Source organism: Mustela putorius, unplaced genomic scaffold, assembly GCF_011764305.1.
Source record: "Mustela putorius furo isolate JIRA1106 unplaced genomic scaffold, ASM1176430v1.1 tig00004035_pilon_pilon_pilon, whole genome shotgun sequence".
NCBI classification, from domain to species: Eukaryota; Metazoa; Chordata; class Mammalia; order Carnivora; family Mustelidae; genus Mustela; species Mustela putorius.
In genome coordinates this window covers 3,082,463-3,154,551 of record NW_025422171.1, presented here as the reverse complement: position 1 = coordinate 3,154,551, position 72,089 = coordinate 3,082,463, and the positions used below count along the sequence as shown (strand labels likewise).

General features: G+C 41.7%; 1 protein-coding gene across 1 annotated transcript; it reads right to left on the bottom strand.

Moving 5' to 3' along the window:
* Positions 1-39,212: 39,212 nt before the first annotated feature.
* On the bottom strand, positions 39,213-71,743 carry FGF9 (fibroblast growth factor 9). Its single transcript, XM_004774339.3, has 3 exons — positions 70,636-71,743; positions 61,743-61,846; positions 39,213-40,433 (listed from the first exon to the last, which is right to left on the bottom strand). The coding sequence occupies exons 1-3, from the start codon at positions 70,910-70,912 to the stop codon at positions 40,188-40,190; spliced, it is 627 nt and encodes a 208-aa protein (XP_004774396.1). The 5' UTR covers positions 70,913-71,743; the 3' UTR covers positions 39,213-40,187.
* Positions 71,744-72,089: the final 346 nt, after the last annotated feature.

Genomic DNA, 72,089 nt, shown 5'->3' with positions numbered 1-72,089 from the left:
CATAATGCAAGCCACCCCTTATATGGATTTTAGTTTATAATTCTGCCTCTTTTATAGACTAAAATGGACCTGCACTCATTTGTGCTGATGGTGACATTTTCAGGGAGTGAAGGTTTTTGCAGACTCTGGAGTGGAATCACCTAGTGCAAGTTGTGGCTCTGCTACTTACCGAGGAACTTAGGCGATGTACATGAGTCTCAGTTCCTTCATCTGTAAAATGGACACAATAATAATAACTTCCTGAAAGGAGTAAGTGAGATAATACATGGAAAGCTTTAGTCATATAATCAGCATTTAATATATGTGAGATATTTTTCCTATAGCATCTCTAGCATGGTTGTTTTGACAAACTTGTACCTGATGGCAATTGGCTTTTGGAGCTCTAGCTATTACAATATTCCTCCGTGAGCCTCTGTAACTTGAAACCTAAACATTTATGAACCAAAACTTTCCTCTGATATCAATGAATCAAGTCAAAACAATCTCGAGGCTACGAAGTGTGTTTTGAAAGAGATTTCTTGATAAACCAAAACACTAATATGTCTCCCTGGGGACTACAGAAGAGTCTTGGCTGGGTCTTGGAATATGTGCTCATTTTACTCTCAGTAGCCTACTTAAAACTGCTATTTACTGAAAAGTTTTATTAAATGTCCCATGAAACGTAATATGATTTACTCACACATATTAAGAGAAAATAGAAATGTTGCTTTTGAAAAAGGGAGACTCTTCCGGGATTCTACCTTCTTCCCAAACTCACTAGAATCCAGTCAGCACATTGCCAGATTAAAAAGAAGCTAAAGGGGCACAGTCAGTTAAGCATCCAGCTCTTGGTTTCAGCTCACGTCATGGTCTCAGGGTCATGGGATCAAGCCCTACAACAGACTCCCTGCTCAGCTCAGAGTCTGCTTGGATTTCTCTCTCCCTTCCCCTCTGCCTCTTCCCTCCTCTCTCTCTCTCTCTCTCTAAAATAAATAAATAAATCTTTAAAAGAAGAAGAATAAGCTGGAATAAACAGAAAATTGCCACCTGTGATCAAGAAACACAGAGTCGCGGGGCGCCTGGGTGGCTCAGTGGGTTACACCGCTGCCTTCGGCTCAGGTCATGATCTCAGGGTCCTGGGATCGAGCCCCGCATCGGGCTCTCTGCTCAACGGGGAGCCTGCTTCCTCCTCTCTCTCTGCCTGCCTCTCTGCCTTCTTGTGATCTCTGTCTGTCAAATAAATAAATAAAATCTTAAAAAAAAAGAAAAGAAAAAGAAACACAGAGTCGCAAAGGCTTTGGGTTGGTTGGTTTGTTATCTAAAATCACAGAGGCCAGATGTTTGAGAAGTGTATATAGAACGGAAGTTGGACAGCCCTTCAGCACAGCGTCCACATGGACTGCTGTGGGTGTTGCTATGGTATTGACTCACAGTGTCATCAATCATAAAAATCAAAACTGACACATGAGACAAAGGACCAAGGTCTTCCAGAGGGCTTGCGTCTCATCCTTTTAACATTGCCATCCACGTCATGGTGCCATGGCCTCTGGTATCAGAATGACAGAAAGGACTTAAATCATGTCTTTTTCCAAGCAAAGGCATCACCTAGGCTGTTTTCTACCCATGTTTCATTGACCCACTTTCTGTTGGGGGCAAGATGAAAGCCGGTTACACAACACCACAGATGTCTATTTCCCTCATTGATGTTGGCTCAAAATAATGCCCCCTATTAAGACTGCCCATGGGTGCTGATGTGTGACAACCAGAGAGGTGGGCTCAATGTCAGGGTTAAACCAGACACGTGTTGGCTTCCTGACACAAAAGAACTTGAAGAATCTTTTTGTTGGTGGCACTATGCAGGGCGATGTGCAAAGCAAATTAGGTAGAAGAGTTCTCTGCCCTTTAGGGCTTATAATCAAATGATGCCTATGCTCATATGTGTAGTCAGTTATCAATTCTTTGGTCCTAGGGATAGAAAAAGAGGGGCAGAGGCACTGTGAGTGTTCTTTGCAATTTCATCACCCCACATTATGCACTATTCGCTTTGCATATCTCTGCCCCCCAAAACTTCCTCAACTCAGTGACCCCTCAGGAGAGCAGTTGAGATTGAATTCTGATGTGTCACGTTTAAGTCAAGTGTTGGACTTGCGAGTGTTGGACATTTTATTAAGTCATTTTATTAAGGCATCAAGGCGAGCAAGGCACATAGGCCACAAGGAGCTGTCACCAGTATGCTGATGTGGGTATGTGTGAGGGAGCACAGAGTAGCTCAGGGGTGGAGGTGATCCTGGGGGACAAGTTTAGAAAAGGAGAAAGAGGGAAACCGAGAGCAGGGGAACAGGTAGGAGCCAGCCGAGTAACCAAGGAGGCCAGGGCAGCCAGAGCAAGGGAAGCAAAGTCCATGCATGGAACCCCAGGGCAGGCAGTGGAACCGGAGCTCAGGACATGTGGGCACAGCCATGAGATGAAACTGGAAACACACCCCCCTACCCCAGAGCCACTTCACCACAATACCACAGATGTCAGATGCCGCTTCAAGAAGCGTTGACTCCACCCTGAAGACAGCGGACATTTTACTCAAGGAAATGATCAGAGTCTTGTCATAAATTCCCCAGAGGGTAAAGGACAATTCAGAGAAGCGCAGGAAGGGAGGCTGGAAGACAGGCCCAGTACAGAGATGGCGACCTAGTCTGAGGAGGCCTCAGGAAGCCTGAATGAGAGGCCGCAAGGGTGGGGCGATGGCGCTGCGCTCTGTCTTGGAAACCAGTCGGATGTGGAGTGAACATTTTGGTAAGCACTGGAGGTCTAAATATCACTAGATATGAGTTAAGCAAGAGAGAACCACATTCACGTCACTCTTTTCCTGTTCTGAAAAGCTTCTGGGCACGGTGTGTGAGAGGGAGGGAGAAGTGCCTTAAAAATTCCAGTGTGTGACTCTCAATGCTTTCCACATGGCGCACATATAAATATTGTTCTCTGGGGTGCAGCTGCAGCTGCTCCCTCCAGCACCTGGCTCTGTTTGTCACCCTGCCCCAGACTCGTGCCGTGGAGAGCCTCAGCTCCGAGAGTCACCCTCCAGCTCTGCTTGCTCCTGGCTGACCCAGAGCCCAGCAGCTTTCCTTAGGGCCACATGACAGGACCTGGGCTTCAGGAGGCCTGAGGTCTTGTCTTCTGCCCATCTCATCTTTAGCCCCTCCCTGCAATGTCCATGCTGTCCTGCACTAGAAGAACTTCAGCCATCAGTCCCCATTCACATGTGACTTCCACTGCTGGAGGGCTCATGGGGTCCCCGTGCCTGCTGAAGTGTGTAGCTTTAACTGTTGGTGCCATGGCACTTGGGCCTAATGGTCAGGTCTGTTCCCTCGGGCCGCATCTAGTGAACACCTACCATGTGCAAGTCACCCCACTGGTACAGAGGAACACGTGGTACAGTGTGGGCTGGACACACTGAGGTGCATCAGGACATCTGCAAGAGTGGGGACCAAGGCCGCCGCAAAGGAGTGCATGAAATGAGGCTGAAACAGGAACCGACCAGGCAGAGACACACCAAACAGCATGGCACAAACAATTGGCCCACAGAGGAGGTGCAGGTGCACTTCGAACTGTTGATGTGCAATTTTCAGGGGTCAAACATTCGGGAACTTTCGAAGCCAGTTGCTCAGCCATGAGTAGTTGGAAATCAGCCATGATGAGAGTATTTACACCACAGAAATCAGCCAGTCTTACAAATCAGCCTTCTCTCATCCCATCACCTCACCCATCTCCTGGAAGCTGTACAATTGCTGCCCCCTTCTCCTCTCCCCTGGGTCTGGGATCCATCAGAGAGGGTGTGGGACACCAGCTCACCTCACCGGGAGTCTGGCAAACTTTGTGTGACACCTTGGGTTAGGTTTGGGGCTTGATGCTGTGTAGAGTAGAGGATTGGGAGGTGGGGGGTCCTGGCTTCCTGCCTCCCTACTCTCAGCCTTAGAAATGTTGGGAGGGTGAGGGTGTTTAACTCTGTGGTTAAAGAGGTGGTGAAGAAGACCTGGCTGATCTGTCACAGCCCGAGAGGAGATCAAGGTAGGATAGGCAGCAGGGGTCAACCCAGTGTCTCCAGCACCTTCAAATGCACCGATTTGCTGGCTCTGTGTCTCCATTTCCCTATTGTAAAATGGGGATACTACCATCTTCTCAAGAACTGTTAGGACAAGGGATATAATGTGTGGAGCACTGTAAGATTGTATCCTGGCACAGAGTAAGCCCCTGCCAATCTTGTTGCTGGATGTTCCCAATATCCTCACGAGAGGAACACGTGAAGGTAATTGTGGACTCATCTGAGCCTTCCCTTTCCTTCCTATTATTTTTATTTTTATCCCATGACTGGATTGGACTCCCAAAAGCTTCCCTAACCAATAGCTCCCAAACCATCTCGATCATCAAAATGTTCTGAGAAACCACCTAAAACCCAGATTCAGACTCGCTGAAGAAGAGTACGTTGGCAAGCCCAGGAATATGCTTGCTCTAAAAGCTCCCCGGGAGCCTGCTGCTGGCCTAGGCTGGGGAGACCCTGCCGCACATGTCTGGGCTCCAGGGGCCAGTAGCCATGACTGCTCAAGGTGGCCAATGTCCGAAGATAGGGAGACTCACTTTATTTAGAGGTTGTCTTAAATCTAGGAATCAAGAGATCTTTGCAGTAAACAAGTGTGTGCCTCCTGACAAAGTAATGTAAACCAATAACAGACTCCAATAATGCTATTTTTAAAAGGCTTTAAATAACTTTTTCAATGCAAAACAACACACTCGGGCAGACCTAATTCATTTTATGGGCCAGCTGAACCACTAGTACTCAGAGAGCCTTGCTATATCACGACACAGAGCCATTTCATCTGTCTGCACATGGTGACCAGTGCAGTGCGGTTAAGCCAAGAGCTTTCCCATGGTGCCAACCAAAAGGACGTGATTCCTGTAGCCACTTCTCCCTGGCTTGAGGACAGTGGCTGGCACTGCACAGCAGAATTCCCTGTGTTCTTCACCGCACTGTTTCATGCCCCGAGAACTTCGTCTGAGCCTCTCCCTCCTAGTGAAGCTGGAGATAAATCCTGCTGATGTGTTTTCCCTGATAAGTTAATGTTACAGCCTTCACAATGGTGACCTCAAATCCACACTGCGAGGAACAGCAGTTCAGCCAACGCTGTGAGCTTGATAGCCCACTCACTGCCTTTTCATTAAAATTCCAAGTTGGTGTTTTTGTTTTCAAAGGAAGGATGGAGCCCATCCAGGTCACTCAGTCCAGGCGCTGCTGGGAGGAACGCCTCGCTGCACATTTACACTTCAGCGGCTCCCGGGAGGGCAGCGCACTGCAGCAGGAAGGATTTCTAACAACTTCCAGAATGTTTTCCAGATATAAATAGCCTCTACGGCATGATATATTCTAGCAAGAAAGACTGGAACAAAAGTAGGTTATTGACTGGCAGATGCCTGCCTTCCAGTGGGCATTGGAGCATCAGGGATTGGGCTCTTTCCAGCTATATTTAGCAGCCGCATTAATGTACTGCGGAACAATGCCCTTTGGAAAACCACATAAATCAGAGGACGAAAGATTGCTAAAATTTATGAAGCAATCACTGGGAGAAACCCCGGGGCACAATCACTGTGATAAATACCTTGTTAAGCCCCCTGCCCATCCCCACCTTATGTTTCTTGTTAACACGAGGGGTCCATTATGGAGCACTGCTACTTCCCAAAGGGGAGGCCATCTGCATTTGGGAGGTGGACAGCAATCTGTACCCCATCCAACCCGACAGAACCATTCTTAGAATCCCAGAGATGGAAGAGCCCTCTAAGCAAGCAGGTTCCCCAGATTTTCCAGGGGGATCTCAATTTTGTTCAGTTATTTTGTACTTTTAAATAGCGAAATCATTAAATATAGAAGCAAAGAGGTTGCTCCGTTTTCATGGTTCCTCCCTGGCAAAATTTTCCATGTACATGATGGCATAATTCAAAGAACAGTCCTTTGTTGGACTGTGCATCCTGATTCTGGAGCCAGAAATCCGGATCCATCAGTTGGTTTGAATTCCCCTATTTTGAAAATGAAAGAGACATCTCCCCACAGGAGACCAACCAGTCATCACGAGAAGCAGTTCTTAGGTCTGACATCAAGAACTCTCACCGGGGTACCACATTGCCTCAGAAGGAGAACTGAGTGGTAATTACCCTAGTTGATTCTGACTCCTGATAGGACAGCCGATTCTGCAGCAGGCCCACAGTGATGCGGAGAAGAGTAAATCTAATACCGGCTCCATTGCTTACTGAGTGGTCTTGGGCAAAATCCTCCAGGTTCCCTCAGCCCAGCTTTCCTCGTCTGTAAAATGGAGGCAGTAAGAATCTACCAGGGGTTGTTCTAAGAATACAAAGAGGAAATGTGAGTCAAGGCACTTATCATGGTGACTAGCCCATAGTAAGTACTCAAGAAATAGTAGGGATTATTAGGCTAGTCATTGATGATTCCCTAAAGGAAAAAAGAGTAATAGAAATAGGAAAATTTTTCAAATGTTGACTTCTGAACTCTGCTTTCATCACCTCAAAGCCAGAGGATCCAGGGTAGGTAGGAGAGTACAGAACTGTCTACCAATTTACCATTGAGAGTACTACTCAACAAGGAAATGAGCACCTACTGTGCGTTACCTATTTTGTAAGCATCATGACTTTGCCTTTGTCTTCCCTCTCACAAAATGGGATTAGGTATTCTGACCATGCTGAAAGATTATACAGAAATAAATCCAGTCCACTGATTGATCACATTCACACAGATCATTTTTCTTTTTCATGTTGGTTATGTGGATATTATTCATGGCACACAATTTTCAGAAACAACCAAGATGTCAGTATAACCAGAACAAAGCAAAGGCCTTTCGTGTATTAACTAAGAGACTCACAGCAAGTGGTTTTTGCCTTAAAGCTCTAATGTTTTTTAACCATTTCAGACCACACTTAGACCAAGATGTAGCCCTTGAACCAAACAATGCTAAAAAGTTACAAGGCAGGTCTTTTGCTGACTGTAGGCATGAGTGCAGCTAGATTGTATGGTAAGATCTAAGTAAAAGAGAAAAAAAGGGTGCCTCAGCTCTCCCCCACCCCAAGACAATGTAATCGGCTGGTGTGCAAAAAGAACAATGATGATAGTTAGAGCCCACTTTCAAATCCTAACACTCCAGCTTTGTCACTGTGTGAATCACTTTGAGCAGATCACCCAATCTCTGTACACCTTAGTATCTTCATCTGTACGAATGCAAATAATGAGACCAAACTCCAAGGTTTTTATGAGGATTAAATAAATAAAGGAATATATTTAAAGAACTTGGCATTAAATAGATGTGGAATACAAGAAGCACCTTCCTCCCTCAAGAATAGCCTGTTCCCCTCCTGTCTAGGCCCCACCTGGGACTCTCCCCAGGTTAAGTGAGAAGTTTAGAGCAAAACCTGCCACAGGAGTGTTCTGCTTTCCTCCATACCTCAGTATCTTTTTTTTTTTTTTTGAATTTTATTTTTTTTAAATTTTTTCAATTTATTTATTTTCAGAAAAACAATATTCATTATTTTTTCACCACACCCAGTGCTCCATGCAATCCATGCCCTCTATAATACCCACAACCTGGTACCCCAACCTCCCACCCCCCTCACCACTTCAAACCCCTCAGATTGTTTTTCAGAGTCCATAGTCTCTCGTGATTCACCTCCCCTTCCAATTTACCCCAACTCCCTTCTCCTCTCTAACACCCCTTGTCCTCCATGCTATTTGTTATGCTCCACAAATAAGTGAAACCATATGATAATTGACTCCCTCTGCTTGACTTATTTCACTCAGCATAATCTCTTCCAGTCCCATCCATGTTGCTACAAAAGTTGGGTATTCATCCTTTCTGATGGAGGCATAATACTCCATACTGTATATGGACCACATCTTCCTTATCCATTCGTCCATTGAAGGGCATCTTGGTTCTTTCCATAGTTTGGCGACCATGGCCATTGCTGCTATAAACATTCCTCCATACCTCAGTATCTTTATACAGATGAACCCAGATTATTAGGAACATCAAAGCAATATCTCAGTATGACTTCTGCCCCCACCACTCTCTTGAAATTCCACAAGAACTTCTAATCTCCAAAGCAAATAGCCTTTGGCTGAGATTCATTTTCCTCCCTTGTTTGGTAACATTTGACACTGGCTGATTTCCATCTTGAAATCCTTTTCTCTTCAGTTCTATGACATGATACTGCTCTAGGTTTTCTCCTGACTAAATGATACTTTCCCTCCTTTCTGCATTACAGACTCCACTTGTCTTCCAATTCACAAATGTGGGATGCCCCCAGTGTTTCTAGAACTCTCCTCTTTCCAGTCTCTCCTCTCTCTCCTACATCAGTCTCATTCATTTCAATGACTTCAACTCTCTCTTTCCAAAATCAAGGCCCAAATCTGCATCTGTGGCTCTGACATGTTTTCCAAACCCTACAATAGGTGCTGAATACCCACATATGTACAGAGGCCAGGCAGGAAGTATGAGTAACTACACCAGGCTGAAGCTGAGGGTGTGGTGGAGAGCTCATACTTCACGCTCAATGCAAGCCAATTGTTGTCTCGCAAGAAGGAGGCCCCAGTGATTCCAAATCTCAAGATTTTTTCCAAAAGAAGTCAGAAATGTGGATTTTTTAAATAAGTAGTTAATAACGACTAATTCAACTGTTTTTAAATCATGCGGATTAACTGAATACAGAACAAACTGCACCTGAAAGCCAAACGTGGCTCATGAGCCACTAATTTACCATATTATTCTAGACCCACAAAGTCAACTACTCATTTTAAACCACTTTTGGAAGCCTTACTGGAACTTCAAATTTAACATATTCAAAAGCTGCCATAATCTTCCCTGAATGAGCTTCTTTTACAGTGCAAATATGGCCAATTCCATTCTCCCAAGTGCCCAGGTTCTGAAACTTCTGCAACATCTTCGACTCTTTCATCACCTTCTTCTCAACTGACCGTTTCTGCTATATCATCTTTGCAATGAGTCTCGAATCTATATCCCCATTTATATTCCCACCGTCATCATTTATTCTTCACTGCCATGTTACTACAGACTTCCTGGTGTCCCCACCTTCTGTTTCTGCCCATGTTGATCCATCTACACACTACTGACAGAGTAATTTTCCTAAAATACTCCTTTGTGTGTACCTCCCCTACTCAAAAGCTTCGCAGCATCTTATAACCTCCGCATTTTAGTATCATCTTCTCCACCTGACACTAAAGATTCCCCATCATCTAGGCCAGATAACACCAGTTGTCCCTGAATATCCATTCTCTCCTCCTTCTATGGCATAGAACCCCAGTGTTTTTCTGGGGACATAAACACCTAAAAGAGAGAGTGTATTTCACAGGACCCGTTGCAGCTAGGAGAGACCACACAACTAAGTTCTAGGCAATGGAATGAACATAAAGTCCTATGCAGTCGTTTCTGGGAACGCTCTCTAAGAGCTAGGACACATATGCCCTCTACCTCCTGCTTCTTTTTGTCCCTGTCTTTATTCTGATGTCTACAAGATGATGCCACAATCTTGGACCATCAGCTAAAGGCCCACCCTGCGGAATAATGAGAGAGAAGAAACATGGGCACCATACCAACCCTGGGGACTGCTGGACTTTGTGTACTTATATCTTGCTAAGCTATTGTTACTTCTGGTTTGCTGCCAGTCTCAACAAAGCCTAATTCTCTCTAATAGAGATCTCACCTAACAGGCCTCTTCTAGCTCCCCTAACTATAGCCTCTCCGTTATTCAAACCCAGCTATCTATTGTCCCCACATGCACACCTACTTCCCTACCCCTCTACCTTTCCTCATTCTATACAAGATTGTTTTTCTCTTGTCGAAATTCAATCCCTCTCAAGACACACCTCGCATCTCATCCTTCACTTCCATAAAATCACTCTTCACCCCCCAATAGTACATGGATTTTCTCTCTGAATCCTGTCAGCATCGTACTCATTCTTCTCATATTATATTTGCTGCAACACATGCACACACATGACTTACCCTGTGCAGATGGAACAGTGAGTCCATGATACAATATGTTTAGTTGAATTGAGGAAAAATCACCCACAAGGAAACAACAAATGGCTAAGAAGTGTGTGTCCTCACAGGTCTTAAGATGACGGGGAACAGAGAGGTTTTGCAGGTAGGTTCTGTGTACACATCAGCTGGGGTTGGTGTTTGATGCCCCAGATGGACAAACCATCTCCACAACACCTCTTAGAGCCATGTTACCCCCATTTTAAGGACCAAGCAATGGCATCAAATCACCACACTCTCCATGGCACCCCCCTCCGCCTTGCTCCTTCCCGATCAACCCCTGGTCAGGGACAGCCCTGGATGAAACACTTGATTAATGGGCCATTTGACTTTATATCTGGTCAGAACCACATCTGAAAACTTCTGACTCGGGCATAGTCTCTATTGCTCCTAAATTCCACAAACCCTTCTAGATTTTTCTTTTGGAAACTGCCTCTGAGTGACAATAAGAATAGCTTGGCTTGGCAGAGGGTCCTGGTTAGGATTACATGACATATGGCCCTGTTGGATGCAAGCCACACTGTCAGATTATCCAGAGGGCTGGTCTTTATGCCTGTGAGCTGCTTATCTGAGAACCCCCCAATCCCCCTTCTTGCTAGATACCTCTGACAAGAGATGACATTTGAATACAAACAGCAAAGAGAAGAGTTGGGAAAGACAGAAATATCCTCTGTCTCCAGGCCCCAGGCTACTCTGGAGACGGAGCCTGCCAGGGAGTCAGATGCTCACTTCCGAAAGAACCTGCCCTCACTTCTCTCCCAGTGACATATGTTCTCTCAGGAGCCGCTCGGCTCTTCAGCAGGGCTGGGCAGGAAGTTTGCATCACCTCTGAGAGAAGAGGCTCCTTTGCCCCGGCCTCTGTCCTCCCAGCTGCACATTTTAGATTCCCTAAGCACAATGTAGTGCTGAGGGGTGACCACAGACAGGAAGAAAGGAAACCGTGTCCATGTCACAGGCCAGACGCAAGACATGCCAGCACACTGAGGGTGGGCTAAGCCAGGACACAGGAAGGGCAGAATGGTGAAGAGCTGGTCTCCATAAGTTAGAAACACACTTCCCCCTTAGGTGCCGAAGGTCTACCGGCCCATGGCTCTCTCACTCCTCAAAGCAAACCTCTGATCGTGGCCGTGGATTCTGCTGTCACTGCAGACACAGAGCATTTTTCCAGGCACTTTCAAAGGGATTAATGCAGACCAAGACCTTGGCTTGGACCTTGGGTTTGTTGTTTCTTAACCAGGCCTTTGCTTTCATTATTTTTTTGTTTCTGCTTTTCTTTTCATGTGCTACTTTAAACTTCTCCCCAGTATTTATTAACTGACCTCATCTTTTACTTCCTTCTTTTTTTAGTGAGAACAAGAAGCAACTGCTTAAAGTGTCAGATGCCATAGGATGGTACCTCTGAAATGCCTTAGATCTGGGGTCAGCCAACTTTTCTGCCAAGGACTGGACAGTGAGAGTGCCGAGATTTTGCAGGCCACAGAGTCTGTGTCAAAACTATTTACTGTCACGTTGTCATGTAAAAGCAGCCTCAGATAGTACAGACACAAATGTGCGTGTTTGTCTGCCAGTGAAACTTTACTTACAAAAACAGTCAACAGGCAGTTTTGACCTGTGAGTTGTAGTTTGCTGGCTCCTGCCTTCAATCAGAGCTGATCCAGATATGGAACCCATGAAAAGAGCCAAGTCCGGGAACTAATCTCATCAGCCTTCCAATCATATGCACATTCTTACTCCCAACTTGTTAAGACTTAAGGAACCTCTTTGCTCACATCTGACGCTCTTTGGAACCACATTTTCTGGTCCTCAAAAATTCCCCAGAACCCAAAGAGTCGGACCATGGACTGAACGCTTTCTTTGTCTTCTGTTATCAGCCACCGGCCCCCCGCAGGGCCTCGCTTTCCTCTCTACCTGGTGCCAAGCCACAACTTTCATTTCTGAACCAAGTGCTAATGGGAGCATAAAAGGACAGAGCAACAAAAAATGTACCCTTGGTGTCATGAAAGAATTTACAAAGGTGACATATGAGCTGGGACTTTGCCAGACAAGGAAGGGAAAAAAGTACATTCCAGGTAGAGGAAAGAAATTCCTGAATAGAAAACCAGTACAATAAGATTTTAAGTTTAGAAAGGTAAATGGCTTCAATATGGCAGGAAAGAAGAGGGTGTGGTCCCAGCAAGGAGATGAAGCGATGAGCCGTGACAAGATCCCAGGCAAACTACAACAAGGATCCTAATGAAGGGGAGGGCAGGAGAGTCAGTGCTATGGACTGAGCAAACGTTTGTCTACCCAAAATTCATACGCTGAATTTAACCCCCAGTGTGGCAGTATTAGGAGACAGGGTGTTTGGGAGGTTATTAGGTCATGAGGGTGGGGTTCTCACGATAGGATGAGTGCCCTTGCCGGGAGAGAGGTTAGAGAGCTTGCTTCCTCTCGGCCCCTTCAGGTGAGGATCTGGTTCCAAGTTGAGAGGTCAGGCAGTCTGCCAACTAAGGAGAGGACTCTTAGCAGACACCAGTCGGTCAGCACCTTGATCTTGGACTTCCCAGCCTTCAAAAATGTGAGAAATAAATGGTTACTGTTTAAGCCACCCCAAACTACTGTATTTTGTTGTAGCGCCCAAACTAAGCTTCCCAAACTAAGTTGGGAAGTCACCAGATATGAACAGTTTCTACTATAATATTAAAAGAATTGAGTGATCAGGGGGAGAGAATAAGAGTTGGTTAGTGTTAAGAACAGATTATCCATAAGGGTAGGCAGGATCTAGGTTAAGATTAAAATTAAGGTTTGGCCTAGAAGTAAGGTTATCGCTGGCTTACTTCCCATTTGAAAATGTAATTTGAAAGAGTCTCGTAATCTCAGCATAATTCACCAATTCTAAGACATTATTTTTCGCGTTTTAAACATCTATTTTTACTCATTTATTTTTCACATCTCTACATTTAGGAGATGTACAAATATTCATGTGTGTCTTGATTTATTTGGCTGTGTATTTATTTCATAACAATAACAGTACGTTAAGTAATGGTGGATCTTCCAATCAACAGCATGTGTTCAAAACATAATAGAAAATCAAATTATCCATGTTGGTTCAGAGGCAGCAAAACCATCCCTGGTATATACTGTTTGCTCAACATAGGTTTAAATCTCATGTCTTAAGCTTTTAAAGACTGTGAAATACTTTCTGGAAGAAAAGCTAATCAAACTCACTTATGTATTCAGTGCACTGTGTTTTCTGGAGGGACTGAAGAGGGTTAGTAGTTTGGGCAGCAGTGCATAAGGACACATACAAATGAAGGAATAAAAATTGAGATGGCTTCTGCAAAAACTGAGCATGACATTCTTCAAAAATAAAGGTAAGAAATAAAACAGAAAATACTACAGCGAGCAGTATGGAAGTTTAATCCAGAAATTTAGCAAACAGGTGAATTCAGCAAACAAAAATAGCTATTTTAAAAACAACTTGTGACTCCTTACCAACCTACTCTATGATTCGAGTTCATTCAAATGAGTCTTTTATTGTGGTTCAAACCGGACTGTGTGAGTTATGTAATAAACAGAGTGTCACGTGAACATGTTAATTGCCTGAATCTGCAAGAAGTCTAGAAATTTTAAAAGGTGCCTAAGCGCAAGACAGTAAAATCTCTCTGAACAGGAATTCTGTGTTCCTGTTTCCTGGCCACACATCTCGATGAATGGAACCACCTCCTGATGGGATTCCCCGACTCTGATCCTGTCTGCTCCAAACAGCTTCTTATCTCTGCCACACCGGTTCTTCTGAAGTACCATTTTCACATCTCTGTTGTACTCAAGAACCCCTAATGGCTCCCCAGTGCCTCCCAACTATTGTCCGAACATCTGTGTCTGACTAGTAAGGCCCCTGATCGAGTCTAAATAAACTGCCCCTGGTTCCCACTGTTCCTCTCCTTGTGTCCCCTGCTAACAAAAGCTGAATTCAGTCCGTCCTCTGAGCCTTTTCGAAGAGAATATTCTCTCAAACGGGAATGCCCCTTCTAAAACTCCTGCCCACCAAATTCCACTCCTTCATACAGTCTTCCCTGGCTGCAGTCAACAGCCCAGTCAAGGTGCCTGCCATACCCAGATTTCCTCTGTGCGGAAAACTGGGATCCCGATCCTGGTGACACAGCCATCCCCAAGACTCTGCATGGATGACCATTTTCTGCATGACCGAGACCCTTCGGCCGAAGCCAGTTGGATTAGTATGGGCTCCTAATTTAGTGTGGACAGTCAATAAACCAGCCAGTGGCAGATAGATGAGTTTGCCAGGTGCAGAAGCTCTGCTGAAAGAAGGATGAGGAGGTATGGGCAGACCAATGAGAGCCCTTCTCCTGGAAATCTGAACAGCTGATAAGGATAGAGAGAGAGCGCGCTTGGAAGCACAGGAGTGAAAACATCAAGTGGTCAAGTTACATTAACAGCAGAGCCTTAGAGAAGGAGCCAGAATGCCCATCACTGCCAGGCCACAAGATTGCCCTGTTACAAGAGCAGCCTTGGAGCCCATACAATTTCCCAAGTCCCTTTTCAATGCGGCAGGACTAACTCAATTTCCGTCTGCCCTAAGAACACCGTCTGTAGACTTCATCCAGGATTCAGACCACTGCCAGAGATTTCTGGTGCCCACATGTATCCATACATATTTAGCGGAACCTGAATAAGTGTGAAATCCAGAAACAAAAGAACCTAACACACACAGTGACCTCTACCAGTCCCTGTTCTCTAAACACCTGCAGCATTTCTAGCCCAAACCATGTAATTTGGCACTCACTACGGAATGTCTCTCAAGGTTACTAATTTTGCATATGCATTAATTTTGTTTCCCAACAGATCAGATACTTCCTCAGGGCAGGGCTCCTGGCTCAAATTTCTTGCTTCTTTTTTATCTCTCGTGTCCTGTATGACCTTGAAAAAGTAATTTAATCTCTCCAAGAATCGGTATTCTTATTTTCAAGATTGGAATGATAATAGTACCTGCTTTAAAGGCTGATTGTGAGGAATAAAGGAGAACACATCTATAAACTGCTTGGCATAGTGACTGGCACACAATGAACATCCTATTAAGTGCTGGTGGAGGAAGTGATGGTAGTGGTGGTAATGCTGGTAGTGGTGGTGGTTGTAGCGGTGGTGATCATGGTGGTAGTTGTGATGGTGTTGGTAGTGGTAGTCCTGATGGTGGTGGTAGTGATGATGGTAATGGTTATGGTGATGGTCGTGATGGCAATCGTAGTTATGGTAGTGATGCTGTTGGTAGTGGTGGTGGGATGGTGGCAGTGATAGTGGCCATGATAGTGATGATGGTGGTGGAGATGGTGGTGCTGGTGATGGACAGAATATATTACACAGTTCTAATTACATAGTAGAAATTTGGGGATGTTCACTAACACGTGGGTCATCTGGCAAACCACCACATGAATATAAAGGACAATAAGAGATAGAGATAAGCAGAAGTGAAAGCCAACAGGTGCAAAGTACTTGCTCAGATGTGAAGCACTGTGAAGGGTATATTATCTCATTTATACTTCACAACAACTCACTGGCAGAAATTCTAATTTAAAGATGAGAAAAATTGGGATCAAATAAACCAAATGACTTGCCCAGTTTTGCAAAACTAAGTGTGACACTGCCTAGTTCAAGATCTGCGTGACTCCAAAACCCCACCTTTTCCACAATCTCATGCTACTGCTCAAGCCTTTAAGGAATTATTCGAGGTGGGGGGGGGCAATATTTTCCAATGCAGTAATAGTTCCAAAATGCAGATTTTATATTTTCTCAAAAAAGACCATCTTTATGCACACGGCATATACAATTTGCATCCCAATGCCCCCCACCCCATCAGACACTGTTTTCCATACATACCTGATCAAGGTTTGCGTAAGCATTTGAAGAAATAAAGTTAAATTACTTAACTTCACAAGAGTGGACACAAGAGTGAGGTGTCCAGAAGTGACGTTACTGCTGAGAGCAGGCAAGTGACCATTAGGATATACTTCAAGTAAAGATCTTTCCTGAAATGTCCTCAGAGGTTGGTTAATTCCATTTTGAATTAAATTTTGAAATATCTCTTCTGTCAGGGTCTGTCTTCCTAAGCTTTGTGTCTGATTCCAGTTCTAATAACAAAGCAACTTTCTGGGCAATGGAGTTGAGGGAGGAAGCAAGTGATGACATTTATTGAGTGTATCCTACATGCAGGAACTTAATGGTCACTCATTTATTTCAATTTCTCAGTGGTCCTAGGCTGAGCCACATTTAGTCAGGATGAGGACACAAGACCCAGACTGTGCCTGCCGTGATTTCTCAGTGAGGAACTGCTCAGTAAGTGTTCCTTCCAGGCTCTGCCACACACCTCAGGTGCTCCAGGCAACACTGTTTGCCCCTCTGCCTCTTTCCCCCATCACCAGAGGTGCTCATTCCCAGGAGCAAAGGCTTGGTGGTCAAGCTGGCCCAGGCTGACTCAGATTCAAACCCAGCTGTACGACCTCTAGCTGGGTGACTTCCCGACACTTACCCAATGTTTCTGAGCCTCGGTTCCCTCAGTCTACTTGACAGAATTGTTCTGAGTCCTAACTAGGAGAGTATATAAGTAAGTCTTGTGGAACATAGCCCCACACACACACAGTACCCTCCACACGGCAGCTGCTCCTGCTACCATTAATTACATCGCTAGATTTGCCCCGCAAGGCTCTATTTGTGATTTTTCTCCCTCAGATTCTTGGTGCTGACTTCTGACTAAAAGCTACAAACCAACAAAACTGCCGTAGGAATGTCAAAGCCCATTCTCTCCACCAAGCAACTACTAAGGCTGTGAGGAAAAGCTGGCAGGTGATGGTGAAAAGAAAATTAGATATGAGTTAGTAAAGCTGATACAGCAGCAAAAGGGCTAATGTAGTTTTGGGCTTTGTTCCCAATGGTTTCATCAGCAGAGAACAGAGGTAAGAGTCCCTCTCTAATAGCCTTTCTCAAACCCCACTTGGAAAATTACATTAAATTCCAGGCACTTCAATACCATAAAGATATACAAAAGCTGAGGGGAGTTCAGAGAAGAGTAATAAAAATGATGGGGAGGTTGGGAGAATTGATTTACTAGGAAAGATTAAAATAACTAACTATGTACAGCACGTCTGGGTGGTGACTGGTGAGGAGCAAAGGAGAAAACATAGCAGCCTATAAATAATGGAAACATGTAAACACCCGTGGGAAGTTATTTCGCATGGTACAAAGAGGCACAGCCTCAAGTAATGAGGGGAAGATACAGGCAGGGACAATTTATGAAGAATACTGGAAAAGTTGTAGTGGGTTTTCTGAAGACAGAGAGAGGGGGGAAGAGAGAGAGAGAGAGAGAAATTAAAGATACCAAGGGGTCATGTTCCAGGTTAGCGGAAGGAAATCCCACTTCTCGAAATTGTGTTGGTTTCCAGTCTACCCCGAACATCTACTACCCAAATGTCACTAAATGGATTATCATTCTCCACTCCCTCTGGCCAGGAAACTCCGTGAGAGTGGAAATCGGTTTTGCTCAGTGGTGACTTCCCAGCACCCAATGCACTATCTGCCTTACGGGCATTGTCCCACGAATATTGGCCAAATGCAAGGCTAAATGAATGACCACTCTACAAAAAAAAAAAAAAAAATAGATTGAAATAAAGCCTTTATTACCGAAAATGATATGTAATAGTGGTGATGTGAAAGCATCAGAGACCTAGCAGGGTCATTGTTACGGATGGTAGGATATGGAATTTTAGCATTACAAGAGCCTTTCTATTAAAAGTCTTATAGTTTGATGATTCTCAACTTTTTTTTACAGAACCAGTTCATGTGGGCACTTAGGGGTTTTTTAAATATATGCTTTTATTGATCATTTTTTAATTTACACCTAGGATTTTGTGCACAATCTCCAGCACGCAAATATATTTCCACCCCTTTCTTTCTGCCATAAAAAATGCTTATTGGAATGCAGCTCAATGAGAGTGACATTGTCACATGGGTAACCTTGAAGCCACTCTAATCTATTAAAAACAAAAAAGTAAATAATTCACGGACTGTTTTGAGTTGCCCTCCCCAATGACCCTGTGTGTACTTACTCACAGCCTGCCTCCTCTAGTGGACTTCAGCCTCCATGTGGGCAGGGGCAGCCCCAGCTCCAACACAAGTCTGTACATTCTCAGATGCAGGAGTTCATTTTTTGAGTTACTGAATTTTGAATAACAAGATTACATGTTCCGCCACTCATACCTGGTCTGTGTGCCGAGATGCAATAGACAAGATTGCTATTCCAGATGACCACCGTGTTTGCAGATCAGGTAGAGTGTGCCCCAAGAGACCCAATTCACAGCACAGCCAAAACCATAGGAATAGTTCTGTAGATTTGCGGAGCTTACTGCTGCCCTTCAGTATGTTATGCTTTTCACAAACAGAGAAATGGAGTCTTCAAGAAGTTAAATAACTGTGTAGATCAAGTAATGGAGCTAAGATTGATACCACAGGGGCCGCCTGCAGAGCCCCCCTGCCCACCTCCTCCTCTGCTGCCTCCTGAGGATCCCTTCGCATACTCCAGATTTCTCTGTACCAGCTCATCTAACAAAACTACAGAGCACCAAGGTGTAAAGATTTGTGGAGAACAGAGGACTTTCTTTGTCAGTCAAGAAAGCCCTTGATGAGGCCAGAAAGTCCTTGATGCATAAATTTGTTTCTAAAAAAGTCAACCTCAAAACCTAATGTCTATCTATGGAATCCCAAACCCCCCCATTAACACCCACAGTAAAATGGTAAATATATTCCAGAGAGAAAGCAAAAAGGGGGAGCCATTTTTTCACTTGACTCATTAAACTTGCTGAATGCTTCACAGGCCCCAGGCACTTTGTAGCCCTGGGGTATACAGAGGTAACCAAGACTCAGGCTTGCCCTCGGAGCCCAAGATACAAAAACAAATGATTTCAATACGATACACTGTGTGGTCAGTGAAGAGTGAGGTCCTGTCTTGCTGGTAAAGACTCTGAAGGAGCTGATGTCTACAGTGAGTCTAAGAATGTGCACAGCAGGGGAGCTTGGACACTCCAGGGAGGAGGGAATCATGAACAAAGACATGGAATCAAGAAAGTGCCTGGTGCCCCTGGGGAATCATGTCAGGGGCCCTGGGACAGAAGGGGAAGGAAGAACAAATGTTAACCTTGAGGAAGTGCAGGGATCCCAGGTGATAGGAAGCTAGGAAATTATATTGGAATCTGTCCCTTAGGCCAAGGGGATCCATAGAAGTTCCTAACGTGAAGAGAGCAGTTCAGTGAAATATAATGGAACGTGCACAGCATGGAACCCAAAACGTTCAGATGGAGTTTAACACTTGAGGAGACAAAATCGACCCCAATCTGATCTTAAAGCCGCAAAACCTGACCTGCACTGGTCTGAAGCTATGTACAGACTTTATTTTTCCAATTAATGTTGATACATTTTTCTGAACAGTAATAATTAAACTTTTGGGACTTGAGGTGCTATCTCAGACCCTGCTGGGGGTGTTACATAATATTTGGTATGTTTAATGTATCACCTTTCAAAAATCTACAACATTCCAAAACCCAGAAGACCCCAGGGGAGTGGGGTGGCAGACCTATCCTATTCCAGCAGCTCTGTGAAGGATAGAGGGGAGGGACTGTGATTTGAGGTGGGGAATCGAGATCAGCTGTTGCGGTATGTTCAAATGATGTAGGGGGAGGGGTGGCATGATAGAAGGATAGAGGAAAAAGAAATGAGTTTGAAAAATGATTTGGAGAGAAGTTAGCAGGATTTGGTGACTGTGAGTAATAGGGTAGGATAGGGCAGGGACAAGGACTCCAAGTCTTTTGCTGGGTACCCATATGGATGGTGTTGTCACCTTAGAGATGGTATTCACAGGAAGCAGGGCAGGATTAGGAAGAAGCATTATAGGTTACATTTGGACACAGTGAGTTTGAAGTACCAGTGAGACATCAAGATAGAGCTGTCTGACAGGGAGTTGGATATACAAGTCAGAAGCTCAGGGGAGATGCTTGGCGATGCATGGTGGTAAATTAAAATTTGATAGAGTGATCCCAAGCAGAATTATTTTCCACCTGGCAAGCAGAGGAAGGCAGAGAGCTTCTGTCCAGTCTCTCCAGAAACTCCCTAAAGAAAGGTACAGTTGAGGTACAGTCATCAGGTACAGTTGAGGCAGGTGCAGGAAAGCAGAGAAAAGGCTCTCAAGTTGCCCTAATTGTCTATTCCTCCTGCCTACCTTGTGTTGGCTTGGTCACGTACAAAGCTTCTTGCTCCCACTGGGCCCCATTAGCACCAAAACACCTCTCCCTATACAACCTTCCCTACTCTCCAATGGTGGTCACTATCCACATCCTCTTTTGTTAATTCCAGAGAGACAAGTTATCACACAAACAACATGGTAGCAAGAAATTCAAATACCATTACATGGCAAAAAATATATAAACACATTGTTGAGTTTCTCTTCTATTGTTAAAGAGGTAGAAGAATGTGGGTTTGTGCCTTTTCTGGAATTGGTGCAATAAACAGTTACAGAATCTTCTGAGCTGACTTTTCATCAAGGGTAGGTAGATAAAATAATAAGACAATCATATATTCTTCCACCACCACACTTTTCCTAGTGCTGGATTACTTGTATACATAGTTTTAGTCTCCTCTAGATAAACACTGAAATGATTTCAAAAGTCGTTTGTAAAACACAAGCGTGTCCCTTAGTAATAAACCACTGAATTCCAAACCAGAGAGAATGTATAACAGTGTACCCATCAAACAATCATCAACAAGGTGGCTTTATTCAAAAATGTAGTTCTGGAGCAGAAGATAAACAATGGAATTGCCAACTGACTGCAAAGTCATTTTCTAGGACACAAGTCCTTCTCATTTAATAAGCATAGATGGTAGCACAACAATTTTCTGTTTTTGTCATTAGAATTTGTTATTCATTTCAAATGGTCAGAATTCTGTTGTGGAACACCCACCAACCATGAAGCTATTAAAAATGAAGAACCTGGTCTTAGAAAAAAAGACAAGATGAAATAAAGGCATTTAGCAATATAGTGTCAATAATATCTCTTGATTTCTCTTGTAACAGCCCAGAGTATGTGGGACTAAGTTTGAGGAACTAAGTTTTCTTCCTGTCAAACTCTGCTATTCCACCAGCCCCCGGGACACTGGGCTTGTATTCCGTGTTTAAAGTTGAGTCTCAAGGTCCTGTGTGTTTCAAATTATGGGAAGAAGGAAGGTGGGGGAATGAGTGTAGAATGTTTGCAGCCCAGGTCCAAAAATGCCATAAATCTCTTCTGCTTGCTTCATGGCTAGAAATTAATTAGGTGGTTCAAACCTAGCTGCAAGGGAGCCTGGGAATTTTGTTCTCTAGCTGGGTAGTGATGAACTCAGCTACCCGTTAGTTGGGAGAAGGGAAGAATGAACCAGAATCGACAGTGGTCCCCACCTATCTGTGGTTCCCACATCAAGCCCAGTGACAAGGTAAGCCCAGGCAGATACTGTGTCAGGATTCCTGGGCTACCCATAGGCCAGATCTCCTCTGCATGGAGATGAAGTAAATGCATTCAGAAAGTTAAACAGAAAGAAGTGGGCATGTGATTGGGGTACATAAAGGGAAAACTAGGTCACTGTTTTCTAAGGTGGACTGTCTCTCACTCCCAGTGGAAACAAAACCAAATCAAGTCACTTCACTTCTCTAGCTTACATTTGTTTCAAACTAGAAGAAGGAGGAGGAGGAGGAAAAAAGGAAGGAGAAGGAGAAGAAACTAATGATGGTGTGTCAGGCACTATTGAAAATACTTTACAAATCCTCATGTCCTTAATCCTGACAAGAAACCTACACGCATAGGGATAGAAGACCAGACTAAGGCACAAAGAGGTGTGCAATCTTATCCCAGGTCATAAAGTTGGAAGAAGTAGTGGAGATGGGTATTCAAATCCAGGCAACGGCATCACAAAGTTGATACCTTCAAACACCATGCTAAGTGGCTTGGTGGAAAACAGGTATTTAATAAATGTTGAAAATGATACTAATGGCAATTCAACTATTCTTAAAATATCTATCAGTCTCGTTAATCTTCCATCGCCTGAGAAATTGCAAATAAGTATTCTTTAAATTGATAATACTCAAATGTGAATTGACACCAGTATGGTTAATATTTCCTTGGGCTCTCAACCTCTTTTTACAAATAAGTAAGTACAAAGTAAGTAAATAAGTAGCACAAAGTAAACAAATAAGTAGCACATGTGGATTGGAACATGTGATTCTTAAGTCCAGTAGGTTCCCATTTTGCATAGGCATATTTGTACTTTAGGGCACAAAGTGGCCCAGTTTCTAAGACAAACCATTGCTGATTTATTTACTGTTCACCAAGTGAAAAGTTCTCATTCTAGTTGTAGAAAACAAAATTGAAGCCCTGATTAGGTCTCTTCTCCTTTATATATAACTTGCGTGAAAACCATTAATCCATAACCCAACAGTCTTGACCTTCATAAGATATAAAGATATAAGATATAAAATCTCTTAAATATAAGTAGAAAGGATAATTCTGTCATTGGATTACACATATTAATTCTTTCCTTTAATCTCTCACAAACTTCACAATGAATTCTAACATTTGCTTCAAATGCTCAGCCCTTTCTAGACAGAAGTAGCTAATCAAATGCGTTTATAATTTGTTCATACATTTGTCACAAAGCCCTTAATATAGTTCTTTGAGTGTGCTCAGAACCATCGGGTGTGGTTCCCAATTTAACCTCGTGACAAGCTGTCACGTGTTTCTGAGATTAAAAAGAGCTAAACAGGAATTTTGAAACTTAACTCCTGTTCTGAACTAAAAATAGAGAATTGATGATTACAGAGCATCCCCAAAAAGGTATTCTATATGATATTACATATACACCTTGATTTTTCTTGTTGGTTTTTTGGGGGGGGGGGGTTTGCTTCCACATCTCCTTTCTTGCATGTTTTAAGTCAAGTCACTCTCTCTTAAAGAACAGTGTGCTGTCTCCATGTGAAGGTTGCATTCAAAACTAGGATGGGGGATGCTTTTAGCCTTCACTCATCAGGAAATGCTCAACCCCAGATTCATCTGCCGCTCTCTGGCAGATCACTCCAGTCCAAAACGGTCATCAAGGACAAATATCCCAACTCTCTTTCTCTTTCTCTGAATTCTCCCTTTGCCTGCTATATAGCAAATTTTAGGAGATCTTCCTTGATGGGAAAACATCAGACTATAGTTGTAAGTAAAGGGAGCTGACTTGTATTTGGATTCCCTGATGTGACAGGATCACACTAGCATCGATTATATCCTCTTATCTATGTAATGGCTCTGGAAGGTCGATATTATTTGTAATCATTTCACATTGTTTATATTTTTATTGTGGTGTAGTTGACATACAATAAACTTCACAAAAGTATATAACTTGATAAGTTTGACATATTTACACACCCAGTAAATCAAGATCCTTAACACATCCATCATTCCAAAAGTCTTCCCATGTCCCTTGGAAGTTCTTCCTCCCACCTGTCTACACCTCTCCAGGAAACCACCAATCTACTCTCTATAACTTTACCTCAGATTGAGTTTTATAGAATTTTACTTAAATGGAATCCTACAGTACAGAGATACTCCTTTTTGTCTAGCTTCTTTCATTCAGCACAACTATTTTGAAAGTTATCAATGCTGCAGCATATTTCAGTAATTCATTTGTTTTTATTGTTGGGCAGTATTCCAATGTATAGATGTTCAACAGTTTAGTGACTCACCTGCAGTGTCCATTTGGGTTTTTTTCCAGTTTTTTGGCTATTATTTAAAATTCTGCATATCTTTATGAACATATTATTCTATTTCTATTGGATGCATATGTTGGAATGGAATAGCTGCCTCATACAGTAAATATATGTTTAGTGTTTTAAGAAAATGACAAAATGTTTTCCAAAGAGATTGTAAAATCTTATATACACCAGCTGTGAATGAGAGCTCCAGTTCCTCCAAATCCTCACCAACACTTAGAATGGTCTTTTTTTTTTTATTTTAGTCATTTTAATAGATATGTAATGGTTTCTATCTCATTCTCATTTTATTTTGCATTTCCCTAGTAAGCAAATATGTCAAGTATCTTCATGTATTTATTTGCCATTCATAAATTGTTTGGTGAAGTGTCTACTCAAATATTTTGCCCATTTTCTTGAGTTTTGATAGTTATATTCTGGATATAAGTCCCTAGACATACAAGTCGATACATACTTTGCAAATATTTCTGCCAGACTGACTTTTTTCATTCTTAATAGTATCTTTGAAAGAAATTGTGCTCTTACTGTGTTATATCTGAGAAATCTTTACCTAATATAACAAATATCTTTTCCCTTATTTAATTCTAGGAGTTTTATAGTTTTTTGTTTGATGTTTTAGGTCTATGATCGATTTTGAATTAATGTCTGTATACAAGGTGTGAATTCGATTTTTTGCATATGGATATCCTATTTTTCCACACCATTTGTTGAAAAGCTGTCTTTCTCCACTGAATTTACCTTGCATCGTTGTCAAAAATTAACTGTCCATGCTGACAAGATGTGGAGCAACAGGAACTCTCATTCATCACTGGTGGGAATGCAAAATAGTACACACTTGGGAAGACAGTTTGACAGTTTCTTACAAAACTAAACATACATTTACCATATGGCCCAGCTATTGCAATCCTTGGTATTTTCCCAAAAGAGTTGAAAACTTAACATCCAATCAAAAATGTGCACCTGGATATTTATAGCAGTTTTTTCATTTTTTCAGTTTTTGCCAAAACTTGGAAGCAATCGAGATGTCCTTCAGTAGCTAAATGGATAAATTGTGGTACCTCTAGGCAAAGGAATAACATTCAGTGCTAAAAAGAAGTGACTATCAAGCCATGGAAAGACATGGAAACTTCAGTGCACAGTGTGAAGTGAAAGCAGCTCATCCGAAAGCACTATAGGTTGTATGATTCAACTTACAACATTCTGGAAAAAGTAAAATATGGAGACAATAAAGACATCAGTGATTGCCAGGGGTTTGAGGGGAGGAGGGACAAATTAGCAAAGCACAGATGGATTAAGGGGCAGTGAAAATGCTCTGTGTGGTAACATAATGATAAATACATGCCATTATACATTTGTCCAAACCCATTAAATGTACAACAAGAATGAACTGTAATGTAATATTTGGACTTTGATTATGAAGTGTAATGTATGGACTTTGATTATGAAGTTTCATCAGTTGTAACAAATGTACAACTCTTATGAGAGATGTTTATAATGGGAAAGGCTACGCATGTATGCAGACAAGAAGTACATGGGAAATCTCTGAAACTTCCCCTCAGTTTCATTATAAACCTAAAATTGCTCTTAAAAAGGCTTAATTTTTTAAAGAGAATATAGTTAAAAATAATGAATATAGCATGTCAAATTTCTTTTTCAGTGATCTTGTTGCTAACGTACATTTTCTTTATGGGTATTCATTTTCTGTCATAAAATAAAGAGTAATAAATATAACTTTTTAAAATTAGGTGTCTACTTATGTATCGTCTATTTATAGACTCTATTCTATTCTATTCTATTGCTCTATTTATCTTTTTGCCAATTCCAGTCCTAACTACTGTAGCTTTATGAGTCTTGAATTCAAATAGTGTCAGTCCTCCAACTTTGTTCCTTTTCAGAGTTGTTTTGCCTATTCCAGATCCTCTGCATTTTCAAACAAATTTTAGATTCAATTTGTTTATTTCTAAAAAAAATTTTTTTAATTAAAAAAAAAGCCTGCGGTATTTTGATTGGGATTGCCTTACATCAAGATATCAATATGCAAAAAATTTACATCTTAACAACTCATAAATATGGTATATCTTTCCATTTATCTAGACCTTCTTTCATTTATCTCAATCCTGTTTTATAATTTTCAGTGAATTGATCTTAACTATCTTTTGTCATATTTGCCCCTAAATGTTTTTATCCTGTTAAATGTTATTTTATTTCAATATCTGATTATCCATTAAGAATTTATAGAAATATAATTGATTTTTTGTATATTGATTCTGCATTCTACACCCTGGTTAAATTAATTTTTTTAAGTCTAATAGCTTTTCTGTGGATGTCATCAAAATTTCTACATAGATAGGGGCGCCTGGGTGGCTCAGTGGGTTGGGGCCTCTGCCTTTGGCTTGGGTTGTGGTCCCGGAGTCATGGGGTCGAGCAATGCATAGGGCTCTCTGCTCAGAGGGGAGCCTGCTTCTCCCCGCCCCGTCTGCCTCTCTGCCTGCTTGTGATCTCTGCCTGTCAAATAAATAAGTAAAATCTTTAAAAAAAAATATTCTACATAGATAATCATGTCATACTGAAAAAAGGTAGTTTTTCTTCTTACTTTCCAATCTGGATAACTTGTATTTCTTTTTCTTACCTTATGACTCTGGCTAGGATCTCTAACACAGTGTTGGATAGAAGTGGTTAGACTGGACATCCTTGTCTTCTTCCTGAACTTTGAAGTAAAGCAGTCAATCTTTCATAAGTATGACGTTTATGTAGTTTCCTTGTATACCTTTTATCAAATTGAGGAAGTTTATTTCTATTCCTAATTTGCTGAGGATTTTATCAGGAATGATTTTATTTTTGCCAAATGCTTTCTCTGGTGTTTATTAAGATGATGATTTGTCTTTTTTAGCTTGGTGATAAGATGAATTACACTGATTTTTAATTGGTAAATCAACTGTATATTCTTGGGATAAGTTCCACTTGGACATGATTTATGACCCATTTTCTATATTGTTGAATTCAGTTTGCTAAAATTATGTTTAGAATATGTATGTCTATGTTCATAAGGGATGTTTTCTGTCATTTTCTCCTCTTGTCATGACTTTTCTGGATTAATAATAAAGCAAATTTTAAAATAACTGCTTTACTTCAATTTTCTGAGCTTACCTTAAAATTGTATTTCTTTTTCCTTAAGTCTTTGGTAGAATTTACCAGTGATGCCTCTGAGCCCAGAGTTTTATTTGTGGGAAGGTTTTTAACTACTAACATAAATTTAATTATTAATTAAATAATGAATATTAATATATTGTTATAGTTATATTTAATATTGACTTATTGTATTAATATTAAATTTTAAATATTATATTAAATATTAATATAAGTAGGGTTACTTATGTTATCCACTGCTTCTTGAGTCAGCTTTGTTATTTGGTAGTTTACATTTTCCAAGGAATTTGTCCATTAAATCTAAATTGTTTAATTTATTCAACATCAAACATCAGCATCAATTATTTCTAATATTCCCTTATCTTACTTTAACATCTGTAGAATCTGTAGCAATGTCACCTCTTCCTTTCAATATCTATAAATTTGTCCATTAAATCTAAATTGTTTAATTTATTCAACATCAAACATCAGCATCAATTATTTCTAATATTCCCTTATCTTACTTTAACATCTGTAGAATCTGTAGCAATGTCACCTCTTCCTTTCAATATCTATAAATTTGTGTTTTCTCCCCCACCACCACCATCAATTTGGCTACAGGCATATTGATTTTATTAATCTTGTGAAAAAAACAGCTTCAGATTTTATTGATTTTTTTCCTATTGTTTTTTATATTTTCTATTTCATCAGTTTCTGTTCCAATCTTCATCTTTCCTTTCCTCTACATACTTTAGGCTTATTTCCTCTTATTGTTCTAGTTTCTTAAGGATGGAAGTTGAGATCATTGATTTGAGAACTTTCTTCTTTTCTAATCCTAGGAAGTTAATGCTATGAATTTCCCCCTAAGTATTAATTTAGCAGTATTCCTCTCTTTTTGATATGTTGTATTTTAATTTGTATTCATTTCAAGCCACTTTACAGTTTCACTTCTAATTTCTTCTTCAAAACAGGGTTATTAGGGTGAGTGGGTGGCTTAGTCAGTTAAGAGTCTGCCTTCAGCTCAGGTTATGATCCCAGGGTCCTGGGATTGAGCCCCATGTCAGTCTCCCTGCTAAGCAAGCCTGCTTCTCCCTCTCCCTCTGCCTGCTGCTCCCCCTGCTGTGCTCACTCTCTCTCTCTCTTTCTTTGTCAAATAAATAAAATCTAGAACAAACAAACAAAATAGGGTTATTTAGTAGCATGTGATTTAGTTTTCAATAGTTGGGGATCATCCAGAGATTTTTCAACTAGTTGAAATCTATTGTGATTAGAGAACATACTTTGTATAACTTAAATTAATTGAGATTAGGGGGACCTGGGTGGCTCAATCGTAAGTGTCTGCCTTTGGCTCAGGTCATGATCCCAGCATTCTGGGTTCGAGACCTGGAATGGGCTCCCTGCTCAGTGGGAAGCCTGCTTCTCCCTCTCCCACTCCCCCTGCTTGTGTTCCCTCTCTCTCTGTGTCTCTCCCTGTCAAATAAATAAATAAAATCTTTTTTAAAATTTATTGGAATTAATTTTATGGCTCAAATTATCTTCATAAATACTCATTGTACACTTCAAAAGACTATATACTCTGCTTTGGTGGTCGGGGGGAATGTTCTATAAATGTCAATTAGGTCAAACTGATTGATAGTTTTGCTTAAATATTCTGTATCCTTAATGATTTTCTGTCTACTTGTTCTATCAATTATTTAAGAAAGTTATGGAAATCTCAAATTACGATTGTGAATTTGGCTATTTCTCCTTGCAGTTCTGTCGCATTTCATTTCGTGTATGTTGAGGTCTTGTTAGGTACACAAAAATTTTGGATTTTTACGTTCCCTTAATGAAGAGACTAGTTTATCTTCACAAGATGAACTTCTTTATCCTTGTTATCATTGCTGTGAAATCAGGCTTGTTTGACATTAAGATACCTTCTCCTGCTTTCTTCTGCAGCATGGTATATTTTTCCATCTTTTACTTCTTATTTTTCCATCTTCTTACTTTTAATCCATCTGTGTCTTTAAAGTTTGTTTCTTATAGGTAGTATACAGCTGAATTTTGCTTTTTTAAAATCTAGTCTATCTCTAGAGATGTTTACACCATTCATGTTTAATGTGATTATTAGTATGGATGGGTTCAAACCCATCACTTATTATAACTCTTTTTTATTATTTTAGTGATTAATTTAAACTTTTATACCATGTATCTTTAACTTATTGTGGTATTATACCACTTCATGGATATATAATATAAGAACCTTACAATAATATATTTCAATTTATCTCCTTCCACGTTTATGTCATGCATCTCACTTTTACATATATGTTAAACCCTATAGTACATCATTATTATTTTTGTTTAAGCTGCCAATTATCTTTTAAAGAGATTTAAATATGAAAACTCTCACATATTTGCCCATGTAGTTATTTCTGGTGTTTTTCATGCCATGGTATAGACCTATATTTTCCTGTGATATCTTCTTTCTTCTGCCTGAAGGATTTTAAGATTTTAGAATTTTTAACATTAACAAGCCATATTAACAATTTAGTATTTCTTTTTCTTTTTTTTTTTTATATTTTATTTATTTATTTGAGAGAGAGACAGTGAGAGAGAGCATGAGCGAGGAGAAGGTCAGAGAGAGAAGCAGACTCCCCATGGAGCTGGGAGCCTGATGCGGGACTCGATCCCAGGAATCCAGGATCATGACCTGAGCCGAAGGCAGTCGTCCAACCAACTGAGCCACCCAGGCGTCCCAACAATTTAGTATTTCTTATAGTATGGATCAGCAGATGATAAATTCTTTCAGCTTTTGCATCAGGAAAAATCTTAACTTCACCTTTGTTTTTTGAAATACATTGTTGTTGGGTATATAATTGTTGTTCAATAGATTTGTTCTTTCAGTACTTTAAAGATGTTACTCCACTGTGTTACTGCTTACATTTTCTCTGAAAAGAAATCTGTGATCCTTAACTTTGTTCCTCTGTATGTAATATGATTTTTTTTAAATTGGTTGCCTTTAAGATTTTTCTCTTGCCACTAGTTGTTTGCAATTTGGTTATGATGTGCCTTGGTGCAGTGTTTTCATTTTTGTTTTCACGTTTATTTTGCTTTAGGTTCGTAAAACATCTTAGATCTTTGTGCTTGTAGTTTTTATCACACTTAGAAACTTTCTGGCCATAATATATTCAGGTATATTTTTGTCTTCTCCGCCCTTTCTTTTGAGGACTCCAATTATATGTATATTAAGCTTCTTTAAGTTATCCCACAGCTCACTGATGCTCTATTCAATATTTTTTAATTCCCTTCTCCATCCTCCTTTTAGGTAGTTTCTATTGCTCTAATTTTGAGTACACACATCTTTTATTTTGCAATGTCTAGCCTGTTATTAATCCCATTTGATGTATTTTTCATATCACATATTGACATTTTTATCTCTAGAAGTCACGTTTTAATCCTGTGTTGCACCAACCCTGTCCCAAAATTCTTTTAAAATATGGAATATAGTTATAATAGCTATTTCAATTTATTTTTCTTTTATTCTAAATAATTTGTTAGTTCTATATCAAGTTGAATTAAATGGGTTTGGTTTGTTTTGTTTTGTTTTGTTTTTTTCCTTTTCATTATGGGTTGTATTTTCCTGTTAGTTTGGATGTCTGGTAATTTTAATTGGATGACAAACACTGTCTACTTTATCTTGCTGGGTGCCAGATACTTTTAAGTCCATAAATTTTACTGAGCCTTCTTCTGGGATAAAGTTGGCTTAAAATAGTTTGATCCTTCTTGGTCTTTATGTATGTTAAATGTGGGGTCCCTGGGTGCTTTTGGCTCAGGTCTTGATGTCCAGGTCCTGGGATCCAGCCTTGCATTAGGCTTCCCACTCCCTCCCTTCTGCTCCTCCCCCTGCTCATGCTCTCTCTGTCTTTCTCTCTCTCCCTCTCTCTCCCGAATAAAAGGAATCTTTTTTAAAATTACATTAAGTGAAAATAAATAAAATACTTCAGGTGGGACTGCAACAGTATTTAGTCTGCAGCTTATTATTCTTCACAACTGAGGCAAGACCCTTCAGTGAACACTACACAGTGCTCTATGAATCTTGAGGTTTTCTAGTTATGGCTGGTAGGAAGAGTCACTATTCTTTGTAAGCTCCAAATATTCTTACCTGTCATCCTTGAGGGTGGTCCTTTCTCAATCCTCAGGTTATTTCCCTATACTCATGTACTGATCAGTGTACAGCCCTTTCTAGAAGGCAGTAACTAATCAAATGTATTTATAAATTGGTCATACATTTGTCACATGCTCCTTAATATAGTTCCTTGAGTGTGCTCAGAACCATTGGGTGTGGTTCCCAAATAAGATAGCCTCATGACAAGCCATCACATGTTTCTGAGATAAAAACAGGCACACAAGAATTTTGGAAACTTAACTGCTGTTCTAAACTAAAAATATAGAATAATCATTATAAAACATGCCAACAAGGTATGCTAAATGACATCATATTAACTTTATGCTTGTTTTATTTTTCAGAGACATTTTTTAATTCAAAGTCAAACCAAGAAGGAATTCCTTTGGGGACAATTTTAAACACCCAGTTGAATGAAAACCAAAAGAAGATCTCCAAATGGCTTAAGTCCATTATTTAAAGTACCTGCTTTAAAGAGATGGTATTCTGCTTCAAACCACATCCTAGTCCTCTTCTCCAAGAAGAAGCAGTATTTTATATAAGAAGAAAAACTTATGACAATTAGTTTAACACAATTTTACAAGCCAAGTGAGTCGACAAATAATCATATTGTATATGAAAAGAAATTTTAACAAGCCTGTTTTTATTTTCATAATCCCTAGAATATAGTATATATCAATAATTGCTTGCTGCATAAATTAATGAGTTTCAATGAAAAGTTCCCTTCCTTCAAATTTTGGTCAGGCTCTAAATCATCCATTGGGTATTATATACACATATTGAAAAATCATGGGTTTATCTAAGAATAAAACTCAATCATTGAATAATTTTTAAGTTTATTAAAAATAAAAGCACCAAAGATGGTATGACACAAAAAATAAATAAATAGAACAAATAAAAAGAAGCACCATGACTTAAATAAATAAAATAAATAAGAGACAATAAAAAATAAATAAAAGACATAAATAAAAGAGACATGACTACAAAAAATAACTTTTAGTTATTCAAATCACAGTAATGTTTTCATTATTTCCATTTTATTTTTAGTTTTCTTACAATCTGAGCTTCTCCTACTTCAAAAAAATATATATATATATGACCCAAGTATCTATACTAACCAGCTAATTAGGACGTAGCACAACTAATCTGAGATTCAGTTCAGCCATTTCAAGGTACTGATGTGTTTGAGAACACATTTAGGACCACATGGAACACAGAATAGGGCCATGGCTCAGGGATATGAGCTAGATGTGACTAAACTATATTTTCAGGCAGGTTCATTCCCTTCCTTCCACAGGAAGCCTTGTTAAAATAATGCAACGCTCCCACATGATATCGATATATTTTTTAAAATGAGCATTTTGCATCTGGAACCAAATGAAAGCTCTGAGATGAGCATAGTAGAATTCAGCCTTCTTGCTTAAAAATATTCCAGGAGGAAGAAACAGGAACCATGTATACAGGCACATTCGAGTCACCACAAAATTTAAAGTTGCTTCTCTGAAGCAGATCATCAAAACAAATAGCCTGATTTCTAAGTTTTCACCCATTTACCCAAGAGTCATTTATAACTTGAATCTATCTTACTTCAGCTATCAGGTGAATGGCAGCATCATGGAAAAGCCCTGCTCTTAGATCTTACCCAACACGGATAGTTATGATGTTATCTCCTGATGGTGGAATTTCTCTCCTTGCCAATAATGGCCTGCTTTGGGGACTCCTCTAATTCAATTAGTCCTCATTTGCTAAGCCAAATTCGGGATCACAAACGTCTCCTGGGAAAATTCCAAAGACCATCCATCACATTCCGTCAGTTCTACTTATTCCGTCCCATGTACCTAAACAAGTGTGGGATAGGGAGAAGGAGAGCCAAGAGCGTGGGCAGTCACGCTATAACAAAAAAGGAAATCGAAGCAAGCAACATGGAAATGAGAAGCCAATTAACTACAGATTTGTAATTCTGATAAATACAAACAATGAAAGATGTATAATTTTGGGGCGCCTCGGTGACTCAGTGGGTTAAAGCCTCTGCCTTCGGCTCAGGTCATGATCCCAGGGTCCTGGGATCGAGCCCCGCATCTGGCTCTCTGCTCCGCGGGGAGCCTGCTTCTCCCTCTCTCTCTGCCTGCCTCTCTGCCTACTTGTGACCTCTGTCAAATAAATAAATAAAATCTTTAAAAAAGAAAGATGTATAATTTCATCTCTCTGCTATTAAAGCTATGGTTATATGACCACTTATGTATCACTGAGGTGAATTCTATGGGAAATAAAGTATTTTCCAAAGCTCTATAAAGTTCTTTTAGTGTCACTGAGTTCTGGTACCCTTAAAAGGCCTCACAAAACTGGGTGCCTGGGAGGCTCAGTTAAAGAGGCTCAGTTAAAGCCTTTGCCTTCAGCTCAGGTCATGATCTCAGGGTCCTGAGATTGAGTCCCACATCAAGCTCTCTGCTCAGTGGGGAGCCTGCTTCTCCCTCTCCCTCTCCCACTCCCCCTGCTTGTGTTCCATCACTCACTGTTTCTCTCTGTCAATTAAATAAATAAAATCTTAAAAAAAAAAAAAGACCTCACAAGTCTACAACTGATAAACTGGAATTCTATTGCCTGTTCCTTTGGATTTTCCTAAAGAAGGAAAAAATAAAACAGTGTTCTGGTTTTGACTTTTCTTTCAAATGAAATCCATTTACTGTCAAGAAGGAGCTCATCTCCTGAGAGAATCTGTATCATCAAATCTGAGAATTCCCTTAAAATGCTTAAAACAATAGGATTTGAATGGGATTGCCTCTGAGTTTTAATATATTAGTGTCAACTGACATAGCTGAAGAAAATGAAGTTCATGGAAAATTGGCAGTGTTGTCCTAATTACTTTATAATGTGGACATTCCAGTCCTACAGTATCTTAAACAAGTACTATATGTTTGTATAATCATTGACATAGAATCTAGCCTGGTATTTAGGATCAGAATGTCTGTTTTTTCCCCTATCATATCCTCAACACTGTTCCATATTATACAGCAGTTGTTCAATACATATTTATTGAAAGAATGAAGTGCATATTTTAAAAATTATGTTATAGGAACACCGGGGTGGCGCAGTCAGTTAAGCGGTGGACTCTTAGTTTTGGCTCAGGTCCTGAGTGCGGAATCAAGTCCTGGGTGCGGCCCCACACTCAGCGGGGAGTCTACTTGAGAGTCTCTCTCTCTCTTTCCCTCAGCCCCTCCCCACCCTGTTCTCTCTCTCTCTCAAATAAATTTTTTTTTTCAAAAAATTATGTTATACGGTACCTCTTTTATTATCCTATATATCCTATATACTATTCTACATATCCTATTAGCCTATATTTTCATTGCTATTATGCTATGGATTTTGCCTGAGATGTAAGGCAAATGTGAGGAGGAAAACCGAAGTGAGTAATATTAACAAAAACGAAGAGCCACCTTCCTCTGGACAGAAACCGACAGTAACCACCAAAAGAGCATTCAGAGCATGGCCTCAGAAAGTACCGGGCCGCAGAGCTGATCCAATCAAAAACTGATTCTGGTCATCTCCATGAACCAATGCCCCTTCACAAGGGGTTGGAGACCCTCCAAGACCAATCAGACAATCAGCCAGCACTTTTTAATATCCTCAAGCTGAGTAAGTCACAGGTATCCAGGAGACACCAGTAAAAGATGCAATGAGTCCAAATTCTCCAAGGACAAAGCACTTTTTTGACCCAATTAGAATGCCAGCGACTGGGGCACCTGGGTGGCTCAGTGGGTTAAGCCGCTGCCTTCGGCTCAGGGTCATGATCTCAGGGTGCTGGGATCGAGTCCCGCATCGGGCTCTCTGCTCCGCAGGGAGCCTGCTTCCTCCTCTCTCTCTCTGTCTGCCTCTCTGCCTACTTGTGATCTCTGTCTGTCAAATAAATAAATAAAATCTTTAAAAAATAATAAAAAAATAAAATAAAAGAATGCCAGCGACTACAACTGTCTTCTCTGCACCTCCTATCATCTCTCGCATTTCTCCTTAGACATCACCAGCCGTAAGTCTGTACTGAGCACATTATGCCCCCACAGCCCCTGGTATCTTCCTGACCACGTCTTCATCCAATATACCAGGAGGCATTTGTTGAAATTCTGTGGGTGCCATCAGGAATTGGGTCTATTTATTGCTGATGCCAGCTCCAGACAATAAAACGAAGGAAGGGGATGGGGAGGCCAGGAAGAAAAAGAGAAATAGAGAGGGAGGGGAAAGACTGTGGTCAACCATAAAGGGATGTGTAGAGTATGGCTTCCTTCTGAGAGAAGAGTTATAATTCTAATATTGGCACAGACTAGGTAAAGCCCTCTTTTCATTAGTCAGAAACAAAAATTTCACAAAGCTGTCATTTACCCTGTCCATATGCATACACTAGAAGCCAGAGGCCACAGGCAGGTGGAGCTTACAGAATGTTTTGCAACAGCCCACAAAATGGTTAGGAAAAAGCCTGCATGGATGTTTTTAAAAATAAGTGTCTCCAAGCTGGCCCATGAACACGGTGGACAATGCTTGTCCTTCCCCTGCAGGAGGAGGGCAGGACCAAGTGTTCAGCTTTGAAGGTCCTCATTACGCTTTTTAACTCTTTAGTTCCCAGTACCAGGTATTCCTGGCTAAGTCCACTAATAACAATGAGAATCATAACCAAGAATGCGTATCTTCAGAAGGCACAGGAAAAAAAAAAAAAAAAAAGAGCTGGTTCCAAGTGCAGTTTGCCAAGGGTTATTGAGATATTTGGTATGCCTACAACTTTTTTCAACTAAAATTAAGTTTTTAAAATGGTTTCCAAGATGTCAGATGGAATGTAATTGGTGGGTAATAACAACTCAAAGAATCTTCTTTGACCATTAACCAAAATAACGGAGACCTCACTCTGGTGTTTCATTTGCCTCCCTGGTAGCCGTCACAATAATCATCCAACCTTAGAGCCCAGTGTCTCTCAGCCTGATGACTAAGTCAAGAAGCAAGAGGGTGCATACACATGAAGAATACTCATTTTCACTTTCCTTCCAATGAAAATGAAACAAGAGGTTATTTCTTATTTCTGCATGTGTCTGTCTGGTGAAGAAAATGTTACATCAAAAAAATTCTGGTAGATGATGGATGTTAACTAAAGTTATTGTGGTGATGTAAGTAAAATCCTTACTCAGTACACCTTAAACTTAAACAACGGATGCATATCCATTTTATCTTACTAAAACTTGGGATCCAGTTCCCTCCAGACCTAAGAGAAAGCAGTCACCAAAGCACACCGTAGGTGCTATTTATTGTCGTAATCCCTCCCCATTCCACTTTTACCAATAAAATATCAATTTTAAAATGTGAAACGTCTATGGAGGAACCCCCAGAGCATTAGGTTACATATACAGCACACGTATACATGCGCACACCTGAGGGGGCCAGGTGGTCACACATCTTTGGAATCCATCTGGCCTATTTCCCCACCCCGGCGACTTCATTGCTCTTTCGTGCAAGTGACCACAGACAGTAGATCTAAATTCAGCACATGTGAGGGTCAAATGATGCGGCAAACAGAATTTGACCTCAAAAAATATGCCTTTGTCCTTTCACCCATCCCCAAAAATGTGTGCATATGCTGAGTTTTGCTTGCTGCGAGTTCATAAATCTTTATCCCAGATTACTCGTTTCCTCATCTAATGCTTACAGAAAAGACAAGACATCTGGATATGTTTGTTCGTCCCTCTCCAGCCCCCACCCCCCCATCCCCTCAACACACACGCAACAGCTGTAAGAGCAAGGAGAGCATGTTTTTAAAATTCCATTGGTTCATGTAGGCACATAATGTGAAGCAGCTCCAAAATGGACATCAAGTAAAAAATACCAGTTTTCAAAAGTCTGTAATTATGTATTTACACAAATTACATAATCCTGTATGTATTTACATACAATTACAGATTATCAAGTAAATAACACAATGTTGTAGTGTTAATGAGATGAAATAGAAGGAAAACACCATAAACTAAAGCCATTCATTTATCTACAACACAGGACCTGGCAGGACAGGTTCCCCAACACTGACCTAGTATGTCCTTCACACTGCCTGGGGACATTCACATGACAGATGGGAGGGTGGTTCAGTCCATGCCCGCTAAGTCTCTGACCAAGGTGCAAGTGCTGGCACCAATAAGATAGTGGTTTGGCTAACTGAGCATCTGTTTGTGAAAACTGGAACCACCCATTCCACAGTGGCTCGGAGCTGCCATCCAATGGGCTTTGGGTCTCCGACGACAAGAACTGGATGCAAACCCACCCGCTCTAATGCCCAACAGGACAATCCCCAGCCAAAACCCTGAGCCAACTACTCTCCCAGAACACTTATTTACATAAATTGCATAAGTCAATATTTATTTATTTACAAACCATTACAGTTTATTGTATCCATTGCCAAAAGCATATAACATTTTGTTTTTCTTTAAAAAAAAAAAAAAAAAGAAAAAAGAAAAGAAAAAGAAAAGGGTACCCAAACAAAATAAGTCCAAAAGTAGACATTAAAGTAGCATTTTCTAGGAATGCATGGAGATTTTAATCTTTTTCGCAAACCAGTTGCTTTCCTCTAGGCCGATTATCTAGCATCTCGTGCTACTTTAAGATTACTTTTGGCTACCTCCTAAAACCAATTTCTTCAGTGCTAAGTATTGTACCTATGACATCCTAGAAACTTGCTTCTTCCCTGTGGTCAGATGTTTAATGTTTTCAGCCAAAAATAGCAAATGCTTTTTGGAAAAACGAAAGCCTGATTATGTGCACATTTCAGCAGCAGCAAAGGGTTAAGTAATAAATAAAAAATACTACATCTTGGAATTAAATGTAATTTCTGTTTTGAAAGAGAAAAAAACAAGAAAATAAATGAAGAGGACATTCTGAGTTTATCATAAATCAACTATTTTACATTGCTTCTGTCCCCTCCCCCCAAATATTTCTTAATTCCAAACGTTAGACTTAGTTTTTCCTTAATGCACATCAGCAGGAGGGCTTTGCTACATATTGGAACTCTGGCTATAGAAGGGCCACATGTGCTCATGGCAATAAGTCATGCACTTCTACTTCAAAACAGCTTTAACTCAACAGTGACATATTTTTATTTTTCATAAAGAATGTGCATCAGAGCAAAACAAAGTTGGAATATTAAATTTTAAAATTAGTTACATAAATCCTAACACATTTTTTAACTGTCACTTTCAATTTCCCAACATAACTGGCTAGAAAGTGTTATATGTGGTATGAGAATTTGTTATAAATTCCTTTTTCTTAAATATTGCTTTAAGAATTTGGCTCTTTTCTCCTTAGTATATAGTAAGAAATAGTCTTCCTTGCCCAAGGGCAAGTTCCAAAATTATTGCTACTAAAGAAATATGTATTCTTATGCTTTTCAGCATAAAATGTTATAAAAGCCTTGTAAAAGATATTCTATATAGTAACCTCCCCTCTAAAAAAATTGAGCGCTGTGAGGACCATTTTTAAAAACAAAACACAGTCAACAGGTATAATATTTTCCCCCCTCATTGTCATTACTGATGAAGATATATTAGTCTCGTTTTGCAAGTTTTACGTGAAGGGTGCTATTTATTCCCATGTATTATGATGGTTCACACCAAAAGCAATTTTCTATAAAAGACGTTACAATGACCCCTATGATGCTTGTATAATGTCATATTTGATAGCCAAGTGTACAAATAAAAAGTCTCCAAGAATGATCCTGTTTAACCTATTGTCCCTTAAAAAAAAAAAAATTTTTTTTAAATCTGTGCTACAGAAGCTCTTTTTTTTTTCCCCCTTTTTGAGGATTCTAAATCAGTATAATGTTTGATGTTAGTCCTGTTGTCCTGGAGGCCAACTAAAATAAAAGCATAGTTAATTGTTCAGCTTTGGTATATTCTGCAATAGGTTTAAACACGTAGGATATATGCCAACCCTTGTATTTTCCAACCGTGAAGTTACAATGATGGAATAAGTCACTTATGAGAGAGGAAATATTACAGACACAGAATAAAAGTTTGAGACCCAGTTTTTCTTTAATCCTCTGGGATAAGCTATGAAACAAGCAGTCTGAAGAGTGAATACTCAGTGTCATGAATGATGTGCATAAGTTTACAATAATACGGGCACAAAAGAGATTGTCGCCTTTAGTACATTAGGGTCATTAGAATTTCTCATATCCATGCACCGTTATATTTACTTGCATGAATTTACCACAGGTTCGTAGCGGACTTTGCCATTTAATGCTTACAGAGCCTAAAGCTTCCAAAATGCCTATCTGGCCTGTACATATTTCATTAAAAATAAACTCTATATAATAAATAAATATATAAAATAAATAAAATGTTGCCTTTGGAATTTCTATAAATAAATTTAACTTTTTTTTTCTTTTTTTTTCCTTTTTTTTTTTTTTAATTTTTTTTTTTTTAAACTAAGAGGTCTTTGCTTTAAATTCACCGGGATGCCACCCGTGAGCATGAACTGAAAAAGTCCTTTAAGTAAGACTGCACCCTCCATGCCTTTGAAAATGCAGCGTACCCTTGCGCAGGCCACCAGCCAAAATCCTGATGAGTCGAAGTATGGCAGCTGTGCTGATACAAGATGAAGTACAACTGATCAAAAATGTAAAAGCGCGTCTAAATCCCAGCATGCATCAGGCCGCGGTCCTCTCTGCTTCTGCTTCTCTCTTCCAACTCCCTTGCTACTCATCCACGCACACACTCACACCCCCGCTCAGTCTCCCTCTCGTCCTCTCACAATAAATCAAGCAAGTGGGCAGCGGCGGTCCTCCAGGAGGACAAGCCTGTTTAAGTGCAGAACAAAATCAGCATGTTCCCATCCAAGCCTCCATCGTACATTATGCATGCGGCAAAGTTTGGCAACAGTGGAGCTGGTGTGATGACACAGCTAATCAATTAAGAACCCACCGCGTGAAACCTTTATAGTGGTTACTTTTTTAAGGGCTCAAGTGAAGAAATTGTCTTTGTCAACTTTGGCTTAGAATATCCTTATATAGTTCAGGTACTTTGTCGGGGTCCACTGGTCTAGGTAAAAAATGTGTGAATTTCTGGTGCCGTTTAGTCCTCGTTCCTTCTCTTGGGGTCCCGTCTTTATTTAATGCAACATAGTATCGCCTTCCAGTGTCCACGTGTTTATATAGATTCGAAGAGTACGTGTTATACCAGTTTTCTTCAAACTGTTCTCTGAATACACACTCTTGGGTTAGTTTTTCCTGTTAAAACAGACAAACAAAACGGTAAGTATTTTGACAAAATACCTGCTTTCTGTATTTAAAGCAATATTTAATCATGACATAATATAACTCTGGTAAGAAAACACTGATTTTAACCCATTTTAACCATTGTGGTGTATTTGCAAAAGTGCTGGACTGTATAAACTTAACTACATGCTAATTGCTTTTCATGCTGACTGAAGTGCAAAAGATTCCATTTTCTAGTTAGAGTTTTTTTTTCATATGCCCATTATTTGAATGAGCCAAACAAAGGATGACCAATGCTATGAGTTGTTCTCATTTTTACAGCAGCAATTAGGATGGCGAGCATCCTGCGAGGGAGAGTCTTAGCCGAAGCCAAAAGTTCAGATAACTGCCTCATCTTTAGTATATGCTTTATAAAGTACTTGCAGTGTAGACCAACATGCTCAACATTAGCACTGAGGTTGGATATCTTCTGCCCTCTGAAGCAGGAGAGTTTACTTACCACTCCATAAGAGTGCTTTTCAAACTTCAGGGTTAAGGAAGAAATCACCTGGGATGCTTCTTTAAAATGCAAATTTGCAATCTCCAACCCTTTAAAATTCTGATCCAGAAAGTCTGGAAATATGCATTTTTAACAGGCCCTTGGGGGAATTCTGATGCAGTTAATCCACGGTCCACATTTCAAGATAGAATGCTTTCTATGTGACTGAGTCTTCCTGAATACAAAGAAGTAAAAACAATTGTTGTTGCCCTCCTACTTCCTTTAATTTAGACAGAAAGAGCCCCCCAACTTAAAAAGCCACATTCTCAGGCACACAGCTACCAACAGAAAAGCTGTACTTATTCCTACATTCAAAGTTAGAAGGTTCCACATTTTTGCAAATGTATTACACCTCTCCCTCCACCTGAGCTTTATAAAACTCTAGGTCCCATTTAACCCCACGACCCACGGCTCCTGCAGTCATGTGTCTCATGGGCAGTAGTCGTGACCAGAATCAACAGACACCTTACATCCCAAAACCAAGAGCACACCCAAGTCACAAATGCTATCCTCTGAAGGAGAAACAAGGCAACGGAATTGAATGGCCTCTGCTCTTTTTACCACTGGACCGCAACTTTTCAAATCAATACCTTCCTTGATGGTACTTTTAAAAAATGAACATATAATGACCTTTAAAAATATTCCCCTTGCTCTTGCCCCTCTGGCACCTTACATAAATAAGAAAACAAACCAGAAAACAACACATGTCCATGCACAGACTTAAAACAGCAGAACAGATAAGGGCATTTGACGTTTTTCCCTTTCTGACATTCAGACCCATCAAATATACAGATGTCCTTTTTCACCGCACACACCTGAGACACAGTTTAGTACACTGAGTTCATAGAGGGCAGCTGGGGAGAATCCATCATGTCCTCGCAATGGAGTAAATCAGGAGAGCAAAGGGAGGGAGGGAGAATTTGACAAAATCAACAGTCTAATGTGAGGCCGGCTCCCCTACTTCTTTCATGAACTAAAGGCTTAACACCCACTCCAAAGCACACAGTGCTTGCCGGCACCTCCTCTTCCAAGCCCCGAAAGGGTTTGTGACACAAAATTACCTCACTAGACAAGTTTTTCTTAAATCAAACAGGGCAAAGCCAAAAGGAAAAACAACACGTCTGTCAAGGACAGAAACGATGGGGCAATTTTGGAATGCCGATGTTGGGTTTGTAGGGACAAAATGAATTTTGGGGAGTGAGAAGTCATGCGGAGCTCCCCTCTCAGCTGGATTACCCACTGGGGTGCCAGGAGAAGCTCCACCCTCAGAAGGAGGGGGTGAGCAGTGGCCAGACAGCCCCTCACCTCACTCCACATGGAAACCTAAAGGCTCGTTCTTCTGAGAAAACACAACCTCTACCCTCCCCTGCGCTGGAGGACGAGGCTGCATGTGATTTCTCTTTCATCTCCATTAAGACTGACGAAATAAAAATAGTGTGTTAAAGACATTACCAGCTATTTTAGTCGTTACTTCCATCTGTGTAATAAATATTCTCCTCACAGACAAGATTATTCCTGGCTAAAAATGTCTGGTTTGGTTTTGCTGTGATTAAGTAAGTTTTCCAAACAAATTATGTTTTTGTTTTTGTTTTTGTTTTTACCTAATAAAATGGACCAGCATACGGAACTGCATGCTGAACATTTAGTTCCTCAAAAAACATGAAAAACTAACTCAATTGAAGCTTTCTTTTTCTCAGCAGGAAATCATATTACCTGACAGACATTTCATTTAAAAAATAGAACACTTCTGTCTCCTTTTGGAACCATGAGTTACGTACTAGTCCTGTTTGCTTTATAGAACTATCATAACTATAGTAAAATGGACTTTGTTGGATTAGAAACACAGACATGTCACCTCAGCAGAAGATAGGTAGTTTGCACACAAGTAAAGGGCCCAGCTGTGGCGTCGAAGGCCCACGCAGATTCCAGCTTCGCCCTTCACTAGCTGTGGGACATTTACGACTACGTACTTAACTTGTACAAGCCTCAGTAACTTCAACTTTAAAGCAGGTTAGTATCTTGAGAGAGGGCTATTACAAATATGCAGTCAATGAACATGCTTGGCACAGATGAAGCCCTCCATAAACAAGCAGTGAGACATTATGTTGGTTGTTGATATTGTGTTAACATCATAACCTCTCACAACAGGGAGGAACTTTGGAGAAGAGCTAATACAACTTCTCCTGTTAAATACATGGGACAGCAGGACCCAGATGTGAAATGTCTTGCCCCTGGTCTGTACCAAAGGATCTCTTTATTATGGGAATAAAGCCACTTGAGCAAGAAGTTTCTAGGAGCCCTACTGGAGGCCCTTCATTCTGGAGACCAGTTCCTTCTGGGATTTTTTGCTTTTCTCTAAGCACTGTGATTCCTCCAGACTGGCTCCTGGTGCTATTTCCAAAGGGCCAGGCACAACAGAGGGCCAAGCAAGGGAAAGACTAGGGCTCGCAGACTACGCTAGTGAATTACATGAAGTAATTGTTACTCTAAGACTCATATATGCTTCCTTACTTCTTTGCCTTAACAAAAGGTAATTTTTAGAAAACAATATTCACTTTGCAGGCTGACTAGGTAGAAATTATAAACAAAATTCTCCAGTGGTAGGGACAGCACAATCTAGCAAGGGAACACATTTGGTTTCAGAATTTATGAAAAGATTCTTGGGGTGCCTGGGTGGCTCAGTGGGTTAAGCCACTGCCTTCAGCTCAGGTCATGATCTCAGGGTCCTGGGATCGAGCCCCGCATCGGGCTCTCTACTCAGCAGGGAGCCTGCTTCCTCCTCTCTCTCTGTCTGCCTCTCTGCCTGCTTGTGATCTCTCTGTCAAATAAATAAAAAATCTTTAAAAAAAAAAAAAAAAGATTCTCATTGTATATGTTCTGAGAGGTTGTTTTTTTTTAACTTATTTAAAAAAAAAACTTTTTTTTTTTAAAAGATATAAGTGAAGAAACTGAACTAGCCTTCTCACTGCTCAAAAAACACTGCTCTATTTCCCCTAGCAGGCTCTTACACCATTTTTTTACATACACATAATAGAACTTTCTAGGCAACCCAGAAAAATGAAGTGAATTATTCCATTTAAAACAGTATTATCTATAGCCAGCACTTTTTGTGATGGTTAAGAGTTCAATTGCCTCCTACACAGAAGGGTTGTCTGACTTCAGTTAACAAGTTAAATGAGATTGTGCAGACATTACATTGAAAAAGCGCTGGTACATTTCAGCTCCTGTAATTATAACACAATTAGTATAATGTCACTCAGATAAACTGACGTACCTCAAAAATTAAAATGATCATTAAGAATTAAAGAGCCTGTTCCTTTTTTATGCCATGTATATGCTTTTAAAAAATTTCTTCCTCTTATTGGGGATTACATTCATGTGTGACTTCTGGTTTTGGACAGACAGATAAAATAGCAAGATTTACAGAATTGCTCTCTTTATGATTGCACTTTAGAACTCAGTGACAAAATACTTAGTCGAGGTGACTATACTTTATATTTGTACCTTGCAGTGATTTTTCTAAATTAAAAATAAGCAAACGAGTGCAAGTTGGGACAGCAAAAACATATTAGCCTGTATTCTTCTATATATGCAGAGGAGGAAAAAAAACTTCTGCCTTCCAATCAACTCTACACTTTAGAATTATAGAACTCAGATGTTTTAAAACTCACCACATGTTTCCAATGCAGACAGTTTATAGAGTATTCCACTATAAAGTGATCAATTCTTGTTTTATTGTATTTCCATGTTTTAATTTTTTTTTAGATTATTTAACTATAGCTGTTTATGGCATACCTATCTTTGAACTGTTGGATTATATCACTAGGCTTGGGTGGAGAATGTGGATTTAATTCAAAAGTCTACTAAAGTCCATGCTTTGGAACAAAATCTGGTGAATGTTAGCAACTATGGAAACCTCTTTTCATTTTATATCATCAAATTCTAAGCAGTGGGAAAAACTGAAATTAAAACTTCAAAACTTTTATGAATCCTATTAAAACCAAAGAATGAGATAATAATGTGAAAATTACAGCACACTCTTGAGAATGCTTAGGAATGTTATAAGACATAAACTCATATAGATACCACTTTAAAATATAAGACAATTGGAAAATATGTAATCCACATAGGCCTTATTATGCCCAATTCATATCTATACCCACTTAAAAACTGAAATCAGAATTTTTCAAAATGTAAGGCTCAACAGTTCTCATGGAAAACATATAGGCTTATGTCATGCTATCATTTTAAAACATGATTTCCATATTTATATGCATATAAAAATATATTTATGTTTACATATTTATAAACCTATTTATAAATATATATGGTGTAGCTTTAACCACTACCCAAAATGGTTGCATTTATTCAACTCAATGGGTCACTTAAACTAGTTGCGCAAACTAGCCCAACCCATAAATTTGAGGTCAGCAACTCTACAGAAACCAACGTGATAGTATAGTTTCCAAACATTCTGTAAGTTAATGATTTGATGTAATCCCTCGTTCTCATATCTCCCATTTATTACAGTCATGGTATTTAAACCTCCCTCAACCACAATTACTCGTACAGATGTACTCTTCCTCATTAATAATCTAGCAGTAAAGACTTAATGGGAGTTGTTGCAAGGATCGGGGTGATTAAATATAATGACTAAAGGACCATTAATAAGAAGCCAGTTCTTTTAACTCTTCTCTCCTGGGAGAGGTCCCCAAATAGACAGAAAGCAACAAACACAGAGGAGAATAGGCAAGAGGGCACTATTTCTTATTTTATTAGACTCCAGTTCAGAGCCAACCCCCTTGTGCCCTGGACATGGCTCACCGTAAGCCCCCTCTTTCAAAACCTCTTTCAAATTCCCACTATTCCAGATGGGCCTGCTTTCATATCTATGCCTCTGGAATTGTGGGAACAATTGAATCCGTTGTGTCTGGCCAATGTAAACAAAATGAAGCAAGGAGGCAGGCAATTTTTCTGTCGGTCTCATCAAAATGTAGAGAATATTAAAAATTCTGACATTGCTCTCCACTCCTTCCCTCACCAAACACTAAACAAAACAAACACAAATGACCTTCTCTCCAGAAGCAGCTTACTTGGGCAGTTGGGGGTTCAGAGGTTGGGGCCCATCTGAATACAGGGGCACATGAACACTTTCTATGCTGTGCGTTCCCTATCCTGTGGTACCAGCAAAGCTGCCGAGGGCAGAACCTACCACAGACAGGCTAGTCAATTCAGGTGCCTTCCTTAGAATCTGCCTCTAGACATGGATATTTGTTTAGCAAATCATATTAGCTCATCAATTTGTAACTCATTTCCAGAGATGTAGTCCCACAGGGGAAAGAAAACCATGCTCCAGGTGCACAAGGATTCAAATTCGAGAAGTCCAGTATTCACTTTAAGAAACATCATTGCTTGTGTCCCTATGTGGACAATTAGATGTGGCACATTTAATGCTTCCACTGAGACCCTGACAGGAAAAATTCATGAAACTTCTTTTAGGATCTCAGAATACCATTGTAAAAAGAAATCACATGTAACATTTCTTACCCTACAGGATGATCTGGTAAGAGTAGCAGGCCATTCAGTGACCACTTAAAAAATACATCAAAGACCTGCAAACGCTGAAGAAAACTCCCGTGCATAGCTCCTAGCGCTCTTAGCTCCAGAGGGAAGAGCCCAGAGCAGAGGGAAGGCCCTGGAAGAATCTGACGGACACACAATAGCAGAAACCCCTAAAGCTGAACAGCTGGGCAGAGAAATTAAGGAAATAAGGGATCCAAAAAGACAAAGGCAATTGAATCCAACTACTTTGTTTCCAAGATAACCATCAGAGAGACCTTAGGGAGTGGGAAAAGAAAAATGTGCCAGAGGTTTTCTAAGATAGACAAAATGGGTTAAATTAAGAACTTGGTTTGTAGAAATAAAATTAAATCAAAAAATGAGCCAATACAATGACAGTAGAAGCCCAAAGATTATTTTTGAAGAACTAAAAGATTTGTAGAATTTCCTTATGTAAAGGAATGCCCAACTTCCACAAACACAGACACACACTCTGGGAATGGGGCGGGAGGTGGGGGTTGATTAATAATCCTGGGCCTCAATTTCCTTTCTGTAAAATGAGGGAACTGGACTAAGACATTTCTAAGGTCTCTTTGGGTCTAAGATTCTAGTGATTCAGTGCTGGAACCTCAAAATGGGAAAAGCAGAGCTATCCACAAGAACTCTGGAAGGACATATTGAACAGGAAATGGAAAAAGAAACTGTTGTGGAGGAAAATAGGGAAAGAAACTAAATAAAGTGTGCTGCACCAGTTGCCCACTGCAGAGAGGGTGGGGACAGCTGATCAGAAATGCAGACTGAATTAATGCTTCCAGAAGCAGCCAAAGGAATGAGATTGCTATTTCAAGGAAGAAATGAGGACAAGGAAGAAGACATCCCTTTGGCACGAGGGGCCCTTCTCTCTTCTCCCTGGGAGACCATTAGAATGATCCTGTCTGGAAGGGGTCTTGCCTACTTTGTCCTTACACTTTGGAGCTTGCCACTATCCTCTTTGCCATGTTGGCCACCAGAAACATGGCTCATTTAATGAATGCTTGCCTGACCCACAAACCCTACATCATAAGTTCTCCCCTGGAGAATTTACTTGGGAGGAAAAACCAAGTCTTGCAAGAAAACAAACTCAAACCCAATGGGAAAGCTGACATGTGCATAGGGTAGACAAAATGCAACCTCAAAGATAAATAATACCGAACTCTTGAACTTCTCAACACCCTCCTCCAGCCAATGCTGGGGGGGCCCTACTGCCCCATCCCCACCCAATACCCACAGAGAAACCCTACGTAAAATAAAATCATAAGGGAGATAAAGCGTGCCTCTGGCATCGCCCTTACTTCTTGGGTCCCCAGCTCCTAGCTCCAACCATACTCATGCCAGCCCAGATTTCTCTAGAATTAAACTTTTCTTCCCACCCCTGACTTTGTGACATATAAATGGCCCTGCTCTCTTAAAAAGTACCCAGTGTTGCTGTCTTTCCCTCTTTGCGACACAAAGGTGACTGTGTCTCTCTCAGGGCCCTTCTCTCGGCTAGAGTGGGACAACCAACTTCCAACAGTAATCAGGGCTAATACCATCAACTAGAATTCCGTTGCTCCAAAACAAAATTCATACGCTGACATAGATCCTTTTTTAAAACTGTGCTTTAATCCTGAAAAAACAGTTCCAGTGGTAGACATTTCAGGTGCTGTGATAGCGTGGTGAATCCACTAATATGTGAACATAGGGAAAAAAAAAAGAAGAAGAATTACAATAATACAAAAGTGAATGAAATCCCAAAGAAAGAAACTTCTTTAACTATATGGATAAAGTAACAGTGAGCTACATATAAAAATAAAGTATCTAAAATTAATCTTGATTAATCTTGATTAATCAATTAATCTTGATAAGCAAGGCTTTATGGTTAACACTTCAACGAATGATTCCAGGGATGCAGGAATGAAGCAGATTTATATCTATTTTCAAAGACTTCGTCATACATCTTCGTTCCAGAATTCAAACTTGCGAGAAACACGTTTTCTGTGCATCTCACATCCAGTCAGGAGTCTGAGAGGCTGCACAGGGGCAGCGTTCCTCACACTCATCCATAAGGAATGCTAAGGGGACAAGCTTGTGCTAACGAGCCACTGCGAGCCAAGCAGTGCACTGGCTGTTTTATGGGCTTCGGCTCGCACAGCAATGCTGTGATGTGGCTGTCATTAGTCCTGTTCCACAATTACAGCTCAGCAAGTCTGAGTAGCCTGCCCAAGGTCGCACAGCCAGTGAGCCAGAGCTGGGATGCAAATGATCCTTGGGTTTCCACTACTCTGTGCTTTGCCTCCAGCTTCAAACCTTTCCAAGTGCAAGTATAGGCTTCAATATTTCACCAAAACACTGCAAACTGAAAATCAACTTAAAAGATCATGAAAAAGAATACAGGCCACATTGACACAGCCAAGAGAAAAGCTATATCGAACACAGCAGTTCGTGTGGGGAAAGGATGGAGGGATGAAACCTAGGGCCAAGTGTGGACAGAATTACGTCGAGAACATACAATGCCACATGGCAGCTAAACGGGTAAAAATCATTCAATGCAAAGCAATCACATCATGCACCCCAGGGAAAGGGATGCCTTTGGTATGACCTTGGCAAGTCTGTTCTTGGAATACTGCATTGAGCTTTGAGAGCTTCATTACAAGGGAAAAAGCAAATGATGGAGATTTCCATGAATTCCAGTACACACCAAAAAAGGAGTAAGAAAAGTGGGGATCAACTCATGTCAGGATTTTAAGCATTTATGAAGAGGACAAAGACAGCTCTGTATATGTCTCTCCCACTGAACGCCATAACCTTTTAATCCTGAGGGGGAGGCCTCGGCAGCGGGGGTGTCAGGAAAGCAGACATTTTTCTCGGCCCCCTGTTTGGATGCTGCGGAGGTGTACGGGTCAACAGACTGAGAAATGATGTCTCTGCATAAGTACACGTCAGTCCCCAGCCGGGGGGGGGGGGGGGGGCGGGCAAGAGGGAGGAGGTGGCCGGGCCACCACTGTAGCTGCCTTTAGGGTACCGGCTCCTCCTTGCCTCCAGGGGAGCCAGCTTTCTTTGTGGGGCTCAAGGGCACCTCCCATGCCATGGCTGAAGACAGTGACCGGAAAAGACCTTCCAATGTCAGCAGTGAAGCCTCTGGCAGCAGGTGGGAGAAACAGAAGCAGAGACAGGACCAACCACGGCAGGAGGACCAGAATTAAAGATAACAAATCAGGATATATCCAGCAGCCACCATGTTTCTGAGCCCAGGTGCAAAGCTGCCTTCACGCAAGCCTTCCTCTCAAGACACCTGCCTATTTTTCTCCATCTCCTCTGTGAAAAATCCTGGAGTTCTCTCCTGCCCTGGAATTAAGCTCTCTCCTCTAACTTCTCGGAACCCTTTTTGTACATAATTCTATCATACTAAATTATAATTCTTGGTTTGTATATTTGCCACCCCCAACAAAATTGCAAGTTCTTGGACCAGTTCTAAGCTGGGAAGAGGAGGCGTCATCTGCATTTGTATGTAGAGTTGATCTCATTATTTGCAAGAGTTCTGTTCTCTAAAGTCACCATGAACACTGAAGTCGAGAATATGGATGCACTGCTCATAAGAGAAACACCGGGTCAGGTTCCACGCAAGTCAGTCATAACACTTTCATCAAGCTGGTTTTTTGTGGGTTTCGATTTAAGTTAATGTTGTAGATTCATTAACAGTGAACTCACAGCCAACAGCACTGTAGCTCACGCTCACACAAGACTCTCTCACTAATCTAGTGTGCTCCATAAGACACATCGCAGCCATCTTGCATTTGGAAACACCAGATAGCACTCCAGCGCTATGCCTCGGGGGGAATTTGAAACAGTAAAACCACCAAAAAAAAGCACAAAAAGGGAAAACGTGGCACTAAATAGATCCCCCAAAGGACATTTGTTTATAGTGTGAGCTGAAGAAAGAGAGCAGAGAGCCTCACCTGGCAAGACCTCTGCTGGAAACGTGCCGATCAGGCCATTCCCTTCTGCTTTCCCTTGAATGTCTGTAGATGACCATGCAAGTGCCACTACTAATGACTTAGAGTCACAAGCAGATTTGTAAGGACACGAATTTGCAAATATACAATCTGCAAATAATGAGGAGCAAGTGAATTTCCAGGACCAGCATGTATTAGCAGTGGGTGGTGCCAGTGATGTTTGTTGGCTCCACAAAAGCCAGCACGGAAGACTAAGGGAGTAAGTGAGGGTGTGAGTGAGTGAGTGAGGGTATGTGTGAGTAAATGGAAGAGTGAGTCAGTGGCGAACAAGTGAGGGTATGAACGACTGAGGGTGTGAGTATGTGAGTATGTGAATGAGGATGTGAGCAAGTATGTGAGTGAGGGTATATGTGAGGTTTGAGTGAAGGAAGGTGTCAACAAGTGAGTGTGTGAACAACTGAGCCTGAGTGAGGATATGTGTGAGTGTGTGAGTGAAGGTGTAAGCCAGTAAAGATGTGGCAGAGTGAGGGTGTCAGTGAGTGTGTCAGTAAGTGTGTAGGCAAGTCAGTAAGGATGTGAGTGAGCACAGGTGTGAGCAAGTGAGTGGAGATGTGAGTGAGTATGTGAGCAAGGGTGTAAGCGAGTGAAGATTTGAGCAAAGGAAGTTGCGAGCAAGTGAGTGTGTGAACAAGTGAGTCTGAGTGAGGGTGTGTGTGTGTGTGATTGAAGATGTGAGATAGTGAAGGTGTGGCAGAGTGAAAGTGTGAGTGAGTGTGTAAGTGACTGTATAGGCAAGTGGGTGAGGATGAGTGAGTACAGGTGTGAGCAAGTGACTGAGTATGTGAGCAAGTGAGGATGTAAGCAAGTAAAGTGAGTGTGTGAGTGAAGGCATGGGCCAGCGAAGGCATGAGCCAGAGAAGGTGTGAGGGAGTGAGTCTATAAGTGAGGATATGAGTGAGTGTGTGAGTGAGGGTGCAAGCAAGTGAGTGGGAGCATGAGTGAAGATGTGAGCAAACTGAGCGAGTGTGTGAATGAGTGAAGGCATGAGCTGGTAAAGGTGTGAGGGTCTGAGTGTGTAAGTGAGTGAGGATGTGAGTGAGTGAAGGTGTGAGGGTATGAGCAAGTGAGGGTGTGATTATGTGTCTGAGTGAGTGAGCAAATGTGGGAGTGAACATATGAATGAGTGAGACTGACCCAATTCTGATCAGCCTATCTGGCATCACTAATTCAAGGAATCAGAGGAGACTGATACACTTAAAAGAGAAGCAGGAGGCTCTACAATTCAGAACCTGTCTGTGCAACAGGCTCCAGTGAGGAGGAGCTCAGGTTCTGTGTGACCAACAATCCATTCTGACGCGAGAGGCGATGCTAGAGAGGCGAGATGGAGGAGGCGGGGAGGGAAAGTAGCAGCTAAGGGAGGCATGGAAGAAGCAGGGGGTGCCTGGAGGCGGTCAGCTCGTGCCTGTGTCCCCAGTGTTTATTTTCTCTTGGTGGTCCTCATGCCGCCCAGTTTACAAATTAAACATGTAACATTTCATGTGTGCAGGGAGGCTCAGGACAAAAAAAACCATTAGTCAGGATTGCCAGTCAACTACTTAAGTGAGATATCCATTGCACAGATATGCTGTTCTTTTCAAATGTATATATGAACTGCTCTGTAACAAATGTGTTTTTCAATGTTAATGAATTCATCTATGTTTTGTCATAATGTATTTTTTTTTTTTTCAATCAAAAGACACAAGCATAGGGGCCCCTGGGTGGCTCAGTTGGTTAAGCCCTCTGACTCCTGATTTCAGCTCAGGTCTTGATCTCAGCATTATGAGATCAAGCCCCACCTAGGGCTCCATGCTCAGTGAGGAGTCTGCTTGAGATTATCTCTCTCTCTCTCCCTCTCTTTCTGCCACTACCACCCACCACCTCATGTGGCCCCCACTCTCTAATAAATAAATTTATTTTAAAAAAAATTGGTTGGGGGGTATTCCTGGGTGGCTCCTTTGGCTAAGTGTCTGCCTTCAGCTCAGGGTTCTGGTATCAAGTCCCGCAACTGGCTCTTTGCTCAGTGGAGAGCCTGGTTCTCCATCTCTCTCTGCTGCTCCCCCTGCTTCTTCTCTCTCATACTTTGACAAATAAATAAATAAAATATTAAAAAAAAAAAAAAGGCACAAGCACAATTACCATCCTGTGTGACTCCCTAACACTTTCTATCAAAAAGGGAAACTTACACACAAAATGATCAGGAACCATTCTAGTCTGCCCTCTAATCTTCAGAAATTAGGTGCTTAGGAGCCAGGATCCTCAGGAAAAGAAGGAAGGAAGGAAGGAAGGAAGGAAGGAAGGAAGGAAGGAAGGAAGGAAGGAAGGAAAGAAGGAAGGGAAGAAGAGGGAGAGAGAGGAAAGAGGGAGAGAGAGAAAGAAAGATGGAGAGAGAAAGAAACAGGTGATCTGGGATCCTACTGACAATATATTCATACTTTCAACATGTAGTAAGTGCCAACTGCATGCACAGCACTGTTTTAAGTACTGACAGTTCCATAGGAAACAAAGGTAACCAAATCCCTGTCTCCTCAGAGGTACGCTTTAGGAAATGGAATTCCAGCAAGGACACAGAAGAACCAGAGCCAGTGGAGGCTCAGCCCCAAGAAACAGTCACACTCTGAAGCTTTCTTCGCCAGAGTCCTCCAGCAGACCCTGAGACAGCAGTGTAGAGCAGGGAATAAGAGTAAAACCAAGATCAGGAAGACAGAAGGGATCTTATGTGAAGTCCACACTTGTCATGAGGAAGATTCTACTCTGAGACTCCCGAGCCTGAACAAAGACCATGACTGAGCATGCTGCCTGGTACCCAGAACCTCCTCCTCCAGATGAAAGGAGAGCCATCTCCTGAGCTATTAATGATTAAAGCCAAATCCTTTCCAAGGCCTTTAAAGTCTCCAGACCTGTGTTCTGTGACTTTGATCATTACTGAGGTGGGATGTCTTAAACATGTCTCAATAAATCAGTAAAGCTAATCCACAAAACAACTAAAATTAAACTTATACTTACCTAAAATTAAATAAACAAATAGACATATTTGTTAAAAGATGATTTTTCCATAAACTTATGGCCATTGGTACAGATGCTAAGGAAACAAGACAACCACAAAATAAAAACCAGGCTATTAGAAAGCGGGGGGAAAGTTCCAAAAATCTTATCTGTAAAGGAAATACTAAATCCTTCTCTGACACATGGTTAATTCTGGTAAAATTACTTTATATTCACAATACTGGATGGCAACTCTTATGCATATACATCAGACAAAGTTTATTCATTCACCTATGCTCAAATCACAAATTCAACTACATTCAAATCACACTAGGTGACCTTGAAAATGCCACTAAGCCACTAAACCATCACTCTCCCATCTCTAAAACAAGGACAGTATATGAACTAAATCAAATAAGATAGAAGACGTTCCTCTGAGGTGCTGCCCTCTTTATCACTGAAGAATTATTACTTGATCCTTTGAAAATTGGCAATGTACATATGCAGTAGAAGACGATGCTCTATTTCCCAAAACATCAGTTTAAAACCACCTATTTCCACAACATGCTGCTATCCAGTGGATCATAAACAAACGTCCCTTTTCATTTCCTTTATATGAATTACATGCTTTGGAGACTATCTACAGGACATGCCTAAACATCTACCACCAAAGTAATCTGAAACTGACAAACCCCAGTGACAAATTGCTAAGTCTAGCGGTGTCTTGCCATGTGGTACAAGTATTCCATTCCACAAACACACTAGTTTATCGTGCTTGCTCAAAAGCTCTCACAAGTGCCAATGCAGAATGCCCAATGGAGACAAGAAGGCCTCCACTCCCCTGCCAGCCTCAAGCTGTCTCTCCAGCATACCACTGAGCCTCCTTGCGGGACTTCACACCTACTAGGATGGGATATTTTCAAAACTGGCATCCGCAGACCCTAGAAAACATAGGGCTTTAATATGGAGAACTGCAAGTTTTCTATATAAATGTTTTCACTTGGTCATTCCACCTCCTTAGAAAGTAAAGGGACTGTTTTAAGGCTGTTCTGGACACTCCAGATGACCACCTGTAACCAGACACTGGTGCCCAAGAATGCAACTGTACTAAGTAGTACTGTCCTGTGCTACTTTCACCATCAGGGTTAATAGGAAAAGAAAAAGACATACCTAGCCCATCATCTAGTCTCCCAAGAATTAGAATAGGAAGGCTGGGCTGGGGGTTGGGGGTGGGGGTAGGGGGATAACTATCCTCCCGAGGTGCTCCAAGGAATAGGTGGGCTCTGCTCAAAAAAGCTTCAGGGCCACACTGACAGTGAAGCAGTGTCTTAGCCTCAGACGGATAACATCTTCTGTCATACTAAATCAATTGCGCCAATCTGGATTCTATTGGTCTTAGAGTTTAGTGCAAATTTGAACAGTAATATGTTTTGAATTGGAGTTGCTAAAGAAGTATAAGAAGTTCGTGTCAGTTCCTATTCAAATGACATAGTCACAATCATTTAAATCAGTATGAGTTTCTAAGGATCTGAGATCCTTTATTGTTTCTCTTAAAGAGACTGATACATTGCTTTACTCTGTGACAGGTATCTCCCCATCTCTACCCCACACCATGGAGACACCTTGCAAGGGAAATTCTTTGACTCGCATACCTCTAACCCAGTAGAGACAACCGCTGAGACCACTGTATTTTTTTTTAAAAGTTGATGTGCATAGGTAACACGGTCAAAAATCCATCACACCTTGTTATTACATGGATTCATATAAACCAGGGCCCAGTTGTGCCTCTGGAAACATAATAACCAAATCTACTAGGAAACACATGTTTTATAAGCATCTCCACCAGAATGATGGTCAGGTTCCAAAGCACTAGTCTGAGGGCTGCGAGAACCAGGCATGAGTCACACTCTGCCGTCTACAAAGCCTGGGTCTTTAAATAAGGAAGAAGAGGACACTGTAAAACCACAGTAGGCAACCACATCCTAGGTAGTGCTATCAACACACAGTGCCCAGATACAGCAAGGCTCTGCATCCAAGCGGGTCGTGACAGGCCGGAGAGCTGGCTCAGCAAACACTGACCATATGCCAACTGCACAGAACATGTACTGCTGGGCCTTTAAAAAACAGAAAGATTATAAAGACAGAGAATCTGATGCCTAGAAATTTAATCTAGTGGAAAAGACCAACGGGAATTAAAATTCTAAACAGAAAAAAAGTAACTGCTATAAAAGGGATACAAACCTGAAATCTGCATGTCATTTTTTTGTATCACTTTTATAGATTCTATGCTCTGCTTTCCTGTATCATTATGATTTTAATGATTGTGCTACCTTCTTTTAATGAAAAGGTAAAATAGCTTTCACTAAATGGCAAGCTTCTTGAAGGAGATTAATTGTTTTCATGGCACTCTTTTTTAAAGAGATATTTATTATAGTTAATTACTCTTGATTCTTTAATGTATCTTGATACCAGGAGCACCTGGGTGGCTCAGTTGGTTAAGTGTCTGCCTTCAGCTCAGGTCAAGATCCCAGGGTCCTGGGGTTGAGTCCCGCATCATGCTCCCTGCTCAGTGGGGAGCCTGCTTCTCCATCTGCCTGCTGCTCCCCCTGCTTGTATGCTCTCTCTCTCTGACAAATAAATAAAATCTTTTTTAAAAAAATAAACACAATATCTTGGTAACATTCAGATAAGTTAGATGAAGAAGCTAAAAGTAACTATCCAAGCCTTACTTCCAATCTCCTTGATAAGAACAAAAGTGACAAAGGTATACTAATACTCTAATATTCTGGCCAAGTATGTGTGTGTGTGTGCGTGCAGTCTAATACCCTCTCTATGACTCATTTGAAAGCTCATGAGCCTGAACTTTACATTTGAAAGCTCATGAGCCTGAACTTGTCTGCCCTACCTTTTCTGAGACTCCTATTCATCCCTCAAGATCCAGCTTAAATATTACCACCCAATTTCCTCGAGCAGTTATTTAAACACAGTTTTGGACCCCAAGATATTTGTGTGCTTCTGTAGTGTTGTACACTTCACATTGCACTGAATTATTTATAAAAATATTTCTCCTACCAAATTTTGAGATCTTTGTTGCACTGTTAAGCACTCAGCACAGCGCTAGGTACATAGTGGGTATAAATGTTTGTGAATGAATGAGCAAATGAAGGAATTGATGCATGGTACATAGTGGGTATAAATGTTTGTGAATGAATGAGCAAATGAAGGAATTGATGCATGGGTAAATTAACACATTAGTGTGAGAACTAAACCCCACCAGAGCCAGAATTTTTCAGGTTGTCCTTCAACCGTATCATGATACGCGTTAGCAATAATGTTTTTCCTATTGCCACATTCTAACAGGGTACAAGAATTCCATGCATTTTTCTGAAGAAATATGACCCCATTCACCTCTGGCCTTTTAGATACATTCCTAACATAAACTTGTAAACAAAAAATTATGTACATGAAAAGAGAAAATTTATCCCAGAATACATTTTAAATTAATATTTGCTCTATTTTGCTTTACCTTTTGAGGGGAAATCTGCTATTTCCCCAGATCTCCTATTTACCTTCTTTCATAATAAGATAAGTTTTTCTCAAGGTTTCCCCAACATTTAGAAACTTCTCCACTTTAGTTTACTGAGCTTTACGCAACTTCATAGATAAAAATTCTTTAAGCTACAATTTTTAGTGTACAGTTGACCCTTGAACAGCGCAGGGGTTAGGGGCACTGACCCCTTGCACACTCAAAAATCTGTGCATAGGTAACACGGTCAAAAATCCATCACACCTTGTTATTACATGGATTCATATAAACCAGGGCCCAGTTGTGCCTCTGGAAACATAATAACCAAATCTACTAGGAAACACATGTTTTATAAGCATCTCCACCAGAATGATGGTCAGGTTCCAAAGCACTAGTCTGAGGGCTGCGAGAACCAGGCATGAGTCACACTCTGCCGTCTACAAAGCCTGGGTCTTTAAATAAGGAAGAAGAGGACACTGTAAAACCACAGTAGGCAACCACATCCTAGGTAGTGCTATCAACACACAGTGCCCAGATACAGCAAGGCTCTGCATCCAAGCGGGTCGTGACAGGCCGGAGAGCTGGCTCAGCAAACACTGACCATATGCCCTACCTTTTCTGAGACTCCTATTCATCCCTCAAGATCCAGCTTAAATATTACCACCCAATTTCCTCGAGCAGTTATTTAAACACAGTTTTGGACCCCAAGATATTTGTGTGCTTCTGTAGTGTTGTACACTTCACATTGCACTGAATGTGGACTGCCCCCAAACTGAGCTATTAATAGCCTACTGTTACCAAGGAACTTTCCCAACAACATAAATGATTAACACATATTTTGTATGCTATATGGGTTACATACTATAGTCTTAACAATAAAGCTAGCTAGAGAAAAAACAATGTTAAGAAAATCACAAGGTAGAGAAAATACACTTACAATACTGTACTGTATTTATTGGGAAAAAAAAAAAAAACCCTGCCTGGAAGTGGGCCCACACAATTCAAATACATGTTGTTCGAGGGTCAACTGTAATTAATAACAGAATCATCGCCTGTTTCTTTTCTTTCCTCCTCCCAGTCTCATCACATTGAAAATATAATATTTGGGTCACTCCTCATGTCCACTGCCACACCAAATACGATAACCACAAACCAGATGGAAAATGTGATTTTTAGCCATAAGGGAGCACAGATCTCACCTTCATTCCCCTTTCCTGCCTTAGGTACATGCAAAAGGAAAACCATCTGGCTGCCCAGAAAGCTTTCTTCCCAGCTCTGTACACAAGAATCAAACAGATCTTCCTCCGTAAACATTTTGTGTACATAGAGAATATCATGCATGAGGCAGAGAAGACTCAGGAGGAAAGCCTAAAAAATCCAAAGCATGAATTCCTGAGATCCAGAGTAGGAAAAGACACTCCAGACCTTGAAGTCAAGCTATTCATCTCAAAGATGAGGAGAATCAGGGCCCAGCACCTCACTAGTGGCAGAGACAGAGCAAGAGCTCAAGTCTCCTGACCTGTAGTCATGCATTTGCCCCTACACTATCTCTTTCCAGCCCCAGACCCAGCCCTAGCCCCCTTGGGTGGGACACACCATGAATGGCATAATCACAGTCCAACTCAGCATGGGAATGGAAGAGGCAGATTCTCCCTTCCAGCGGAGTTCTCAGTACCCCTGAAGACACAAGCTGACCCAGTGAGGTCCACATCCATGTGTTTCATGAAGCATCAGAAAAAGTCACAATGCTTAGCTCATTTTAATCCAGCAAGTGTTTATTGAGCACCTACCACGTGCAGAAGCAGGCAAAGTGGCTGGTGAAAAGTACTGAATGCTAAGTTAAGTACTCAGGCATTTGCCCTCAGAGGCGAGCACTTGAAGGGATCTGCACTGAGAAGTGACACTCATATGTGAGTTTGGAAAGGTAATTCTCCCGTGAGTGTGGAGAATGGACAGGAGAAGGGAGAAGCTGGACACAGAGAAGCCATATGCAGAGATAACTCTTCCACAAAGGAAATCACAATTTGCAAAAGCCCTCTTTACTCCGAGCAGTTTCCAAGCCTGAATATACTCTTTACATGAGAAACTGTGCATTTCTCAAGCACAGGAAGAAACGGAGGACTTTTCTTAGACTCGTCTCTTTGCCTAGCTAGGCTTCCATGATCGGGTCATCAGCGAGCCATGTGGGTTTGCGGCCATGTAGCAGTGGAGGAGGGACACGTCCTTCCAGCCACATACTTTGTGTGTGCTCAAAAAGCTCTACATGAGGCAGTTGGGATTCCCAGAAAACATGCCAAGATGTTCTCCCAACTCTTTGCCACCTGGCCATCACTTCAGGCAGTACCCTCACTGATATTCATTGGATCTACAATTCAGGTTACCTTCTAGAGCCTGCGCTCTATTCTCAGCCTATGCTGCAGACATGGGCACACAAAGGCAGGAGGGCAGCCAGAGGAGAGAAGAGATGAGCAAGAAGCCATGGGAAGAGTCCAGACAGGGAGATGAGGCTCGGCTAGACAACAAACAGAGATGCCACTGTGTTCCACTGCTCTCCTTGTCAACCAATAAACTGCGGGAGGCTGTCATGTTGGCGATTTCATCTGAAAGACTGGTCCTCTCTCTCTGGGGGGAGGGTACTCTGCAGGGACATACAAGGTGGCCCATGGGGTGGGGAATAAAAATGGCCTCTGTGTTTGCTCGTTTGTCACCTTTTAAAATGTTTACCTTAATATGAGTTTTATAAAGTAAAATAATTTCTATGAACTATATTTTATATGTAGAATCTTTAAGTAATTTAATATAAAGTGTTGCGATTCATACTCAAAAAAAATTGTTTTGGTGGTGGCATGTGATCAAAAAAGTCTGGAGACCATGATGAGAAAATTGTTTTGGTGGTGGCATGTGATCAAAAGAGTCTGGAGACCATGATGAGAAACCATGGAACTTTCCACCCACTAAAGGTTGGATTGTACCCTACAAACAAGAAGCAGTTTATCAAGTTCAACTGTGACCAACTTAATTTAATCCATAAATTAAATCTCCATATACCTAAAACTGAAAAAAATTGAGGGGGTGACAAAAGGAGAACATCATTTAATGTTTTAAAAGTGTGAAAGCCAGGGCACCTAGGGGGCTCAGTCAGTTAAGCATCTGACTCATGATTTCAGCTCAGGTCATAATCTCAGGATCGTGAGGTTGGGCTCCGTGCTAGGTGTAGAGCCTGCTTAAGATCTCTCCCTCTACCTCTACCTCTTCCTCCTCCCTCTTTAATAATAATAATAATAATAATAATAATAATAATATAGCTTCTATCTTTGCACTTAAAAGTGCTAGCAAAGATAATTTAGGCAGTAAATAACTTTTATAAACCACAAACTGTGTTTAAAATGCTAAACCAAATCTTACACTTGAAAACATATTTTAAAATAATCTATTATCTCAATGAAGGACTTTTTCTAAAAAGACTAACAAATCAACCAATCTAGATTCAAATTTTACCAAGGCAGAAAAACCATTCTCACACCATTAAAAATGGTGTGTTTTATATTCAAATTACATAGGCCATTTTTTGTCATCTGGAGTGTTTGAGTAAAAATTTTATACTGTTCCAACTCTTGCATGTGTGTGTGTGTGTACACACATATATATATTTACTAACATGTGGATAGCAAAGGAGTAGATCTAGAAAATGTTTCTCCTAACTATATATGGAAATGCCCTTTATTTCTGTCTCCAAGTCTGGGTTTTCTTTTAATTTTCAATTTTTTATAGATTCTATCAAAGTTCTCCTATGTAGAGAGAACATGGATTAAATTCTCATTTGGCTACCAATTATTAGCAAGGAAAAACTAAAGTTTGATTTCACTACGAGTCTTTTGTTGAAAACTCAAGTTAGTCTATAGTAACTAATAATCTATGATTCACAGGCATACATTTAGCAAAAATGTATCAAGTTCCTACTGTCGAACATGCACTGTGTTTTAGAAACTCAGCACAAGTAGAGATAACAAAGATGTAAAGTCAGTTCCCTTCTCTCAAAGCAAAAAAAGGAACTCTGTCTCATTCACTGCTGTCCCTGAGCACATGGAAAAGCACCTGGCACCTGGTAGGCTATAATAAACACTTCTTCACTGCCTCCTTCAAGTTGCTTACAACCCAATAGAGATGGGAAGTGAGACACGCAAAAGAAAAAGAGAGAAAGACACAATACTTGCAAATAATTATAATATTTTTATATTCTTATTCACATACAAGAATATCTGACAATAATTTCCATCTCCCTCTTCTCTCTACATAATGAAAGTCTTATGTAGCTCAGAGAAAGGGTTTATACTCACTGCACGGTGGTCTATTTCTAGTTTTAATTACACTGCTTTACAAAGCTTAGAAGATAATTTCAATTCATTTCAAAAATAACTTCCATTCAATACAAGAAGATGGAATTTTTCACACTTGTGAGTTTTTTATTTACTTGATAATGAAAATTGCTTGGCACATAAATAAAGCATTTTCTCAGAAACTCTGATCTAGTGAAGATCCAGGGCTGATATCTATAAATAAAAACAAAATGGTTTTTCTCAAAAAGCAAAAACTTACACTCTCTCCAAACAGACTCAGTTTCATTTCTAGATATTTATAATCTAGAGAAAATGCAGTTCAAATCAAATGTGAGGCTAAAGATTGGCAAAGACTCTCCCAGTACTTACTGATCCATATAGCTCCCCCTTCTCATTCATCCCGAGGTAGAGTCCACTGTCCACGCCTCGAATGCTGACCAGGCCCACTGCTATACTGATAAATTCCAGAATGCCTGTGAGACAAATGGCAGAGGGCAAAAGACAGGTCAGAGCGCAGAGCAATTCCTTAGTCTCAGCATCCCTAGGACTTTTTGAGAGGACACTGAGCCCAGTTCCCAACTTGGATAATCTCACACTCATTAAAGAAGTGTCTCCTCTTAAAACTACTTCCTAAAAGAACTGATTTTGCAGCTAAACTCTATAATAATGATACAAAAGTATTTACCAACACAACATATAACAAAACATTTTAAAAATGAAAAAGCTAGGATTTACAGATACCCTAAGAAGCAATATGACAGATAAACCAAAATGCATTTCTAATTAACCTAATAAGAGTACAACTTAAGAAAAAAAACAAGTATTTGTGTATGGGCATATATTGGAAAATATTCTAATGAGAGAATGGTCTTCTGTCCCTTAAAACAAGATTGCCAGGTGTTAACCAAAGACCTGATTGGTTTATATGGAAAAATAAAGTTATATGATAACTTTATTAAGCTCCATCTGGAAAATGAAAATAGCCTACACACATCCCAAATATTTCTGCTTGAACAAAGTATTGATTTTTGCTGTATTTATCTAAGCCTCAAAGAGCTCGTTAAGCAATTAAGATAACATAATATTTGGGGGGGGGGGGGAATATTGATACCAAAAGTGCTCTTGATTTAAAATAGGCATGGAAGACTATATCTTAAAATCAAACTAACGCAATGATCTTCTTTTTCCCCCTCTTCTTTCCCCTTGCTTACCCCACTAAGAATAATAGCACCTAAGCTGGGTATAAATCCAGAATTTTATGGCCATATAACAGCAGTTTAAATTTCCCTAACCATAGTGTCATTTTAAGATGATTACCCCACTGTATATTTGGGACGATGCTAGCATTACTTGTGCTTAGCCATTTGCTCAAGTTTGTTGTAAAGTGCTACACTTTATGTAGACCTTGAGTTAACATGTACCAAATACTAACTTCTTGTTTTAAAAATACTTTCAAATATTGAAAAATGCACTTATATTTAAGAGTTTAGAAAGAAAAAGAAACTAAGGATAACAGTATGCTATAGGCAGTCTCATGTGACTAATAAAAAAGCACTTACACGGATTTTTAAACAATTAATTTTGCAACTTTCACAAAATACTCTGTGGCAATCGAAAGAAGACATGCACTACATAAATCTGATGAAGCAAAGGGTTTCAAGGTGACGTAAAAAAAGAAGAGAGATTTCTTGTAAAGGGATATTCTTAATTCTTTGGTAAGCACAAAATGTAACAAATATCTTGTGTTTACATATTATAGAATATCACATATATTCACATGTGAAACTATTTTCATAAAATGGGAAATAGCGCATGGAAAAAAAATACAGAGAAATTACAAACTGCATTTTGGATCTGATAATCTGTGACTCTGTATTGGAAGATGCATCTAAAAGCAGCTAGTTTGGGGCACCTGGGGTCTCAGTTGGTTCAGCATCTGCCTTTGGCTTGGGTCATGATCCCAGGGTCCTGGGATCCAGCCCCAGGTTAGGCTCCCAGCTCAGTGGGGAGTCTGCTTCTCCCTCTCCCTCTGCCCCTCTCTTCTGTTCATGCTCTCTTGTACATGCACACCCTCCCTCTCTAACTAAATAAATAAAATCTTTTTAAAAAGTAAAAATTAAAAAAATAAAAATAAAAGCAGCTAGTTTATTACTAGCCTTCCCTACCTCACAAAGCAAATGGGAAGATAGATAAGAAGATATCTCAATAAGATTCATTTCACATGAGATGCCCTCCCTTACTGGTGCAATTATTTCATTTCACTGTACTATTTCCAATTCTTATGATTAAAAAATAACTTACATTGTGGCATTTTATTACCATTAGGAGCCATATGCATATGAACCTCTTCTTAGCTACCTGTGGTGTGTTTACACCACAATATAGGTCATAGTGATCCTGAAATCAGTGTAAGGAATTCATCAATGTCCAATTTTCCTTCTAAAATGAATGACAGGACATATTTTGCCCCTACTGAGGTCTGACCATTTTAATATCCCATATCAAGGGGGAAGAGTTTAATCACAGAACTAAAAGACACTTGCATCTCTGGACGGTCTTTGATGACCTCTTGGTTTTTCCCTAACCAGAAGGCAGCTTGAAGAACTAATCATGAATATTCATCATCATCGCCCATCAGGCCCCAAAACAACAGGGACCTGTGATCCTACAAAACCATCTGACTAGCTTGTCTTCAGAACAGCAAGAAGACTATCAATAAACCACAACAATGACAATCCTAATAGCTTGAACTCTTGAGCATAGTCTGTGCCACTCAATCCTCAGAACAACTCTGAGCATTACAATACGTCCATCTCCAGCTCACAAATGGGGACATTGAGGTTTTAAAATGTTAAACAACTTGCCCCCAAGCAATGAGACACCAAAGCCTGGATCCTTACTGATTATGTACTTTTATCATGTTTTTACCTTTTTTCACTGTGTCTGTGATTTCTGTACCATGTTTATATGTTCATTCCTTTACTAGTGACTAGATGTTACCCAGATCAGACTCACAGACCCAGTGAGCAGGACTAGAGATAGCAGAGAAAATGAAGAGCAGGTACGTTCCTGGGACTGTGCTCTCTCATCATACCGAGTTTGGGAAGGTGGGCATCTGTTATGTATGTGGACTATTTACACAATTAGTTTATGTGCACAGAGTTAACACCTAAGTATTGAAATTATTATTATATATTTCAGAAATGAAAGTATTAAATACCTGTCTTGTTTCTTTTTCTGGCAACAACAAGATAGCTGTTAATTCATATGCACTGACTTATTTGAACAACAAACTATTATTGAGTGACCATTATAAGCCAAGAAACATGCCATTTATTAAATATACAAAGATGAATAAGGTATAGCTAAAGCCCTATATCCTCAAAGCACTTACCATCTAGTGGAAGGAAAGACAAATAGATAAATAAAACAATGTAATAAAGGCAGTGAGAGGAGATGCTTAGGGTACAGTCACATAAGCTTAGAAAGAGGAGTCAGAGGGGGCCTCCTGAAAGTGAAACAAGTTTCTGAGGGGCTCTCCCTATGAAAAGGAACTACCTATGTTGTGACCCCAGGTGGAAAAGATTTCATCATCTCACACCACCATCCATATCTCTGTAGCTCCTTGGAAAACAGAGACCTCAAAAGAACAGCCCAGCCTTTCTGAGGTCACCTCAATGATCCAAGGGCAAGCAGAACACTTGAATGTGTGAGTCACAGCATTCCCCCACACACAGTGAGAATACCAATGTTGTAAGGTCAGAAAGACCTGGAAAGCCTGGCAACAAGATCCCCAACGCCCATGTTGGAATCCTTAACATTCCTGGTACCATCTTGCCCACAAGAAACTCCATAACTTCCACCAAGTCAACCAACCTCTCTCTGGGCCTGAGCCAAGCAAGTGCTTCAAACCATACTCACTTGAGTACAGCCCACTCCCCAGGTTATCTGTTTGCGTGAATGTGCAGTACAGATGCCTGGTGGAGCCATAGCAACCCAGGAGGAGGCATCTGTGTCGAAACATTTCAATGTTTAATGAGCAACAGGAGAGGAAGGCTAAGAAGGGAAGAGCAAGGAAAAGAAGAAAGAAGACTGGAAGAGAGGAGAGAGAGAATGGTGGAATTGTGCCTAATGTTAAAACTGTGACCCTCACATGCGTGCCATAGTGGGCTGTCTCTCCTCTCCAGCAGACACAACCAAGTGTTCAAAAGGGCCATAGTCATGCGTAGTGACGAAGTGACAGAGGAAGCACAGGGTCAGTGGCTAGTGGCATTTGCCTCTTCTCTTTCATAGCAACCAACAGTTCCTTTGAGGATGTGTTCACTGGGCTTGAGGGGGTCTGATGGGGTCTGAGGTCATCTCTGGTCCACAAGTGGCCAGGACAGTTCCTGGGACCCCTTTAGGAAAATGACCACACCAGACTTTATCCTTGCTCCGGACTTGCTAGGTATTAGTGATCAGCCCAGAGCTCTGTTCAAATGGACCATTAACCCAAAGCTGGCCAGCTCCCAAGAGCCCCTCTGTACCGAGCCTCACCTCCAAGTGAGCCTCCATAATAAGGCCAGCCATGGCAAATGGAAGGACAGGCAGAAGCTGCTCCGCTCTGGCCCATGCTAAACAACCCTCTAGCCTAAAAGCCCCCAACACTTAACAGAGCTGCATTCTTTAGAGGACAAGAATGTATGCAAGCTGTGGAAAGAGGCATGACATGAAGCTTTCCAAAATAGATTAACCCCCCCCCCACAGAGCTCCCCACTCACCCAGAGAATCCCACACCAGCGCTGCCAAATCAATCATCTCAAAGCTAGAGACAGAGTAGGTCTGAGTTTGTGGCAACTTGAGCAGATCTCAGAGTTTCCTTAGGAGATGACTGACTAAAGGGGAGTTTACAACTCCAATTTTTCAAGAATCTGAACCCATCCAGAAAATAACACCTTACATAGGAAGTCTTTCCGTTAGTGAGATATTGAAGAGGAAGCCCCAGGTCATACTTATCTAGGGTCCTGAAGAGTCTGGCCTTTCAGAGCTGCCACCACTCCAGGCCAAAAGGCATAGCAACAGAGAAGCAAGCCATCTTTCCACAAAGTCAAGTGGTCAGTCCATTCAGGTTTCCTTGTGCCAAGTAAAATAGCGGATCAGGACTAATGCTCACTTTTTTATTATTCTGCATTACCATTTCCTCGATTGATTTTCTGCTCACTTGTTTCTAACAAATTTCTCTTTAAAGAGAAAAAAATTATATATATTTATATATTATATATATATATTATATATATATATGAAATGAAACCTCTCACTCCCCCAGACTATTACCCAGAAATACAATTCCTTGTTCCTTTTCTCCATGCTCAACCTTAACGCCACACCACCACCCCCAAAGGAAAAAACAAAGGGCTCTCTCAAGGTCCCACCTAAGTTGTCACTGCCGCAGCTCCTGCTGGGACAACAGTAATATTTCCCCCGCCCCCATGTCCTCTGCACTGCCGCTGCTGTGTCACCGCCAAGCTTGCCAGCAGCTGCAGTCACCTGCGGCTGCATGGGGGTGGCAAAAATCATTTTCCAGCACGTTTCCTTCTGCCGGGTCACTGCACGTAGAAATGCACCTTCTATTTTAATCAAGGTGTATACCTACCCCCATTCCCTACCTACAGCTACTCTTTTCTAAAGAATCTTAAGAGAAAAAGGTGAAACAAAGTCCCCTGAAGGGAGCCGGGATGAAGAGAGGGAGGCTGCAGATAAGGGAGGGAGGAGGGCAGAAGGAGAGGCTGCAGGGAGCTAGCTGGAGCGCCAGGTGTGGCGAGCTGCCGCAGCCCCTCGGCCCCCACCCGGAGCCCGCTGGCTCCCCGGCCCTCCCCTCGCACTCCCCGCCGGGTCCTAGCGCCGACGAGTCCAGCCCTCCTTCCGGGCGGGGCTGAGAAAGCAGGGGTAGGAGGCTCCCAGCACTCGCACCTCGCTGCAGAGGTTGCTAATATTGGGACCTGCCGCAGCGGTAGCAGCGGGAGACCGCGGCACTGCTGTCACCCCGGGGGCCGCTTCTCTCTGCAACCGGATGAAAGACTTAAATAACCCTCCTGCCTCACCCTCCTTCCCCACCCCCACTGCGCACAGCCACCCACTCAGCTCCATCCAAACGAGGGTGAGTGGCACAGCGGAGCGCCAGGCGCACCCTTCCCCCCGCAGCCAGCTCCCGGCGGACCCCGGAGCTCGCCTGTTCGTTGACCTTCCCCCCCAACCCGGGCCAGGGCTCTCCTCCCCTCCCATCCTCAATGCCCCTACCAACCCAGCCAACAGCGCCTAGAGAGTCTAAGGAGTAGACATGTCACTTCCTTGGCGACACCTTTCTCCAACCTCCAGGATTGGGGGTGGGGTAGGGGGTGACGACGTCTAGTTTTTGTTTTATGATCCCTATTCAGCTGCTGACCAGCAGTCCATGTTCGTTGACCCCAGAACTCGCCTCTTGGGTTCTCTCCACCCTCGTGGTTCCCATAATACCACCCTTGAATCCTCACTCTCCCCTGTGGCACTTACTGGATTTCTAATGACTGCATTCAGCAAACATCTTACCCTAAAGGTGACTGCATTAAAAAAAAAAAAAAAAAAAAAAAAAAAAAAAAAAAAAAAAAAAAGCCCGTGGGGGGCGGGGGACGTGTAGGAACCCCAACTGGAACATCCCCATAATCTCTCCACGCCGGGGCCCAGTCGGGCTGCGCCGAGGTTCAGAGGCGCTCTCTCCAAGGCAGGGCTCGACTAAATGCACACAATGAAGCTGCCCCGGCCTTGCAGCGGTTTACCCCGCTACGCTCCCTCCTCCACACCCCCTGGTCCAGAGGCCAGGGCCCAAGCTCGGGCGCTGAAACGCAGGCCCACGGGCCGCGAGCTCTTCTCCCCGAACGCCGTTAACAATAGCTCACCGCCCCCTCCGCCCGCCTCCGCGGCCCTTTGTCCCCCCCCCCTTCCCCTGTGGCTCCGGCCTTGTCGGCGGGGGCCCCCGACCCACCTCCCGGGCACAGCGGAGCCATCGACTCTCCGAGACCTGGCTGCGTGCTTCAGAAGAGGGAGATGGGTCCGAGATAGCATTGGGGAGGTCAGGGGTACGACCTCCAGCCTGTCCTCCGTCCCCGCCACCAACTCTCCCGCCGCTGAGCGCGCCTCCGGCGGTTCCCACACCACAAACAACCGCGCTGCCCGGGGCGGCGGCTGTCAGTCCCGCCGGACCCACGCTCACACACAAAGAGGAAGCGAAGGGACTAAACTTGGGCAAAAAAAAAAAATCTCATTCCCTAAACATGGCCAGAAGTATGTCAGCCCCAGCCCGTCGCCCCCGGACACAAGGAGTCCCTGCAGCACCGAAGGACGCACTCCAGCCGGTTAGAAAGGGAGACGGAAACGGAGCGTGTTTAGGACCGCGCGGAGCTGGCCCGGCGGCCGCCCAGTGCGTCGAGGGGCCCGGGCTGCCGACTCCGCACCTGCCGGCTGGGAGCGCAGGAGGATTGGGGCTCCCGCCGCCAGGCGCACCTAGGCCGCCAGCCCACGCCACTAGCCATCCACGCCTGAGCGGTGCAGACGTCCAGCGGGTGCCCGCTGCGGCCCGGAGACACTCGGCTGTCCCACCCACGGCCGCCCACTGCCTGTTGTTCGGTACTGAACGTTAGGCACTGTAGCAGCCCTTAAAGCGGCCAGATAGAACAGCACTTCTAGTAAAGTTTAGTCTTCGCTTTGCAACAACCAGAGCTGAGTTTATTTCGGGGAGGTGGGAGGTGCCGTTATATTTCAACTCAATAATTGCAAAGCAAATTAACAGCTTTGCCTTTTACTGTTTTTTTCTTTTTCTTTTTTTTTTTTTTTTTTTTTTTTTTTAAGCAGAGGAGACTGCCAGAAATTTACACTAGTAGGTTCAGCCTGGGGCTTGGGCTCTTGGTAAGCAAAGGAAGAAAACCCTGGGCCTCGTGTATCTGGGACCATCCCCAATCCAGGCCTGAATCTTCCTCACCTTCTGGCATCATATACAGCCCCACGAGCCTAAACAGATAGTTTAGGCTGTGTTCAACATCTGGCATTAAAGCATGAGGAAGAAAAATCACCACAGGACTTTGTTTTTTACGACCTACTTTAAGTGTTGTCAGGTGGGTTCACTGAGAAGTTAACTCCTTCCAACAGTCTGGCTGACCAACTGGCGCTTTCCTTTTGGTAAGTAAGGAAAACCCCCGAAAGTCCCTCAATCGGTATTGTGCTCGCTGACACTGTGCTGCTGGGCTCAGGATGGCCCCCGCAGGCACGTGTGTGCAGGCACTAAAGTGAGCAGAGTCACCAGCACTCGGGTCTGCAGCCCTCAATGCTGAGTCACAAGTACCCTCCTTGGGAAATGAAATCCTCGGGATGCCCTTTAAAATTAGCTCACAGCTTTTGCACGCGCGCGCACACTCACACCACAGAGCCACCCAGGAAACCCACACAGGGCTGCACAATATAGAAATATGGAGCATCGGTAATAACTTGATAGCTGCAAGGACAAACGCCCCTGGTGAGCGTTCTGCCCTTTCCTAAGTCATTTTCCCCTAGCGCCTCTGTCTCTGCTGCTCTAGAAGTCTAAAATACTACTTTAGCCTTCCCAACAGAACAATCAGTCAGCCACCTTCGCCTACGGGGTTTTCAGACCCTCGCGGTGGGAATTAACAATACGCTTAATTTACAATTCAGGCTGTATACTTATTAGAAGAAAAAGAGAAGGAGCAAAAACTTCATTTGGGCGCAGGATGATAACCACTGCCTTCAACAAAATGCATTTTCAAGTTCTCAGTAGTTAATGATTAAAGCTTTAAACTAGTGGAATCAGTCCATTCAAAAGAAACTTCCTAAACCCGATCTTCCCGAGTATCTGATGCAAAAGAACTAGAGACTTTTGTTATATTTATAAATCATGCCCTCTTTTCAAAAAAGTCGCGGGGGGGGGGGGCTTCAATGTAGACTTGCATCAGTGCCAGGGGCAGATCTGCAATTACCGAGGCTTTTTCTTTTTTCTTTCTTTTTTTTTTTTATCTTTTTTCTTTCCTTTTTTTCTTTTTTCCTTTCTTTCTTTTTTTCTTTTCTTTTCTTCTTTTTTTCTTTTCTTTCCTTTTCTTTTCTTTTTTTTTTTTTAAGCTGGCAAGACAGAGACAGAGGGACAGGTTCCCTTCCCGCATCCCCCGCCCGGCCACCACCTTCTTGGTAGTTATAACCCGAACATGTCATCGCAAGGACACTAAAGGGTTAATGGTATACCTACCAAATCGGCTGTGGTCTTTCCTGGTTCCCTGGATAGTACCATTGGGGAAGATTTCTAAGTGAAATCCAGTCCTGCAGTATAGCTGCCTCCGCCTGAGAATCCCCTTTAAATGATCCAAGTCCGTGACTGCAGGTCCCCTGGGAAGCCCCCCTGCTTCGGACTGACCCAGGTGGTCACTTAACAAAACCGGACTGTCCACCGGCAACACCGGCACATTCCCAAACGGTACCGCGTCCTGCACACCGAAATAGTTCCCAACTTCACCTAAGGGAGCCATCAGAGGACTCGGCTTTTGGAGCACAGGAATAAACAATAATGACGGTATCAACCCAGAAGATATTAGGCGAGGTATATCCAACTCCCCTCCCTTACTGCAGTTGCAGAGAGAGAAAAAAAAAAAAAAAGGTTCTTTTCTTCAATCCATTAAATGCATAAATAAAAGTAATCTGCTGTTTCACTGGCACAGGTTCAAGGTCAAACCACTGATAGTCTAAGAAACCACCACTTTATACTCACACACTGACATATTGATAAACATATCTATGTATCTCTATAGATAGATCCCCAGCTCTTAGCAGGCAGGAAGGTCTTCATCCCATCCGACCGTAATAAGGAAAAAAAATCCGTAGTTTCTCCATTTGGTTTGAGATCAGAATGACCATAGCAACTTAAATGCCTAGGCGTTATTATAGGGATTTTTAAGATGCACGGGCTACGTCAGAATTTACGGATCCCGACTCCAGGAAGGCATGCGCTGTTTTTACTCTAACCGACTCTGCAGACATCAGCACGAATCCTTCAAGGGGAAAAAAAAAAAATCTCACGTTGGCGGCGGCGACAAAATCTCCCCTTCTGGTCCCCCCTCCAAAAATAATAATTATTTTTAAAAAAACAAAAAGAAGAAAAAACTTTAGGCGTCCAAAGCTAGTATCCAGAATTCTCCAGAGGCTCGGCAGATGTCCATTGGCTTAGAACGAGTGGCGAGCGGCGAGCGAGGAGAGCCAGGACCGGGAGCTCGCGTGCCGCCCAGGCTGCCGCGAACAGGTGTTGCCGCGCCGGCTCGCGGAGCGTTGTAGCCGGGCGGAGCGCTCCTCCTGCGCAGCCCCCGCCGGCGCGCAGAGTGGCGCAGGCAGCGGCATTGGGTTGGGTTTAAGGTAGCGCCGCGGCCTCCCGGGCTCCCCGCGGTCCTAGCGCCCGCCCACACCAACCGCGCCGCTCTGCCGCAGGCCCGGCGCAGCGTGCCAGAGCACGAGACTTCTGGGGGACAGCCGCGATACACTTGCTTTACAAAGAAAGATGCATGGAGATAGGCAGGAGGCAGAAGCCCTGAGTGTCCCGCGGAACTGAATCTGGTAACCTAAAATCTTGCTCGATACATTGATGGAGGTTCAGACTACAATTGGGAAACTAGTTTTCACAAGGACTCTGTAATTTGAAGTGCATTATAAAATAAA

Coding starts and splice junctions, on each gene's coding strand:
- FGF9 (XM_004774339.3), bottom strand. CDS start 70,912: ATGGCTCCCTTAGGTGAAGTTGGGAACTATTTCGGTGTGCAGGACGCG. Junction 61,847..70,635: donor GAAAGACCACAGCCGATTTG/GTAGGTATACCA, acceptor TTTGTCTCACAG/GCATTCTGGAATTTATCAGT. Junction 40,434..61,742: donor AGGGGGAGCTATATGGATCA/GTAAGTACTGGG, acceptor CTGTTTTAACAG/GAAAAACTAACCCAAGAGTG.